Genomic DNA, 72,089 nt, shown 5'->3' with positions numbered 1-72,089 from the left:
CTTTATTCTTTTTTTCATCATGCCATATTCCTCATAGAGTGAAACAACAGACACTGATGATGGATGTCCTATTGTCCTGGAACTTATAATCTTCCTGAAGGAAATATACAAAACATATAAACTCAGAACATTACGAGTAAGAAGTTTCTCTTCATTTAAAGTTGTTACTCAACTGCTACCCTATCCCTGCTGCTTCAATTCTTCTGCTTGTCACCTGTTTTCTCCATAGCGCTTATCGTTGTTTATCTCAGTATATAATATACATCTTCACTATGCTAACATCATGTCTATCCACACAGGAATGTAACTCCCAGAGAATCGTAATTCTGTTTTTTTTAAATTGCTAAGTCCACAGCACACAGAAAACTACCTTGCATAAACCAGTCATTAGTAAAAGATTTGTTGAACACATGATAAAATTTCATCAACTGCTTGATTTTATAGATGAGGAAGGTGAAGTCCTGAGAGATTAAGTTGCTTGTGGTCAGAGTAATTTAATTTTTAATTTTAAATTTATTTTCTTTTTTTTTTTTTTTTTTAGAGATTGACTCTCACTTTGTCACCCAGGCTGGAGTGCAGTAGTGTGATCATAGCTCACTGACACCTCAAATTCCTGAGTTCCTCCTTTCTTGGCCTCTCAAAGTGTTAGGATTACAGGTGTGAGCTCCCATGCCTGGCCTAGAGTAATTAAATGACATGAAATGTCATTAAGTTGAAAGTAAATAGGAGTCACAATGAGTGACACAATCATTGGGTCCTGTAGAGCATAGGGGAGGAAGAGGTAAGAACTGGGTTCTGGTGGGAAAGCATTGCAGGAGAGAGGCCATAAACAACAGGTGGAAGGCCTGTAGTGAACAAAGACCCTGGGAGGAAAATTAACAAGCCAAATTAACTGGACATATTACGTGACTAGCTATAGAAGAAAGATCATTATTGGAAATGAGGAAAGATCATTATGGGAAATGATGAAAGGTCAGACTTGGCAGAAATAATGCTGCCAGATTATAAGAGTTTTCTTTGATATAGAGAAGTTTCCATTCTTATAGGCAAAGTAAATTGGATATTTTCTGGCAGTACAACAGTTAAATAATCCATGACATAAAGGCTAATCACCTTTCCACTTTAAGCAAAAGAATTACAGCTAGCAAGAATTAAACAGTGATTTTCCAGGGTTAATTTGTATGTACATCTCTCATTTTCTAAGTTGGTCTCTGGTTTTAATGAATTTGATACATCATTGCTCAGGGAATGATTGAATGGATCATACCTTCAACTGATGTTCAGTAATTCTAATAAACAGTTAAGGAAAATACTTTAGCTGAGTAAAATAGTAAAAAATAGAAAGAGGCAGACATCAGAAAAAATAGGTCAAGGAAGAGATGTTTATGGTTAACTTTTGGCACAAGAAACTAGTGAACTGAGAATCTGACTATTCAGATGTCTCCTTTTTGAGTTCAGTATACACAAATCTACTTCAGATTTAGAGTAGTGCAAATTCTAGAGCTGGCATCATTTTTCAGTCATTCTGACTTAGATGCCATGCTGATTAACACCATGTGTTTTGACATAGGTAAAGAGGGCTCTCAAAGTAAAGTATATTTCCTCCAAAACAAAACAAATAAAAGTTCTACTTATTTTGCATCATAGTGTTTATATATAGTCTCTTTTTATAACTATTTGATTTGTTAAAGATTATTATCCTCATTTTATAGATAGGAAAACTGAAGCTCAGAGAGGTTAAGTGACTGTTCAAGGTCACACAGTGACGATAAAAACGAAGATTTTGGCTTAGATTCCTTGGCTTTAATATTTATGTTGTTTCCATTATATTATGCTCCAAAATCCCAAATCAGTTTTCTTTCTCTGCTTGTCTTTGTGATAAAATAGGGAATATACTTCCTCATTTGCTACATAGTCAGTCATCCAGTGGTTGAGACTAGGTATTTAGGGTATTATGGACGAATAGTAACTGAAACTACTGCTTTTTCTGCTAGTATTTGTGAGACATTTCCTGATGCCATTGTGAAGTGGAAGAAGGATGAGATGTCATTCTTGCTGCTGGCTCATGTCTCTCTCCTTTATTCACTAAAATGTTAATATTATTACAGCTACTACTAAATTAACACATGTTGCTCAAACAAGATGCCAGAAGTTATAAAAGAAGGAAGATAAAGATCTTCCTCCTTCATACTCTGACTCCCCTTTCCATTTCCAAAATGAAATCCCTGTTGTCAGGTTGCGTGTATATGTGTGTGTGTGTGTGTATTTTCTTATAGTATATTTTATACAAATAAAATCATGGTTATGTAATTTACATCTTAATGTATTTTGAAAAGTTTTTAATACTTGCATATATAGAAATTCTTCACTTAATTGCAAAAATGTAACAAATTTAACCAGTTCCTATTTATACACGTATAGGTTGTTTCAGTATCCTTTCTATTAAAAAGTTTTGCAGTGAAACCCCATCTCTACTACAAATACTAAAAAATTTGTCAGACGTGGTGGTGCACACCTGTAGTCTCATCTACTCAGGAGGCTGAGGTGGGAGTATTGCTTGAGCCTGGGAGGCAGAGGTTGCAGTGAGCCGAGATCCAGCCACTGCACACCAGTCTTGGTGACAAGAGTGAGACCCTGTCTCAAAAAAAAAAAAAAAAGGCAACTTGCTATATATATTTGTGCATATGTACAAGGAATCTATGGGAGAAAAATCTTAGAAGGGAACTGATGGCTCACAAAGTATGTAGACAATAATCTGCTAGATATTGCCATTTTTGTCTTCAAAATTATGCACCAATTTATATTCCCATTACAGAAATCTGTTAGTATGCACTTCCTTATGCCCTCATCAGTTCTACAGGCCATGAAACATTTTATTCTTGCCAATCGTAGTACTATCTGATTGTTGTTTTAATTTGCATTTCTTTGATTATGTTAGGGTGACCAAGTATTCATTTACACTTCTTTTCCTGTCTGCCTTTTAGCTATTTGTTGTCCTTATAAATTTTTTTAAGTTGTAAGAGCCCCTTGTATGGTATAGAAATTAGCCTTATTTTCTCTAAATACCATTTCCTAGTTTATCATTTTTTATCTTTTGACATTTTTGGCTATACAGATATTTAATATTTTATGTCCCAAACATATTATTTTTTCATTTATCATGACTTTCATATTCTTTCTCTCCTTAGATAGTACTTCATCAGCTCAAAATTTGAAAAAAAAATTATGTTTTAAAATTCTTCTTGCTGTTTAAGGGTTCATTTAACATTAAAACATTTGACTCATCTGGAATTTATTATGACATAGGGAGTGAGGTATGAGTCCAATATATTTTTTCCAATTGCTTGCCACAACATTTACTGCATCCAGTTTGCTCCTCCCCTTTGAGATATAAATTCTCATATAATGGTTAGTCTATTTATAACCTCTCTATTCTCTCCCATTATTCTGCCTGCCTATTGGTATGTCAATATCAAACTATATATTTAATACTTGGATTTAAAAATACTTCTTACTATCTGAAAGATTCCCCACCCTCCCAAATTATTTTGGAAATTTTCAGGGTATTTTAATGTCACTATTTCTAGAAAGACTTTAGTTCATATTATTTTTTAAAGTTTTCCCAAAGTCTTATTGATCTTTTGAGATTGCAATTATACATTTTTGGGACATACTGTTATTTTTATAAAGTTGAATCTTCCTATTCTCAAATAGGGTATGCATTTTCATTCATCCATGACATTTTTATTCCTCAGTAGAGTTGTAACATTTTGTTTTTATTGGATCTACACATTGCTTATGAAGCTTGCTCTAAGATATCGTATCTTTCTGTTTTAGTGAATTGAATTTTTCTTCCACTCACTTTCCATTTGTTTCTAATTACTGTGTATCTTAATACCAAAATCAACTACCTTTTAAGACTTATTATTTCTACTAGTTTTTAGCTGACTTGTATGTGACTAGACATGTATAATGTACAAATGTATTTCTTTTTCAATTATTTTTATTAATTCATTTTCTTATAGGAATAAGCTTGAATCAATTGTTATATGTTTTATTTTTTATAAAACTTCATTATCTACAACATCCAAAATAATGTTTAATAAGGGTAATAATGGTACTGCTTCCTTTTCAGAACAGTAATGGAATGACTTTAGTGTTTCACCATAGCCCTGGTTTTGAGTTTAAAAAATGTACTCACGTCAGGTAAGTTTGCACCCTTTCAACTTAGGCAAAGGTGTTTTAAATTGCATTTAAGTTTGAAGTGAAGGTTAAATTTATTTTCCGAGTGCTTTGAACGTCAATCAAGATGAATATATTTTCCCTTGTTAACTTATTCATGAGCTGAAATATTTTAATAGTTTTTTATTATTGAGCCATCCTTGCATTTCTGAAATAGGCCTCACTTGGTCATAGTGTAACATTATACTCATTTCTACCTGAATTCATTTTGGTGATATTTTCTTTATGCTAGTTGTATCAATATTCACATGACAAAATGTCTGTTATTTCTTTCTTGCATAATTGTTTTCAATTTTTTTAAAAGAGAATTTATTGTTCTTCTTTATTGTATTAGAGGTATTTTCAATGAATATTTCAAAGAAAGCACCTAAAAGCATTTCTGGTCCTGCCTCTATCTTGATAGTTGGCTATTTGATAATTTTCTCAGTGTCTCTCCTGATTATATATTACATATGTAATTATTTCAATTTAGATAATTTAGATAATTTTTAATTTCCTTAAAAATATTCATTTCACTCATGTTTTCAAAGTATTTTGAGAAAAGTTTAAGAGTATTCATTTATTGTATTTAAAATTTCTTTTATTCTCAGGGGTGATTTGATCTGTTATTGTTTCTAATTTAGGTCATTTTGCCTTCTCTTTTCTTTACTATGCTGATTCTTTTTCTTCCTCTTTTTTTTAGAATCAGCACTTGAATTTATCATTCTTTTTTTAATTAAAATTTCAAAATTTCAGTTTTTGGGATACATTTGTTTTTGTTTTTCTGTCTTTTCAGTTGAATACTTCTCAAGTATATTGTTTAGTCATGTAACCATTTCAGGCTATGTATTTTCCTCCAAACACATTTTTTCTTTTTTTTTTTGAGACAGAGATTCGCTCTTGTTGCCCAGGCTAGAGTGCAATGGCGCAATCTCAGCTCACTGCAACCTCCGCCTCCCAAGTTCAAACGATTCTCCTGCCTCAGCCTCCCTAGTAGCTGGGATTACAGGCACGTGCCACCGTGCCCGGCTAATTTTTGTATTTTTAGTAGAGACGGGGTTTCTCCATGTTGGTCAGGCTGGTCTCAACCTCCCGATATCAGGTGATCTGCCCACCTCGGCCTCCCAAAGTGATGGGATTACAGGCATAAGCCACCACGCCTGGCCCCTCCAAACACATTTTTAATGTATATCACAAAAAGTGTTAATATAGTCACTATTTTCTAGGTATTTCGTACTTTTGTTTTAGACATAAGTATTGTTAAAAATATAGATTCAACTTATTTTGTTGAAGTTTTATGTTATTAGGTACATTACTCTTTCTTTTTTTTTGAGACAGGATCTCACTATCACCTAAGCTGTAGCACAGCAGCACAATCAGGACTCACTGCAATCTCTGCTTCCTGGGTTCAAGCAATTATGCTGCCTCAGCCTCCCAAGTAGCTGGAACTAGTAGCAGGTGTCACTACTCCTGGCTAACAGTTTTGTTCTGAATTTTAAATGGAGACAGGGTTTCACCATGTTGGCCAGGCTGGTTTCCAACTCCTGACCTCAAGAGATATCCACCCCTGGCCCCCTCTGGCTTCCCAAAGTGCTGGGATTACAGGTATGAGCCACCGCGCCTGGCCACATTACTTTTTCTTTTTGTCAATGGTTTATAGCGTAATTATAGTTTGTAAAAAAAAAAAATCCTGTATTTTTTCTTTTTTTAAACAGAAGTTAAAGTGGCTTTATTCACATAAACATGATTCATAGGAAACATTACAAAGAAGTTACCAGACGTCAAAAGTGAATTTACCAAGGTCTCGGTATACAAGTCAATATGTATTTCTTTTCTTAATTATACTTTAAGTTCTGGGATACGTGTGCAGAACGTGCAGGTTTGTTGCATAGGTATACACGTGCCATGGTGGTTTGCTGCACCCATCAACCCATCATCTACATTAGGTATTTCTCCTAATGCTATCCCTCCCCTTGCCCCCCCACCCCCCAACAGGCCCTGGTGTGTGATGTTCCCCTCCCTGGGTCCATGTGTTCTCATTGTTCAACTCCCACTTATGAGTATTTTTCTTTTGTTCAAATTTATTGAGGTTTATCTTGGAAGGTAATATATGCTCAATTTTTGTAAATATTCTGTAATTGTTTAAACATAACTTCTTTTCTGTTTTCAGGGACTAAAGTTTGATATATACTTAAGAGATCAAATGTATTAACTATATTATTCAAATTATCTAGGGCCTTATCAGCATACTTAATGATTTATTGAAAGTGAATTCTACAAAACTGAATTAAAATCACAACTGGGGAGAGGAAATTTAAAAGTAAAAAGGCCATAGCAGTTAGTGCTAAATTTAAAAAAATTAGATAACTTAAATATGCTTTCAAATTCTGTGTCTTCTGAATTATGAGCTGTCTAAAGACCTGTAGTGTATAAGCATGTCTCAAAGATCTTAGTGGTACCTCTTGAATTAGCATGTTGCTCAGGTTCTTGGATGTTTTGTCAAGGACAAACCCAGAAAGAGTCATGTCAGGAAAAATCTACAGGTTGGTAATCAATGCCTCTCAGTGCAAAGAGGAAAGAATCAGGACAGCCACGTCTCCTGAAGACCTTGATGCTTTCTGCTAGATGCAGGGCTTACTAAGCATGGCCCATTCTGTCCTAGTTTCCTAGTTTTCCTGGGGACAATCTGATCATTATGATTCAATCAAATAATCTATTACTCGAAACTTCTAAAGCATGACCTTGCTCTGAAATCCCCATGAAGTAAAAAGTCATTAAACATAAACTTAAAACTTTCCCTCTAATATTTTATTTTTTAATTTTTATGTGCTAAAATACAGTTAACATGGATAAAAATAGGTCATATAAGTGAGTTTTCACACAGAGCTTCATTAAAGTATCATAACAGAAAAACACTCTCTAGATGTATGGATGGAAACCTGGTGATTACACAGGTAGCTCATTTCCACCAACGAGAGAGTTCAACTTTCTCTCTGGGCCTTTTTGTGTGTATGTGTATCTCAAATATTTTCAGAAACTGACAGCATGCTCTCTCTTTGATACAAGATTGCAAAGTGGAGCTGAGATATATGACATGGATTCAGAAATGACAGATGTCTAGGAGTGAACCAAACATCAAGAAGGATAGAGCACCATTTTTTTTACTGTTTAAAAAAAAAAAAAGACATTTTCTCCTGTAATGAAGGCTCAATTCTAGGTACTTGGTTGTAATACCATTATTAATACTATTTATTAATACTGTTATTATGACCAGAAGGAGTGCCTACAACTTTGATTACTCGTGCCTTCAAAAACATCATGGAAATAAATTAGAAACACTGTTTTCAGCATAGCTGTCTTTCTGCATCTCACCTCTGCTACCTATTGAGAAAGACTTGTGTGTTGGCTCTGCTAGAACGTGGAATATTATAAACTGGAAGTTCTGGAATGCTGCTGAGGGCAGTGTTTCTCAACATGCAGTTCTCAACCACCTATATCTGAAGCATCTGGGTACCACATTTCTGTTGAATCAGAATTTATGGAGCAATTGGCTCAGTGTATATATACAGCACATGGTTGGTGCCAATGTAATTGTAGTTTCTGCCATGTCCTTCAATGGCAAAACCCGCAATTACTTTGGCATCAAACTAATACATATATACATATATGTATGTATACCACATCTCACACACACACACACACACACAATGAGAGAGAGAGTCTCACTCTGCCTCCCAGGCTAGAGTGCAGTGGTGCGATCATAGCTGACTGCAACCTTGAACTCCTGGGTGCAAGCAATCCTCCAACTTCAGCCTCTGAAGCAGCTAGGATTACAGGCGCATGCCACCATGCTGAGCTAACTTTTTTTTTTTTTTTTTTTTTTTAAGAGACAGAGGCTCGCTATGTTGCCCAGGCTGGTCTCAAACTCCTGGCCTCAAGCAATACTATCACCCGAGCTTCCCAAAGTGCTGGAATTACAGATATGAGCCACTACACCCAGCAGGAAGTAGTTATTTTTGACAAACCAACCAAATGATTCTTAGGCATATGGAAATTCTATAGCCTTTGGAGATTGTGTTGTCAAGCAACCTCTGAGTTATATGCAGTGACACTGTTACGTAGAGTTAACTAATTTGTTTTAAGGAAAGTACTAGAATAAGCATAGTAACTATGCTTACATGATGGTAACTGGTAGCCAAAAACCTAAATTCATTAACTGCATGTCAGGGAATTGTACTCCATGGAAAAACTATCACTAAATCTCGTGTGCTTGGTGGGGCCTCTTAAAGCAAGGTTTTAACAAGGCTCTAGTTATTCCTGGTACTATTCTGGGCAGTTGAAATGCAAAAATTCCAAAATGCCTGTCTTTCTGAATCGTATATTCTATCTCGTGTTGCACTTGAAATTATTACCCCTTCTAAAATTACATGTAAAATATTATGTCTATGCACTTCTTACAAGGGCTACTACTTGTCCAAAGATAGATTAAAAATGGAATCAATTGCTCCTCAAAATGCATGGAGTCATTTCTGCCCCTCTGTAATGTATTTGGGGTATAGAAGCTCAGAGTTCTCTGGCCTGGCTTTCAGCTAGGAAGGCATCAGTGAGCATTTCTGTGTTCTCTGCCATAATTCAACTAAAGGTTGAGCTCTTCTCACTACTAAGCTTAGCTGCCTCTCCTAACTAGGATTCAGGAGAATTAATGCAGGTGTTTTAACACAAGAGGATTTATTCGCAGAAAAATACTAGAGACATATCCTCTTATCTTATACTCACTACAACTGAGAAGAGCCTCTGAATCCGGAATAATAGTGGACTGCACACACTTCTCCAGAACACAGTTGAGTGGAGTGCCATGCACTGGGGCTGGTAATGAGGGAGAACAAGGCAGGCCGGCACAGCTGGATATCCACATGATCCTCGCATTTTCGTGTCTTATTTGTCCTCTGCAACAGCTCAGCGCTGGAGGCTGAAGAAAGCCTGATATTGAAGGTTGCTGTAGTAAGTTGCATAACGGACATCCAAAGATATCAAGTTCTAATCCTGGAATTTGTAAACTATTTTATTTGAAAGAAAGGGTCCTTGAAGATGTGATTAAGATTTCTAAGATGAGACTACCCCGGATTATCTTGATGGGTCCTAATGCCATCACAAGCATCTTTATAAGAGAGAGGCGAAGGGAAATGACACAGAAAACAGAGGAAAAGGTAAAGTGAAGATGGAGGCAGAGGTTGGAGGGATGTGAACACAAGCCTAGGAATGCTGGGTTCACCACCAGAAGCTGGAGCAGGTAAGGAGAAATTCTGCCCTAGACCCCATGGAGGCAGTACAGCTCTGCAGGACTGTGGACTTCTGGCCTCCAGAACTGTGAGAGAATAAATTTCTGTGTTTTAAGCTGCCAAATTTGTGGTAATTTGTTACAACAGCCTCGGGGAACTAACATAGTTGCCCTGCCATGCAACAGATGCCTACTACTATGTGCGAGTTGTCTATGCAGTTTGGCTGCCTCTCAATTTTCCTTTACTTGTTCATGTATCTTTCCAATATGGCTTTATCACTCCAGTACCTATACTTCTCTGTTCCTTGGGACATGAAAGAAACTAACATACTCTATTTATAAGCTTCTGTTTTCTACTCTTCAGCACCTTCTTAGATTACCTCCTTCATCATCTGGCCAGTGTGTGCTTAATGCAAACAAAGTTTACAAAAAAAGTATGTAATATTTCATCAAAATTAATAAGATTTAATAAAGCAGGAATAAAACATTTAAAAAAAAACAAATAGTGGGAGCTAAAAAAATTGTTTGGGTTTATGTGTGCCACTATTTCCTATCCTCCCCCGCAAAAGTTATTGTACCTAAACATTGTGGCATAAAATGGAAGACTAATGTTTTGACAGACTTACCAGAATTTGCTTATATATCTGTGACAGATTAGATATGGCCACAATTTATTTGTAGTTCCTCCCATCAAGAGGTGGAATCTCTTCTTCTTCTTTTGACTTTGGGTTGGCCTGTGCTTTACTTTGAACAAAAGAATATGCCAAAGGGAAAGCACATGAGTTCCATAGTTTAAGCCTCAAGAGACCTTACAGATTCTTCCTCGCTCTCTTACAACACTGCCCTGAGAACAGCATGCAAGGAAGCTAGTCTAAGCTATTGGAGAATGAGAGTTCCTACTGAAAAGAACAGAGCATCCTTCCTTAAGGACCAACTGCTAGATGTGTGAATGAGTCTAATCGTCTATCTTCTAGTCCAGAGGACTTTCCCCTTAATAAAACCATGTAAGTGAGCCTGGGTAAATCCAGCAAAAGAAAAAAATCCCCCAAAAAACCATCTGATCATCTCAGAACTATGAGAATAAGCAACTTAATCCTAGGATGGTTTGTTATGCAGCAAAAGATAACTGATACAACCTCTGAGGAGAAGTGTTTGCCTTCACAGAAGCTTTCCCGTGGGAATGACCTTCACATTCTATTGGGAAGTCACACCCACTGTATAGCTTGAATTCCCTCCCTTGCCTTTGTAATTCACATGTTGAAGTTCCAGCCCCAGTACTTCAGCATGTGACTGTATTGGGAGGGTCCTCAATGCAGTAATTAAGTTAAAATGAAGTCCTTGGGGTAAGCCCTAATGCGATGTGACTGGTGTTCTTATAAGTTAGAAGAATTTGAACACTGACATGTGCGGAGGGAGGGAAGACAATGTGAACACATAGGGAAAAGATGGCCGTATGGCCATCTATGAGCCAAGGAGAGATGCCTGGAACACATTCTTCCTTCAGAAGGAAGTAGAGCCCTCGGAAGGCTCTACTGACACCTTAATTTCAGACTTAATTTCCCTCCCAAAGTCCTGGGATTACAGGTGTGAGCCACTGTGCCCGGCCAGTCTGTGGTTTTTATAGCAGCTCTAGCACGTGAATATAGCCAGCTGTCCCCCTACCATGATGCACACATATACAACCTTAGTGGCTCCTTTTAAAAGTTTAAAAATATTAAAGTAAAAATGGTTTTGCTGAACTTGAATATCCATCTTTTTAATAGACGTGGCTTACTCTTAAAGAATACAGATTTGCTTCACTTAGGACAATCAAAATAACATGCAAGAGATTCTAGAAGCAATTTTCAAGAAAAAAGCTCCCTAAATATTTTGAACAATGACAACATAATTAGAAAATATATCACTTCCTTTGTTTAGTACACTGAAGAGAAAAATCCAATTTTTTTCTAACAAAAATCGTTGCTCTTTTATAGTCACATTTTTAATGCATTTCATCTTGTTTCTCATCTGTATGGCACATATTTTGGGACAGCTCTAGTCTATGTAAACATCTACATTAACCAGAGAAATGCTTGTGGAGTTAAACAGATGCTCTGCGATAACAAGGACTCAGATACATTTCATGAGTTCTGCTTAATCTAAAACAGTTCTGCCTTCCTAAACATATGCCTCCACCCTTCTTCCACCCTGAGCATTATTAAGTAAGTAGGAAAAACTTTAATAGCAAGGAAGATAATGAAAAAACCCAAAAAGAATTTTATTATCTGAATTGATGAGAAAAGAAAGGATGCCAGTTAGACAAAAACCTTAATAAAGGAAGGATTAATTCCTGCATTCTCAGGTGGTTTCCAACTCATTGCTTCCCTTGCTGCCTCTCACAAGATATATAAGTAAATGAAAGAGTTACGGCTACAGATTTAATAACAGCTGTTTGTGAAAACATGGATATACAATTCCCTATGACTTTTTCCCCCAGTTAAATCTCAGGGAAATTGCTCTTCCATTTTAATATGAACCTACAGTGATGACAGTTATTATATTAAAGATTTATGTCAGAGAAACCAAAATATAATTCTTATCCTCTAGTTTTGCAGCTGGTAGAGTACTAGTTAATACAACTCAGTTTATACTCCCTTTTTGTTGAATGTGTTTGGGTTATCTGTAAGAATCAGTGCTACTCCTTTCTAAGACAATGGCCTACAAGGCTTAAAGAATATTAGCACTGGGAAGAATTCTAATAGCAATTTTTTGGCCTACTCAGCCACACACAAATCAACAAGACTTTGTCTAAGTTAGGAGTGTCTTTCTCTAAATGTCCAGGTTAATATCTAATTGTCTCTACATGGTAGAAAATGGCAAGGTTGTCATGACAACTGGGTGGAAAGTTTAGTTAGAATAATGTTTTCTTTTAAAAGAATGAAGCAATTTCAAGCTCTTTAGTGCTATCTGGAATTATAAAAATTGCTTTATACCCCCATTTTTAGATTGCAGGAGGTGATTGATCTTTTTTTAAAACTGGCTTACAGATTTCCTTAACACCGTTTGTGAATCAGTGTTTTTGTTTTTTTCTTTTCTTTTCACCTTTTTTTTTTGGTATAGGAATTCTACACTCTTGAATGAAGCAAATGGTCCTCTTGTTCATTAGTTCACTGGACCTTTAGCACCTGAATAAAATGAATACTTAGCTACAATTCATTTGATTGGTATATTGTAAAACTATCTCAGAAATAAATCTCTGATTACTAAATGAAGAGAAACAGTACTTTTGCTTTTCTACTTTGCAAGATAGAAAATGAGATATGTATCCTGAAATTTCCAAATGGATACTCACTAACAAGACAGAATAGCTTTGATCTTTGGAAAGGAACACATGATTCTCTTTCATTTGAATTTTTTCCTCTCTATTTTCAGTAAAATTTTCTGTCCTTTTTTTTTTGGCATGAACTCCCCTAGTTCCTCATGATTGTATAATTATTTCTACAAGGTTGCCTTTTGTCATTGTTTTTGTACATTCTGGAGAAATAATGGGCTGAGTGCTTTGGACAAATAATTAAAATTTGTATAACCTTTGTGGTGCATGAGGACACCCAAAGGGAAGGGGTAATTTTCAGAGTAGGCATTTCTGGGGATACTGGACTCAAAGGGAGAGGAAATTTTTGTAAAAATTTTCCATGGATTTTGTTATCACTGTATTTATCTTTTCTATTTCAAGACTTAGCAGGGAAAGGCCTAGCAAATGAGAAATTGCTGAAAAGGGCAACAAGATTTCAGGAGAATAAAGTAGAAAGTACCAGAAAAGTTGGCTTATAGGATCTGGCCACCAAACTGAGATTTGGGGGAGTGTCCGCCACTCTTTGGATAGGAACTAATAAGATCATATCAAGGCTCAAGTTCCAAAATGACTGAGTTCTCTGGTGCTTATGTTCTGTCCACTCAGTAGGTCAAAACCAAGAACCTATAAAACATACTAATTTCCCCATTTTTCCTCATTTTTTCATACTCAACCCTTTGCCAAACATGTTTGTTCTGTCTTCAGTAAAAATCTTCAGTCAACCTTTTCAAATCACCATCTTCATTGACTAAGACTCTTACAACAGAAACCTTAATTTTACTGTTTCTCCTCACCCATCCATCCTCTGCATAATAGCTAGAATATTATTTTTAAAACATAGTTCAAGTCATTTAATTCCCCCATTTAAATACATTCAGTAGCTTCCCTGTTGCACACGGAACACAAGCCAAACTCCATCATATGGTCAACAAAGCCATGCATGATCTTTTTGCTTTATAAATCTCTAACGTTGTCCTTAACCTCTTCCCTCTTGTTCACTATGCTGATGACTATTCTCTATTCCTTTGTGTTCAGCAAACTGGGATGTTGCTGTGCCAGCAGATGGGGCGAAGGAATCCAGCCTCTCAGAGAAACACAGAACTATAGATTGGGAACAAGGCAGAACCTAAGCCAGAACTCCACCATGAATGCACTTTTATTTCCTCTCTCACCATCACTCCTGTTTTGTCTTTGTAATTATTCTGCTAATACTATGGAAGTATATAAGCCTGTGAAGTGATTTGAATACAGGGAAAGGATCCTTGTAGTTGGAAATCTGTACACAGAAAATAAATGGCCCAATCTAGAACTCTATAGTCTCTACTGAATCTCGTGCTAGAATCTTGGCAGTGTGTGTCACTAACTGAAGACACTTGATTTATAAAGACACATGCACACGTATGTTTAGTGCAGCACTGTTTACAATAGCAAAGACTTGGAACCAACCCAAATGCCCATCAATGATAGACTGGATAAAGAAAACATAGCACATATACACTGTGAAATACTATGCAGCCATAAAAAAGAATGAGTTCATGTCCTTTGCAGGGACATGGATGAAGCTGGAAACAATCATCCTCAGCAAGCTAACACAGGAACAGAAAACCAAACACTGCATATTCTCACTCATAAGTGGGAGCTGAACAATGAGAACATATGGACACAAGGAGGGGAACATCACACACTGGGGCCTGTTGCGGGGTGGGGGATAATGGGAGGGAGAGCATTAGGACAAATACCTGATGCATGCTGGGCTTAAAACCTAGATGATGGGTTGATAGGTGCAGCAAACCACCATGACACATGTACACCTATGTAACAAACCTGCACATTCAGCATATGTATCCCAGAACTTAAAGTAAAATAAAATAAATAAATAATTTATAAACAAACAAACAAAAAAAGAAATTTGACTCTCACTCAGTTTGAGTGGATCCAATGAAAGCACGGGAGATTAAGGCAAGAAAAACAGCGCCTGCAGCAATCAGGAAACAAAAGCAAACATCTCTCCACTCCATCTTGGGGCTGACGACAAAAGCCAGGAGGGCCCCTTTCCCTGCAGGCACCATTCCTTTGAAGAAACAAGTGTAGAGCAGAGCAATTAGAAGAAGCACATGGAGAGCATTGCCAAGTGCCCCCCTCACTACCTTAATCAAAATATTTCCCTTTCACCAGAAGCTCATTTAGAGAAGACGTAATGAGCTGGTGTCACCTCGATTCTCCAGGGTTAGTTGTGCCATGTGAGCCCGCCAGCGTTTCATGCTCCAGTTTCAGCCTCCTCTTTCCTCATTGCCTAGAGTAGACAAGGTTGTCACTTGGAAGATGAAATATATTTGCAAATTAATTAACTTTGTCCAGCAACTGGAGAATTAGATTTCTGCTAAAGGTCTGAGTGATGGATTCTCAAGACATTGAAGGAATTAAATACCACTTTTTTTTCTTTTTTCTTTTAGATCATATACGTATCATTGTTTCACTCCTTTCATCTGTCTTCCATTTATTACCACATTTCACCTACAAAGCCGGTAGAATTTGCTTCGGCAGATGATGACTCTTGTGAGAATTTTTAATCTCTATAAACTCCTTATCAATTAATTACAAAACCAAGAAGCTAATAAATACTAGGTTGAAGAAGAGTAAGAGGCAGCTGTATTAGAAGAGTACTTTGTAAAGATTTTCTTTCCTTGACTGGCTCTTTGTCCTGATTTTGAAATGCACAAGGAGGAGAGCAGTAGAATGTAAAATGAATACAGGAATTTACAGAATCATGGATAAACAATATAAGCCCTTTAAGGGATTTTTGCAATCAAAAACCTAAGGCAGAGAGAAAGCATTTATGATTCTCTCCTGACCAGTATGCCAGTATGGACACACAGTGTGTACTTTGTTGGATATGTTTATTTGTTTTCACTTTGGGTTTGGAACAATATATACAAAAGCACTGTTTCAATGATACTGACATATACAGTCTTCGGGGAGTATTGCCCAAATGAAAACAGAGAAAGTTTGAAGGGAAAGTATTTTAAGGACATATTTACTCAGATTATGGTTAAAAATGAGCTCCTGAAACATCATCCTTTTTTCTCTCTTTTTGTTAAATATCACTTAGTGAATACACCAAAGAATCATAGCTATGCCTATTACCATAAATTCTTAATAATATATACTACAAATGAACAAGTAAGCGAAAACACAATAATTGAGGGACCATATCTAAATAGTGAATATGTACAGGTGACTCATTTATGAAAATACAACACACAATGGTTAGACATTGAGGGTAAAGAAGAAGAACTGTTCATTTAAATCATTTGTGTGTGTTAATTTTAGTTTAATTTTTAAAGGGCAGAATGCAAAGAAGGAATCATGGAATCAAACAACCTGCTAAAATAAAATTGAAATAGAAATTGAAGATCAATAGTCCGTCTTTGATATGAGCCTCAGCAGAAAAGAAGTCTTTTTTTTTTTTTTTTCTATTCTTATAAAGTCTTTATCAAATTTAAGGGATATCCAGCAGTTGAATCATTAAGATCAACTTCTTGGTATTATGTTAGTCAGTTATTTCAGGAAAATGTTTAAACAGTCAAAGGAGCTATCTACTTCTTCTTAATGATTCCCCAAAACAGAACTTAGGTAAATCTTGCAGCCTCTCCTGAGCTGAATAAAATGAGGCCACCCTAAGAAAAGTAAAGCTTTAAAGTCGCAGAGGGTGGTTATTTAGAGCAATGTTTCTCTGCGTTTGTGTGGAGAAATGCCTGAAAGGCAGCAGGAATGATGTGCGCTGAAAATGTCCCCTCTGGGATGACATATGACAATCCTATTCATACACTAAATATTTACTGCCATCACTTTTTAAAAAAAAAAACCCTCTTTTTGGTATTTGATTCTTATGATAACTTCTATTTAGCAAAATAATATTTTGCCTCACAAAAAATGATCTGAATTTTACCAGCTTGATATTTCGAAAGTTTTCGTTACAAAATGAATATATATTTTGCTAAATAGGCCATTCTACCTAAGCATTTCAATAGTGTCAAGGAAGCCCTGAATTTTATATCATTACAGTCTGTGACAGAGTGTAAATGTAATGATTTGTATGAATGCAGTCATTTGTAAATATCTCTCACCACGTGCTCTCTTGTTGGTAAGCAGATTTCTCTTCTTGCTCCCCATCTACCTACCATTACAGCTAAGCCATGAGGTTTAGTGGCCCTGGGAAATTAGAAGATAAAATTAGGGGAAGTTTCTTCCAGAGAAAAAAAGAAAATGGAGAGATGGCCCCTTTGAGCCATTAGACTAAGGAAGATGGGCAAGTTGGCAGACTATGGAAGTGGCTTCTGACTTTCGTGTGTTGGAAAGGTTGCAGAGAAGACTAGACTCAGTAAAGCTTTGGTCCCTTTCTCTCACTTATTTGCTCGGAAAGACAGAGCTGTCCTGGGACACCCTGATCCAGGTCAGGGTGGGGGCAGTTTATCTCTGGTGAAGGAGAGGAGCTAAAGAGATAATTCTGAGGCTGAGTTCTTGGTGCCCCACTCTTGCATGTGGTATGCAAGGGATCCAGATGTTTCTATGGGTTCTGTTAAATTGGCATGGGGGTGCAGAGAGGGTGGATAAAATATCAGAGGTCCAAGGTGGAAATAAAGAGGAACCTGGCTAGAATGAGAGTCCAGCAGTCACTGTCAGCATATCACTCTCAAAGGCTTCATAGGACCGTAATACTTCTGTGGTCATCAGCCTGAAGCCCAGAACAGATGGAGGTACCCACTGATGAAATGAACCCCATTACTGACTTTCAGGCGTCCTTCGAAGATTTTCATCTACTTCAGTTGTATGAGCTCATCTAGCCTCTTATCTTGGAGCCAGACACCATGTTAAGCAGCATCAGGAGAAGGTGGGATAAATGTGAAAATTAGCATTTATTTAAAGGATATCTAAATATGGAAAATACGCTATATAGACTGAAGGAGACAAAGACATTGTTAATGGTTAAACAATGTCCTCTCCATTCCAACCTAACTTCAGTCTACTGAGCAAGTAGAAGACTGTGAGAAATAAAACAATTACAGAAAATTAAGACATTTCTTTTTGTCACCTGAGTGACAGTGTGTAAATTTCCAAACCAATTCCACACAATTGCACTAAAATATAAATACTAACTTATCCTTTCAATGGATACTTTCTTCTTTGAGTTCCTCCAACAGAGTCCCTTTCCTTCTAAGTTTTGAAAACGTTGTCAATGTTCCTTCATCACAATTCAGCAAAACACTAGCTGCTATGTCATGCTCGGGTATCCATAGCGGAAATTCTTCGCACTCTCCCTCCTTCTCTCTTCTGAATAACAGGAAGGGTAAAAGTCAGCAGCACACATTGGATTTAGAACTGAAAGTATCTTTGGCTCCCTGCTAAGAATTAACTATCTCCTAGGAACCACATCATCTTTTCATACGAGCTGTTATCATTTGTTCCTCCTCCTCTTTTTTATTTAGTCATGATTTTTGTTTCTCCTCCCCTCCCCCCAACTAAAGGCATAAACTTTAATGATGAAATTTCATGCTCAGTCAACTTCTTTATGGCCACTTAAGAAGCATCAATGAGGTTATAGGCCTGCTCTTGGGAGCACTGCTGTCTGTTTCTTATTATAGTGTGGGTGGCAGAGGGTAAAGAGTGGTCAAGCACTAAGCAGCAGGCGCTTCCCCACCTTGGTACTCTGTCGAGTACATCATATCCCCAGATACAAAAATGGGAGATAGTGACTTCCATGCTTCTGTTTTGGAGCCTGCAGCTAAACTCCCCTGTGTTTTTATTCACTATTCGTTCAATCTAATACATAAACTTACTTTGTTCTTTAACTGGTCCTTTTTGCCCTCTACTCAATTTTTTAAGTGACTCAGTTTCAACATGCTGACATTTTTGGCACAAGTGCTTCCTTCCCTGCATCTTTCTTTACAATCTCTTCTGCCCAAAACATAACATATCTCTATCTCTGATTTTTGAAACACTAGCACATCTTTTTTCATTTTCAGCTTAGTTCTTGAAGATAATATATGCAATAACCCTTTCATTCAGATGCAGAAACAAGTACAGCCCACATTCAAGTAGCATTTAACTAACTACAGAAGCTGATTTTTATATCACAAACTCAAATATTTGCATTTTAAATTTATTTTGCCTAGATTACACTCACTTATCAACTCTTGAAAGTTGCAGTGTATAAATATGCTAATTGCATTATGCTGCAAGTGCCATTAAGGTTTTAAGAGTAAAGAGATTGGGATTATGTTTTACTAATGGCTGCATGATCTTGAACAAGTCACTCAACCTCTGAGCCTAAGTTTCCTCTGGAAAACTAACAAACTATTACTTTTACCAATAGCTACTTTACAGGACAGTTGTAAGGGTTAAATAATAAAGGGTGCAAGTTCTTTGGCACAACAACAAAAACAACAAAATATATAGCAAGGCAGAGTCTTATTATTTTGCTCACTTAATTCATAAAAAAGTAAGAAACAGCAAAGGCAGAATTACCAACTTCAAAATAAAAAACAATTATTTCTTCTGAGTAGTTATCAACCCAGGAATGTATTTTTCAGACTTTTATTTTTGCCCATGACCAGACCTGGCATCATTTTAATCAGAAGGCCTAAAACATATTTCTCTATTGATATAAAGTGATTAAAGATATCACATGAAGTATTATAAATTTAGTATAATTGACATGCTCTGTAAGTTTCATGTGACATCTAGTAAATTCAATCAATTTGGAATGAAGTAACCACTCCCCAAAACATGCTTTGCTTTTTAAGATACAGAAACAGTATAAGGTAAGGTTTCCATTCTTAATGAGTCTATACTCTGTAGTATAGAGCGTGGTATAATCTCAAAGAACTTAGTGTTCTTTAAATGATCTATGTAATACTTGAGTCCTCTCTAGAATGGGACTCCTGATCCACTGTTCAGACAACGGTCAAGTACCTCCAGTGAAAGGAACATTACTACTTCATAAGCAAATCTGATTCTCCCTTTTGCCTGGTCTGAATGAAAATGTTCCTTACATTAACTTTCCAAGCAGTATAAATACTACCATCATTAATTCTACCATCTTGAATTCTAACCTTTGTTTACACTATGGACTAAATGTTAACCTTAAGTTGAAGGCTAAATCTCCAATGTGATGGTATTTGGAGGTGAGGCTTTTGGGAGCAAATTAGGTCATGAGCCCTTCTTATGAAGATATGAAGAGATCAGCACTCTCTGTCTCCACCCTGTAAAAATACAATGAGAAGTCAATCATCTGTAAACCAGGATGAGGGCCCTCACCAGGACCCATCCATGCTGGCAACCTGATCGCAGTCTTCCAGTCTATAGAACTGCGAGAAATACATGTTTGTTGTTGTTTAAGCCACCCAGTCTACACTATTCTGTTATAGCAGCCTGAACTGACTAAGAAAGTAGCTATTCAGTTAAATATATATATATATTTTTTTGCGAAATGAATGGGTGAATGCATTAATTGTTCAAAGAAGAAAAGGGAAGCTAGGAATTTATCAGGGAGGGAAGGCTCAATAATCAACATAAGGCTTGACCTAGGCTTAAAAGAATGCCCAGGATTTAAATAATTAAAGAGGGGGAACAAAGCACACTCCAATAAGGGAATAACCCAGCCAAGGCTCAGAGGCAAAAATGAGGGTGAGAGCCTCAGGGATTTTCTCTCAGGACTATTTGCAGTTTGAAAGGAGCTAACTGCAAAGATCAACACTTTTCTTAGGAGTGAGGACCAGATCTAACAATGGTAAAGAAGCAATACTTCTGCAAAATTTCACTTGGCTCACGCATCCTCTACCTGAAAAAGAGGTGGAGGGGATTCCACACTTTTGGAAATCCAGAAATGCTTAAGAGAGAAATTTTCTGCTGTAGGGAGTAATTTCATATAATGCCACCTACTGAGATTTGTAGCAGCCCTGTATTTTTGCACACCAGGGAACAATTAGGTTGTATATCTGGGCTTATGATATTGATAAACTTAGCTAATGAGTCACAGGTGTGGTTGTGGTAGGCCAGGAAATCCAGATTTGCAAAGTTCCTGAGAACAGAGGTGGAGAAGTTACATCTCTGAAAACAGTTCTCATCCAATGAACAGTGCTGGAACTCAGAATGCTAGTGAATTTTCAGTAGCAGCGACCAACAGCTTTGTGTCTTATAAATTCAGGAAGAATTTACAGTGTCCAAAGAAATGTATGCATTTTAAAATTCAGAGCAAAACAAAATGCTTACTGATTCAAGGGGCAAAGAAGAGAATGCCTCAAATAAAATCAAATATGAGAATTACATTCTTATTTTAACCCATGCTCTGTCATCCAAATCATTCTTCTATTGTTTTGGCAATTTTTTCAGTCATCTCATAGAAGGCTTTCAAGTGAAATATTCCCTCCCCCGACCTCAGACCATGAAATGTGAGCCTTCTAAAGATATATAAAAATATTATTAGGTTCAGAAGACTATGAAAAACCAATCTTTTTGTCCAATGTACCCCCCCTACTTCTAAAACAGGTGGTGAAGAGTCCACAGGTTGAGAGCTTGGAAAACTCAACGCAAAAATTGGATAGAATGGTTTATTGCACAAAGAAGATTTGAGAAAATAAATCTTTCTCCATGTGATAAGTGCACTGCCATTCTTTATAACTTTACTAGCCCTAATATTTTGGCTGTGGAATTAACCAATATCCTACTCTGATAAGTAGCTTCAAATTCTCTGGTGAGTTTTAATATATTGAAGAATGAAGAGATTCACGTATTACAGCATATCAACATGAAATCTTTTTATTTGCTCATATGTGTTTGTTTTCCTTAGTATTTTTCCATTGGCACTAAAATACGTAAATATTATCACACAACACTTAGTACCAAAAGACTATACCAGCAACAGTTGGTATTTCAAATTACTCAGGTTCTGTTTTGATTCCATAAAGCGGGGTTGAGTTTTTGACTGTGTTATTAGATGTGAAAATGATGGTAATAATAAGTTGTAATAACAGAGAGGACATTCAATTAGGGGTCAGAAAATTGATTTTCTAGTAAAAGCAGTCATTATTTAATGAGTGCTTACTATGTGCGAAGCACCATGTCATTTAAAACATTACCTCATTTAATTCTCAAGACAAGCCTAAGAATTAGATACTGATATTGTCCTTATTTTACAAAAGAGGAAACCAATACTACCATGATTAAAATATAATTCGTTTGAGGTCATCCAGCCAATGAAGAGTCAAAGCCATATCTCAACTCCAGGTAGTCAGACACCGATGCTCATATTTTACATCTTCAATAGTCACTGAGTTTTGTAATTTGCTTACTGTTTGTCTCTGTTAGTTATCCTTCCTGTGCCTCTGTTTCCTCAACTGTAAAATGGAAATAATAATAGCAGCCTTGCTGAGTTCATAATACTGTAGTGAAAAGCAAATGGCATTGTATATATGGAAATATTTTGTCAAATCTAGAGCATAAGAGTTTTAACCCTGTTGCGGTTATTTCTCTAAAGTAAAACAAAGAGATTCTGCAAACTGCAAGTCTTCTCCCTGGATCAATTCTTAACATAGAACAATCTTCTAAGTTATCTCCCAAGGTCTATGGGTATGTGATATTACCCACTCATAAAGCAGGTAGCTGTGCTCACAGAGTGATTACTGGGCACCTCTTTCTGTGGCCTGAAGTTGTCTGAGATATTACAGGAGAGCTTAAGGCAAATCTCAGGAAGGCTTAAGGCAAATATACAAGTGGCCTCTAAAAGCAAATAACAACTGGTATTCAACAGGTACTACAGGGATCTATTCATTGTGGAAATACTGAAATATTTCTGCATCAACTGACCAATAACTGCTGCCTTGAGCCCCCTAGGGCCTATGCCCCATCCTCATTTGTCTTCTTTGGCTACCACAGCTCCTCCCCTGGGGCCTCCTGGACCTCACTGTGCTCCAGCAGCTAAACTAACCTTAGACACAGCAGGGGGCCTCCAGGACTCTGGGCTGTAACTATCTCTGTTTTGATTGGTTGGTACTCAATTCACTTTGGTTGCTAAATGTTCTCAATATAAACTCTGGAAGTACTCCTAATGAAAGTTACCATTTCAGACCTTATCATTCATACATTTGCATCTATTTATAAATTAAGGTTAGCAGATTCTTTTCATTGGTGGGGAGAAGAGTAGTTCTACAAGTCTCTGGGCGCTCTCCCTCAGCACTTTCCAGAGCTCACCTCCCTGGAAGCGCATGAGCACATTATATTGTATTCATCTGTTTGCTTGTTGCTCCTCCTCCTTGTGGGCAAGAACAGTTTTTTCCCAATGCCTAATAAAGGGACTCCATCAGCAGTCATAGTGGGATAAAGCATATTGCTACTGGGACAAGAGAATGAGGAAGAAGAAGGGAAGACCAAGAACTGGTGGATGCAGCAGATCTGTTAGTGTTTCCCATAGCTTAAGCTGGCCAACCTGTGTCAGAGGTGGGCCCCTTGATTTTCTGAACATTTTTAGGCATTCTACCCTCAATAATGCTCTGTGTTAGTAGAGATTCAGTTGCTTCAGATGCATTGGAAACAAGACAGGGCTCAAAGTCACACAGAACTGAGTTTAGATTCTGTTCCTGCTTAGAAGGTGTGTGATCTCTGGTAAGAAACTGAAACTCACTGAGCTGCAACACCCTCCCCCAGCAATAAAAAATGAGATTGATGATATACACCTGACAATGTGAGAAAGCAATAGAAACAAAATGTGCAAAGAACTCTGAGTGTTGTCGAGTCTGCAATAAATGCTGGTCACCTTCCTTTTGTATGGCACTTTAGAATTTATACAGTATAAATCTGTGGGATTTTTGTTATAATAGTATAGGAAATTATCATCAAGCAATTAAAATTTACAATTTTAAAGAGAGGAACCTGAGACTCATATGTAAAATAACTAATCCAAGATCACACAGCAGTAAGCAGAAGTGCCAAGGCTGGAGTAATGGTCTCCTGATGCCTGTTTCGTGTTGAGTCCATGGGACTCTCAATTTACAATGTATAGGGCCCTTTAAAAGAAAGTGGTAGGGTTATACTTCATTTGGACAACAAACACAACACACACCCTCCACAACCCCTTGTCTTGCTACATCTGGTGGTGTGGTGGAAAGGGCATAGGATGCAAAAGCAACTAACATGGTTGCAGGGTACACTCTCATTGCTGCTATTTTGTGTTTCTGGGCCTATTGTTTTTCTTCTTTAGATCTTTATTTTCTAACCAGTTAAATGGATATGTTTTTAGGTTTAAGTGGCATTATCCAAGAGCTTTGTAAACTCTGAATAGCTACCTACGTGTCTGGGATACCACCATTATCACCACATACAACACAGAGTACATTCTTCCAAAGACACAGGCTTTTGCTTCATTGGGCATTAAGTTTCATAATAAAGATGTAAGGCCTTTTGTGGCCTGTCACTTTCACCTCTGGTTCTAACGGGCAAGATTGAAGGACATTATGAATTGCTTTTATTTTCCTAAAAAATAATTACTTTAAGAATATTATCATGCTTTCTCTATACTAGAAGTTCCAAAGTAGTCTAGAAGAGACTCTGAGATTGCAAATATGCAACCTGTTATATGGGAGATACATGCCAGTTGGGTTATTCATCATAAATTTTTATGTTGTGTTACTGTAGCTGCTGAACAGCTGTTGTGCTGTATCCTGGTGGCTGCATTCCAATGGTGGGCAAAGAGGCTTCTAAGTCTGCTAAATGTGCTCTACAGTAATTGCTAATTCAGTGTATTTAGCTCCACTAGGATTGGAGGCATTAAGAAAATACACATAAGGAAGCAGGTTGCCATGAGCCAATGCTCTGATTTTTGAGGAAAAAGGGGATCTTATGAAGCAGCTGCTTTCTAATTTCACTAGAATTTAATTCAGATCATTTCATTTCAGCAAAGCACTATGCTCGGTGGTAGATGAGGCAAAACAAAAACACCCCACTCTTTCCTGTCCTGGCAGCATGTTTATTTCAGTGGAGAAGACAGAAACAGACTAACATAATTCCTCCACAGGACCTGGATCTGACTGACCAAAGTAGGACAAAACCATATTTTGATGTGGCCTTGAACACAACCCCTTGGTGTATTTACCTGGTTATACGAAAATCATTATACTTTCCTTTTGTAGCAGACACTGTAGTCACCCCACTCATACATAGCTCCTTAGCCTACCTTGCAAGACATTAGTGGCTTCCATTAGAGGCAGTGTGTTCTCTGCCTCTCTTTCCTGGCCATAGGAATGCTCTTCTTGTACATGGAGCAGAATGACAGTGCAGGGAAGCTAATGCTTCCAGGAGTAACCTTCAACCAAGGAAAGATATGAGTTTGTGGATAAATACTTCACTTTCTTGTCTCGTGGCAGGAAAATTCTGAGGTGTATTCTACATAGTCTTTCAGAGAGTACCCAGCAAGATTGGGCCACCATTGCTCACAGTGCTCAGGATTTTATTAATGCACCCTTTATTGGCTTGCATCTGAATGCTTTTCTCACTGATTTGGGAGGAACTCAAACTAAGACTTATTTATTATCTTGAGATAATTTTGTTTGAGAATTTTAGCCAATGTACATAGAATCCACAGATGTTCAATAAGGTACCATTCTGTATTTTTTCTGGTTTCCAACCTCCTCAAGTATACCATATACATTCTAGGTCTAGATGTTGAATGCTGTGACTCAGTTTATGGCTCCTTTGACAGCAATGACTTCCTTTGTACCATAAAATTGGATGCGACCACTAAAAGTGATCCCCCTAATACCCTAGATTTAACCCTATCACTTTATCTCACCTTGTGTTCCAACTGGTACCTGGCATCCCTATCTCTGCACTGCTCGCTAGACACTATTCTAAATACGGTTTGTTTTTTTGGCACAGATCTTTGGTTTATAACTCCTCTCCTCTGCTAAAACATCAATTTTCTCTTCAAATTATTTCCAACTCTGGGCATTACAGGGAACACTCCAGCCCAAATCAGAACTTTCTTAAATCTCTATATAGGAAACATTTCAAAGGTCTTTGCTGTGTTGCATTCCCCAGGCTTCTTCAACTGGGCAGGGCTGTTCTGCTCAATATTTGCTATTCATAATGTAAGGGGAAATTATGCTCCAGTAATTGATATGTAAGCTGTGGAAAAAATGGGCAAGCATGTGATTTATCGAGAATCAGAGAATTTCTAAAACTGGTTTGTGAGGGTGCTTTCTTTAAAAAAGTGACTGAATAAAGGAATTGTTTAGTCAGAGATTAGTTACACTAGACAGGAATGATCTGGCAGGCAATAGAATCAGGAAAGCAGAGACTAAGAGATCAGACAGGCAGAATAAAGAAGAGCAGACCTCTATTAAGGCAGAAGGGGGAAAATAATGACGTCCTGGTGAAAGGATGGGCAGCTATCAAAAAAAGAAATAAAATATCCTGAGGACCAGGATACAAAATAATATACAATGTAATCCATGATTTTCTTTTTCATTGTCTCTTCTTACAACCTTATGTCATAGATACTAGAATCTCCACTTTGCAGATGGCGAAAGAAACTCAAATTACTCACTTGTGTGCAGATATTGACAGTCAGGATCTACATAACTATTTGATGCTGTAGTCAGGTCTCTTTTCTTGATATCACACTTTAAGCAGAGTTCAAAATCCAATCAAAAAGACGAACCAGTTACAGGTCTCTGCAATCAGAGGCACGTATCTGTCCTCTGACAGAAGTGGGCTAATGGGAGTGTAAGCCGCCTAGAGCCCACAGACTTAAAAAGGCAGGCAGAAGCACCTGAAGAAGTGAATGCCTGTTGGTTCTGAGAGATGGGGAGGACAAAGACAAAAAAATTACATTCTCTGAATCTAGAAGGCTCAAAATTGTGCCACACATCCTTTCTATCACCCCTGCCCCTACCATTCAAGTTATCCATGCTGAAACCAGTATTATTTACAGCATTAAAAAAAAAATTAAAGGGCTTATTTGCAGTGAAATCTCCACCTTCTCACATGATGATAAGCCCTATTGGGTGAGAAAATGCTGAAGCAACAGGGTTAGCATTCAGGAAGACTCCTATGAGTCCCGATAAGTGGGCATGAAAGTGGCATATCAGCATATGAACTCCATTCAGTGAGAGCAAATGTAAAGTAATATGTTTTGGGGGAAATAATCCACACTACAACATTATGGGCTCCAAGCTATCATTAACAATCCGGAAACTATGAGTGCATTATTCACTGAAGGTAATGGCTGAAAATGCTGCCAGAGCCAAGAGACCTATGAAATGCTGTGCTTCCTCATGGAGTTTTGTATAAACAGAACAAAAAGCATTGACCGTACTTGCACTGGAAACAAAACAAAACGTGGAACAACAGCACCTGAGTGCATCATGCATTTGCTCATCCCTCTCCAGCATACAGAATGAAGCTGGACAAGATCCAGACTAATTATCATGGTCAGGAAAGAAGGTTTCCCCTAAAAATCAGGAGATTAAGAATTGTCCGTTTCACGGGAAGGCAGCTACACAAAGAGATGGTGAAAATGTACTCTTTTTCTTAAATTATATTTAAATAATAACTTGAGGTGGATATTTTTAGCATCTGAAAATTCCACATCATCTACAAGGGTTTTAAATTTAGAGTACTGCCCAGAGCACCACATCTCATAAAGTCCAGACTTTCACCCTTTATCCACACATTGATGTATTTGTTACTGAATCCAAAAACCACGTGCTAACTGCTGGTTTGTGCCAAGAACTGATTAGGGGTTAAGATGAGGTGTTGGGATACAGAGATAGATAGGCTCTTCTCTCAGAGAGTTCAACATATTTAAGGAATAAAGCAAGAACATCTGTAATATGTATATATATATATAATATCTGTTATATAGTGTGATGATTCCCATTAATTGAAGACTGTCCCCAAATCATGATGGCTGGTGAGAAATATGTCCTGAATTAATTTTGGGGAGGGTATAATAAAATGTGTTTTCTATTATGTGACCTTGTAATGCTTTCCTTTTTATATTTCCTTCGCAATTGCACACTGACTTAATCTAAGAGGAATAATAAAAATAGTGAATAGTGGATTCAAGCAGCATTAAAACCGAGCATTTAGCATGCCAAAACACTTTTTTCAAAGCTATTAATATGGTGATTCCCTATTCTGTAGACTCTTACATGTATAAACTCATATTTTACATACTCGTTTCCTTTCCTTTCCTTTCCTGGTAAAGGCTTTCATGATATATAGCATTTATTTTTAAAATGCATAGTGCATTTTTTCTCAGAGCTTATAATACTAGAGTTTTTTGGGCTTCTGAGTGCTTAATTTCTCAACGTTAACCTTGTATCAACATGAGATGTAGAATTTAATAGTATATTGCATTATTTATATGCTCTTCATCACTACGGATCCAATCATGCTTTATTAACTACAGTGACTGCACTAGATAGAACATAATTTCTTTAAACAGCAGTGGTAGGCATCCTAGAAACTGTATCTCAACAACAAAGTTAAAACCTTTCATAGGCAAGACAAATTAGTGAGATCTGATGGGAAAAATTCCAGGACTGATCTAGCAGGCTTTCTTTGTAATGCACATGCTACACCAAATGTCTATTTTAGTGTAGGCAAAGGCAAAGTTCAACAAAGAGTCCATAAAGTTGTTGTTCAAATTAAATTGTACAGGTCAGCACTTTAATAAATCATAAACAAATATAGTTAAAATGATACGGGAGATACACAGGCATTAACATCTAATCGTTCTTAAAATTTCTGCGTTATTTTTATGTCAACAAATTAAGAAATAAAGAAACCATCTCCATTAAATTAATAACACTGAGGAAAACATTTCTGAAGATATTGCGACAATTATTTTTGAGGAGAATTTGGACCACTTGTGTCATTTAGATAAAATAATTCAGATTCATATTTTGTTATTGTCCTCTTTTTTCACTATAAATTTCCCTGCAGTAGGTTTAAATATCAGAGGTCAAGTGGTTGTTATCCTCCTGGATTTGGAAACAGAATGTCTCTTTTTTATTTCTGGAGTAGCCATCTTACCACACTAGCAGCTTCACCTTGCATCCTAATATATTCAAGTCAAACTTGCCTTTAAAATGCATAAGCCAACCTTCACTTGCACTGAATTTTTTATCCTTTGATTTCTCATAAGATTGTTACTTCACAGTGTCAAAAAACCTGAAAGGTTTAGGTTGAATGTCCAAACTCAAAGGCACCAGTGCTAAGTTTGATCTTGAAACCCCAAAATCAAAGGCCTTCCCCATTTCAGCCACACATTTTGCCTGTTGCTTTACAGCAATAGAAATAGCAATTAGTAGAACCTGGCTTTATCCTTTTCCAGCCAAGTTGTAAAAGTTTGACTGTGAGATGACTAAAAAAATAATGACACAGATGCATTTTATACTCATGTACATTAAACTGTATGTTTATGAAGTCACTTTCTCCCAAATGATTGCTGTTTCTCAGTCTCTTTGGGTGGCCCCACAATGTTTCCACAGAGCACAAAGCATTTCGGGGCTTCCTTTTGGGAAATGTCTTCCAAGTTGCTTTATGAACGGGCAAGGACATCAACATTATTCATGTGTCAGAGGACATACTTCTTTGATTTTCTCCCTTTTCTCTGTTCTTCTCCCTAGCTCTTTTCTTTGCTTCCTGCTCAAACTGAAGGAAATCAGAGGATCCTTAAAGAAGTGCTGAACTGGGGACTGTCTTGAAGCAGAAAGTAAACAAGAATAGAAATTGTACCTAGTACAAGTCACCAAGATCAAATATTGCTACTAAATTCCTCTAAAAGAGAAAATAAAGAGTTTGGACCTTATAGAAAAAAAAATAATTGCCTAATTTTAGTGAGATAAATTAGATCAGCTAAATCTAATATCTGACTATTATAAAACTGACAAGCCATTGGACTATTGAAAAAGCTAATTTAAATGTTGTGCTTATTCAACATGCCTCATAGAATATACTCTGGGTGTATAATTTTTAGACTTGTCTCCAAAGTCAACATTAAGAAAACCTAACAAAAATGTGTATTTCATATAAATATATTGTTTTGTTTTTCTAGTTTTATAATTAACCCACATGACATAATTAGTTGAAGGAAATATATGAAAGCAAAACAAACAGAGTACCACAGATATGAGAATATAATAGATGTTTTTCTAACAGAGATTATAGGACAAAGGCAAAATAGAACAATGATAAAAAATTGCAATTACCTGTATGTACTTCTGTGGAAAATCTCATTGTACCAAAAGTGGAATATCAAATAAATTCTTTACAAGAGCTGATGAAGATAGAGGAAGGACAAGTGTAGAAAGTGCTCTAATGCATTTGATCTTAATGGCCATTAGGCATCTTTATGGGTTACTAAGGTAGTTCTTAGGCCAGGTGCAGTGGCTTAGGCTGGGTGCAGTGGCTCACATCTGTAATTCCAGCACTTTGGGAGGCTGATGGGGACAGATCACCTGAGGTCAGGAGTTTGAGATGAGACCCCATCTTTACTAAAAATGCAAAAATTAGACAGACATGGTGGTGCATGCCTGTAATCCCAGCTACTTGGGAGGCCGAGGCAGGAGAATCGTTTGAACCCAGGAGGTGGAGGTTGCAGTGAGCCGAGATCGCACCACTGCACTCCAGCCTGGGCGACAGAGTGAGACTCAATTTAAAAATAAATAAATACATACATACATAAGTAAGTAAATAAATAAATAAGGTAGTTCTTAGAACAGACATGAGAATATTCCATCTGCTCACTGAATTCACAAAAGCTGTATATGATGGTTTTATTGTGACCAACAAGAAACTGAATTCAGCTGGAAAAAAATGGAAATTTTAGGAGAAAGTGCCATTGCGATTTTGTAATTGAAGAAGAAAAGAATGCAAAGCAGTTTTATTTCACTTTGTTTCATTTTTTAAAATTTATCTTATAACTTTCCTCATTACAAAAAGAATTTGTGGTGATTTGCAAAGATACAGACATAGCAAATAAGGGTGACTATAAGCCCAAAGTGAAGTTAATACCAAAATGCATGGCATGAATTCCTATATAACATACTTTTTAAATGAAGTCACAAATTTTTATTTTCATTTTCTTTAAGAGGAAAGCAGGATTAGTTACAAGATTTTCAGGAAAATCATAGCTCATCCAGATACATAATATAAAAGTCATTTATAGTAGGGACATAGAACTATGACAACAATCTCAACAATATATGTACAAAGAATAAGTGAAATGATCAATTTTATAAGAATGTTTCTTGTCTTGTGATGTCCCTTATAGGACCTGATATTATATCAAAATAAAAATCAGTTACAGAAATATTCTGTAGTTTGATCCATTGTGAAATGATTACCTCTCTCTGTTGAACCTTTAAAGCTATTCAGGGACAATGAATTTGAACTTACATTCCATCAAAGGAGCGGAAGATTTTTTCTGTTCTTACGTATGTATGAGGTTGTACAGGGTGTAACAAGTAGAACAGTGGAGAGACACATTAACATTCATTAAAAATTGAGGAACCTAAAAAGGGAGCATCCTGAATAACTGCCGCCATGTTTCTATCAGAGGTAAAGCTGTACTCACACACAAACTAAGTTCCCAAGAAAGTTAATCTTGTATAGGATATTTAGCATAGAGTATTCCATTCACCCAAAAATCATAATTGTTTTAAATAATTGGAGCCAACGAAGATGAGAAGTTGTGGAAATTAGCTTTGAATTATTATTTCCAGAAAAGAGTATGATTAATGCAATTCACATGAAAGTCTCTTGATCATATTTTTAAAGTCATGCAATGAAAGATGAAAAGAAAGACATGAAGACAGATATCATATGTGCTTTGAACATGTAAACATAGTGTTAAGAAGGCTTAAGGCAAGAAGCTTCAGGTTGGTAAAATGTCCTGAAATCAATAAGAAATAAGGCTTATATTTTTAAGGTTTATTCAGAAAATCTTGTAGCTTAGCGCAGATAGTGACCCAGCAACAAAAGAAAAAGGGAAGCCAAGATTTTTAACTCCTGGGTTTCATCCATTTTCACTAGCAAGAAACTAAATCTTCCCAGTAGAAAGGTAGAATAAACATTGTAAAAACAAATTAAAGTTCTGGCAGATGAGTCAGTAGTAAATTATTATCTGGGCAATTTAAATGTCTTCAAATTTCCAGGTCCAGAAAGACTTTATTGCAAGAATGGAGAAGAATGGGCACTAAATCATAGAGATTAAAGTGGGACAAAAATCCTAATTTTAAGAAATGGGAAAAATTATGGATCAGTGAACTTAATGATGATTTCTAGCCAAATTCTAAAATGAACTGGAAGATAGATTGGTTATGTGAGTTTATTAAGAATTTATTTCTAGTGATAGAACTAAACTTATTTTTGTTTTCCATAAGGCAGCAAATCTAAAGTCTTTAGATATGTTTTATCTTTTTTTTCACTCAATCATGTGATAAAGTGTACAGGAAATACAAAGAGATTATAGTCTGGATACTAGTTCACTGTCACTCATGACTCATAGATGTCAAATTAATGAAACATTTAACACCTTTCTCCCCCTAAAAAATTACATTGCTTAACGGTGAAATACACACTGAAGGTATGTTTCCCAAGATGTGCCATAGAACATCTATATCGATACATACATATGTATATGTATATATACATCAATGTCCACGTCTACGTCTCTACATATCAATGGGCTGAATGTAAACAAAGAAAGAATGCTTTTGAAATCTGTAGGTAACACCAAACTGAATGGATGACAGAATTAGAATTCAAAGTGGTCCTAACATATGAAATCATTAACTTTTTTCATTTATTCGTCAAACACATATTGGAACTCTCAATTTGAGAGCCTGTTATGTACCACTATAAGCATGTGGATACGAAGACAAAAAAGCCATTCCTCAATATGCACAGAGTCTGGAGAGACAGATGAACATTAAATCAGACAACAACACAAATGGTGAAGTGATATAGCAGGGGAGAGAAAAGGTGCCCTGGGAGCCCAGGAGAGGAAGTGTCTGTCTCTGCCGAGGGTAGAGGGAAAGATGATTGGGACTGTATCACTAAAGAAGTTAGTCTCATGCCAAATAGTGTTAATAAATAACCAGAAAAAGAGAGCTGAGATGAGGGAAGCTTACACAGAAAAGGCCTAGTGGTCAAAGTTGAACATAGCCTCAAAAAACGCCAATAATGTATTTTGCCTGAGATTTTTTAAAAATTGTAACAATTTCAAAATTTTTAATAGAAATACTGTCCCTAAAGGATGGAAGAAAGGGAAGCCCTTGCTGCACTTCTCCACAGAAAGTAGCTAGATGCAGCAACATGATTATAATGTGTTTTACAGATTCCAACAAAGGGAAAATCTCTCACAGCTGAAATGTACCTTGTCACCTTTTTATTTCTACAAAAGAGGAGTGCAATGTTTTGTAATAAAAACTCATCCACAAAAATGTTTTCTATTAAACAGATATTTTTTAAATGTCTAAACAAAACAAAACAAATAAAAAAGATTTTCTTTTGCTTTCAAATCTTTTTCTTTTTCCTAAAATCTTCCTGTGTAATGAACACAACCCTCATTAGAGAAAGCATTCCTTCCAAAACTAAATTAACTTTTTCTTGAAAAGTTTGCAGTATATAAGTCTCAGAATTGAAGAAAAATATATTTTACATAACTAAATTTAGTTTTCACTGAGTTAAAAAAAATTGAGTTTTAAACAACCAGGGAAGAAGATTAAAATTATACACAAAGAGATAAATCATAGTGTCTGAATGATTACTTTTAGAAATCCAAATATAGACACACACACACCCCTCTAGAAATATAGATTTAGTGCTCAATAACGTGGTCACATCAGCTAACAACAGGCTGCTTTTCAGGAAGATCTCTCAAAGATATGGCTATTCAGATAAAAAGAGTCTCCAAACTAATTTTTAAAAAACGGTCTCATTTTCCTTTTAAAGTGTTCTGGTTTTCTTTGAAAGCAAAGCATCCCAAGTTGCCTAGGTAACATGATGGTTGACTGTGGTAGCAACAAGTACATTCGGAATGGATCTATACTCCAGGTGACATGGTAAGGATGTTGTAAGTGTTGTGCCAACTCAGCATATAGCAATTCCTTATTTGGAGAGAATAGTCTATTGTCTTGTAAATTAAACTGTTGAATTAGGATGAATCTCTGGATATAAACAATTCAGACTGTTTAAATAAACTTCATTTGTTTAACTGCAACTCATGTGGGTGGCTGGGAAATGGAATCTAAAGCATTAACATCTGCTAAATTTGTGTAAAACATAGCAAACAAGAATCACATTAAACCCAAGTAAATTGGTAAGTGACTTATTTATAGAAATATCTAATATTTACTATTAGGCTTTTTCATTCCTTTGGTTGAAATTCAGCTCTCAAATAGACAAAACCTATGCAGATAATAAAGGTAGTAAAGGAATGGAACAATTATTCTCAGCTAATTTATGATGTATATTAAAATTAGTCTTATTGAATGATACCATGCATAAAGACATATCTACAGTATAGGCTGTTAGCAACATTGTCAAATATATGCTAGGCTTAAACTGGTGAAAAGACAGTTTCTAGGAAGTGACTTGCAACTATAATTGAAATATACCTTGCTAAGCATTACTATTGTTTTGAAGCCACCAGCTTAAAGGAGATAGGAGCTAGGATGAGCCTCTTTGTTGACTGGACATTAGAGCTGGATCCACAGATCTAGGAGTTGAAGCAGAATGAGTCTAACTCATTAGTACGTAGGCCTAATGGAATGTCTGAGAAGTCTAAGCTATAATTCATTTGCTTGAAGTGCAAAGGTTAATGCAATGATGCCTTGTGTGTTTTGTGGCTGTTACAGCTGGGAGAGTAGTTACCAACAGCTGTCTGTTAGCTTTAGCAATTATTTAGTCTAGGAAGACCAATCCTGCTTATTTAGCCCTGTTCTGTATGTATAACCACACACTTGATGCTTAACTAACAGGGTACACGTAATATTTGTATAATGTCTTTTCGTATTTATGTATAAACTATATTTATGTGCTCTGTATAAAATACATATTATATTTATGTGTGTGTGTATGTATACACACACATACATTTGCCCGCCTTGCTCTTGTTTTCTTGGTTCCAGGTGTTCTAAAATTCTTGGAATTGCCATTACCTAGTAGGATGTTATCATTAGCAGGACTTTCAAGGTAGGAAACACCCTCATGACATTTGGTATTAGAAGAAGATGCAAGGGGAAAGGGGGTAGCCCAGACACCTCCTGATGGTCTGCCTGTAGTTTTCCTGTAATTACTATTAGCACTTGGGGAGAACTAGGTAAAGAGATCCACTCAAGGAGGCAGATTCTCTGACTTTAGCTTTTTCCTTGATCAAATAGAGGGAGAAGTAACTGGATGATTTCTAAGGCATTTTTCAGTACTAAAATACAATACCTGTCAGGGTCAGATCACAGCGCACAGTGGCATCATGGTTTTCAGGCAGCTGCTAGAAACTAATGACCAAGAAAACATCAGTGCCTGGGAGTCAGGGCATAAGTATTCTAACATCTGGATAAGAGGCCAAGAGCAGAAGAACCCAGGCAGAGAGAGCTGCATATTCATCAGAAAAATCCAGTAACATGACAGGGGTGCATGCAAAAGGATCTCAGATGGGTGCATATGTTCAGTTTTCTTAACTCCCAAGTCCTAATTCCTTAACTGCAAGCTAAAGGGAAGAACTATTTCTTGAACTAGAGCAATCAGGTATTAGTCACGATCCATCTATTTCATTCTCCTTTCACTTCAAACTGACAACAGTCTCCATAAGATGGGAGGCTAACTGCTCGGTGCCTTAGTTTTCCTCATACATAAAGAGGGGACAATGCAATGGTTTAATTAATATTTGTGATTATGGAGGAAATGAACTTGAACGAATAAAATACAATTAAGCACATGGTAATCTTTCTTAAGGTGACTAGAGGGTCTCAATTAATTGTATTTTTCTCACAGAATATAAAAGTATAAATCTTTTACCTCTTATGCTTGGCATGGTAGATAGAAAGATTTTTACAAAAAAACCCCAAAACTAAACAACAACAACAACAAAGCATAGATATCAAGTAGAAATTTAATGTTCTTAAAAATTCTTTAGTCATGATTTATGCTACCCTCAAGATAAGGCAACAAACAGAAACTACAGAGGAAGCCAGATGTTACAGCGTGCCTTTTCTTTCATTTCCTTCTCCTGCTAGCTGTATCCCATTCTATTAATACATATTTAATAGGAACATCACTTCAGAATTTTCTAAGAAAAAAATGTGAGAGGGAACATTTTTTTAACATAGCCCAGTGCGGTTGTCAAGTTATGGACTCCAGAGTCTGGCAGCTTGGGTTCAATTTGTGGCTCTGCATTTCCCAGTTTTGTGACCTTGGGCAGGTTAATTAACCTGTGTGTGAGCCTCAGCTTTCTAATCAATAGGAGGAAATAACAATAGATTTACCTTATGAGTTGTCTTTAGGACTTAAGGAATGAAAACATGTAAAGGACTTAGAGCAGTATCTAGCACATAGGAAAAACTCAATAAATATTAGCTGCCATTGTACTAATATTCTTTCTTTCATTCCTTCTGATATGGAAAGGAGGCAGGGAAATACCAGGTAGAAGAGGGCGGTTCGCCGATAAAGACCCCACCCACCAGCCTGGGCCTACAGCCCTAAATGAGAACTTCACATCCTTGTTTTCCTGCCTGGATGTTGCTTTTTCCAAAACCACCCTGGCCCGCCATGCCCCCATCCTGTACCCATAATCTCCCCAAATCCACTGGCAGGGGAGCAGAGCAGTGCAGCAGAGAAGGAGAGAAAAGAAGTGTCTGAATGTCGAAGAGGAAGCTGGACGGTGGGAAAGAAGTTTGGCCAGGGACAGCCGAACTCCAGGGGAAGATTATTTTCACACTCCATCCCCTTCCAGCTCCGCATCCCACTGACAGCCGCCTCCATCACACAATAAAACCTCTGCATTCACCATCCTTGCAGTCCATGTGACCTGGTTCTTCCTGGACACCAGACAAGGACCCGGGTACCAAGAAGGCAGGGTGTAAAAGGCTGTCACCCTGACTCTCCACTGAGCTGTTTCACATTTAGCTGTCCACGGGCAGCAACTGCTGAAAGAGCATTAATTATAACACACCCTTAGATGCTACTGTGGGGCTGAAGCTCAAAAGCGCTCGCCCCGGCCCTGGCACCCACTTGCCTGTGTGCTCCTGCTCCCACAAGGGTTTTGAGCACATGGCCGAGTAAACAGCCACTCGGCCACACCCCTGTGGCAAGTTCCATGAACAGGGCCAGGGAACTCTCCTATCTCACTTCTACATCTCTATTCCCTGCTCTACTTTTTATTTCCATTTATATGTTCTAATTGCTCAAAAGAGGGCTAGGGTTTGTGGGGGGCGGGGAAGGGGGGGAAGAAAACTTTGCTGTCTTACAATTTGCTTCTTTTAATGATAGTTCCTATATTAACCATAAAAATTGTTGACACTTTTACGGGAATTAGAGGCAAAATGACAGAACAAAGTCTACCTGTGCATGTGCTTGCATGTGCACACCCACCCCCGTGGAGTAAAAATTAAACCTAATGGGGCTAGAAGAGAAAAGAGCAAGACATTATCGTCAAATATCATTTAGGGAATCGAAGAATAATACAGTTTTATAATAATATTTTACATGAACAAATTTCCCCTCTTTTGAGAAGAGCTTAATGTACTTAATTTGCTTTTCATTTATATTAATCATTTCTTATCTCTATTAAAGCACTTATCACATTGTATTGCAATTTATCTATTTATACGTCTATCTTCCCTACTAGACCATGAAATCCTTGAAGACAGAGGCTCAATATGATTCATCTTTCTAACCTCAGGTCTAATATAGTGCCCCAGAAAATCACAGATACTCAATTAATATTTCTTGAATAAACAAATAAATGAATAATTTCCTCTATCATATTGTTGGTTTCATTAGTTTCCATTATAGATAGTTCAAATTACATATGCTTTAAGCAGGCCTATAAAGTTACAAAAATCTACATTTGTAATTTAAGCAGTAAATTTTGCAGTGTTCCACAAGAGAATGCTTTTTGAAAGAATCTGGTCACAGGTTGTTGAAATACGAAACTTCTAGGTAGTCCAAATTTTAGACTTGGTAGTTCAAAGTTTTTGAGGAAACTTGGCCATGTCATTAAGAGATAATATCTTGCCCTCTTTGGGCCAGGTCAGATGGTAACAACAGGTATTTTATTCCTGCTGTTCTTTCACCCTACAGGCATACCCCATTTGCAGTTCTGTCTCTATTGGGTTGGTCTCGTTCTCTCCCTAACAGGGACTCTGGTCCTGAGAAAGTATTACTAAAAAGTGCCATTCTCAGAAGGGGTAATTCAGTAACAGTGTCAGTTTGAACCTAGTTTTCTTGCTCTTGGTCCAGAATTTCTGCCTGTATTTTGACCGCCTTCTACTTTGGACCCTTATCGGTCCCCCCACCTCCCTTGGCCTAGAGTATTTAGGTCTCCAAGCCTATCCTGTGTTTCTGATCTTTGATTTTCCTGAGAATGGCCCAGTCTCCTTTTGCTCTATACTTGAACTTACATCTCAGATTGTAAGATCACACAATGGTTATACTGGATAAGAGCTTAAGAGTCAAACAGATGAGGAATGTAAGGACTAGAGAAGTGCAGTGACCTACCCTAGGGTAACTCAGCAACTTAGTGTCAGTGCCAGAGCTGGAGCTAAGCTCCCTTGTTTTCGTCTCCAGACCTTTCCCATTATATCATGAAGATCTGGTTAACCTGTCCATACGAATGTTAAAACTGAAGGCTCTATTTCTTCACCTGGCTGACATTGTATGTCCTGATTGACTTCTTGTCATAATTTCAAGGATTCGGGCTAATTAGAACTTTCATATCAGTTCCACTCTCTTGGTTTTTATCAACAGCTGGGCCTGCTCTTTTTTTTTTGTCTTTTCTAGCTACACTTTGGAAGATTTGGCACTGAGAAAATTCATGTGGTTACTACACACTGCCTTAAGACATTACAGAGTGCCCCCAGGCTTCAGGGGAAAGGCCAGAACATGCACAACCAGCAGATGCAATCTTTCAACAAATGCTCGCATGTAGACTATGGACCAAACACTGACTTGATGCATGCAAAGAGATTTCTCATGGAAACTTATATCCTCTTTTCTCTTATTTCTGATCAGAAAATCTCCTTGATTCTCTATATTTACTTGAATGACTTGCCTAGTTTGAAGCTTTAATATTCCAAATCTCATCCTCTGTCAGTAATTTCTGTAATTATTCCTTGCTTTTTCTTGATCTACTCTCTATTGTTGTGTTTTTCAAACCATGTACTGTGACATATCAGTAGTTGTGAAATCAATTTAATGAGTTTCAATAATTTAAAAAAATCAATAGAAAAGGAGGAGAAAATAGAATAGATCATGCATAGAAAGGTAAACATTGCCTTGGGAAACTTCAAATATAGATATAACCTATATCTGAGTATGAATAGATGTATGTGTGTATCTCAATACTAAGTAGAATGTATTTTTTTTTTGTAGATCATGATCAAAATCACTTGAAAGCCACTGACCTAGACTATATTTACTTCTAATGAGAAGATATGAAGTTGGGATGTTATTTTTCTCAGGAATTGTTCACTGATTTTCATTCTCAACTTGTAAAATCAAGTGTATTTTCAGAAACAGGAGGAGGAAAACAGGGCTCACAATAACTGCTTTAGCTCTAGGTTGCACAGAAAGTGTGCAATCAGATTTCTAATGCTATTCCGGTGAACTGAAAGTCTAAATCAATTTTTAAAGATATGATTTATATGCAGCTTTTCAGAACACCAGGTACTGTATAAAAGAAGGTGCATGTATTCTCTCACCAGCTTTAGTTAACACCTGCAGATCAGTCAATTCCTAGTGCTCTATGGTGCTTTTCTTCTTTACATATTGTTCTGCTACTCTTTTACTACATTAAAATCTTAAAATATTTGACTAGTGTCTCCGGAGAATATAATTACTGTGGATGTGGGCTCGAGATACTCTTACCTACTTTGAGGAAGGTAGGGGCAAAAGAGATGAAAGGAAGAATTGCTGTGTAAATCCTTTATGTGTCTGAAAAGTAAATTAGCAAAGAAGGAATGGAAAAAGAGTAAAGAATGTCTTTAGACTGATAATTTTAAAATCAGAAAACAAAGTAGCTTCCAGCCATCCAGAGTATAAAGTTTTTAATGCTTTGTTTTCTTATATTTAAAGGAAACACAGGCATGCAAAATATACAATTAAAAACAATGAATAGAAATGACCTTTTTTGAAGATTAGAGATGAAAAGGAATGCAGACATAATTAAAGGTCTGAGGAGAGGAGATGGTTGTAAATCAGTCACTTCCATCACACTCAAATGTGATTTATAGAAAATTACAGCTGTTTCTGGCACCAGACCAAGAATGGCTAGAAGAATGTTCCCCCCATCCCAACACCCAACCCCATTTTTAAATGTTTGTTTGAGTGACAAATTTCTTTTTCAGTGGTTAAAACAAAACTCCATGAACCAGAAAATAGGTAAACTCCAGATAGCTATGGCAGGATGCCTACTACCAGATGGGCAGATCCTCCAACAACCCCTCAACTCAGTTCTCTCCAGCTATCAAAGGATGAGCTGATTATTATTCTTAAACTGACAAGGGAGACCCCTATGTTATTCCGCCACCAAGAATAGTACAGGAAGAGTCACAGAATTTAGAAAGGTAAAACGCCTGAGACATTGTCTAACTTTTTTATTTGGTCAATATAGACACTGTGGCTTAGGAAAATAAGACTTGTTCAAATTTATCCAAGTGTTAATGGTAAAATGAACTCGACTCACTACTGGGCCAGTTCTATAAACCATTAAGCACCCCAGATTTGTTTAGATAAACAATTCAACTCTGATAATTTTAAAAAGAAAGTACATGTTTTGAATGAACCAAAACCCAAGATCATGTTCCCCATAGTTATTAAAACTGAAAGGACATTTTACAAAAGGGACATTCACTTTATGTCCAGCCAAGTCCAATGTTAAGACCATTAGGTTAGTCACACTGGTCAGTGATGTTAATTCATTTGCCCAAGGTCACACAAAACATAAGAGGTGGAGTTTGAGACTCTGGTGTATTTGATTCCAAAGGGCATTCTTTAACCTCTGTGTTCTGCCAATGTGAAATTAGTAGCAGCAGATCTGAGGACTAAAGTACAGATATGAACACAGTCTAGCTGCTAACACTTACTTCTCATAATGTTCTAGAGTAAGATGTGGCTGGACAATGAGAGATATTACTTTCATTTATTAAGGTTTATCAAAAGTGATTCTAGTTATGACACCACCAGCCAGAGTTGTGCACATCAGGCAATCCTCAAGTTGTATAGCCTTTGGAAATATGTTGGCTTTTTCTGAATAAAGATTTCATGGTATTTACTGCAGCCACAAACTCAAAGCCAATTTCAGTGGGTTGGCTATAGTTACAAACCAAGGTACAGTGCAGGCAGTACCTCAGTATAAATGCTGCCTTTCCTGTGCTTCACTTGTCTTATGAGAGAAAGGGAGCTTTCTCATAAAGTTCTGACCCTCTTCATCTTCAAAGGTCCCCTTAATTCCAATAGCAAATTTTGCTACAAATGACTTCAGCTTATAACATTGCCTATTTACTCTTAGCACGATTTCTTACTCTTAAAAAAAATATATAATGAAGTAAGACACAATTGGAAGAGAAAATAAAATAAGTCTCACAGTGAGATAGTGTTCCTCTTCATTCTTATTAGGACAATTTCTCTTATCAAAGCTACTTTCCTTTGGCCACAGAACAGGGGCTTTTATTCCAGCTAGCAGGCAATGTTGTCAATTATTATTTCTGGCCCTTCTAGTATCTGTCTTCAAGTCAGTCAGATGAAAGTGTTCCACTTAAACAAATATCAGAGTGGCACCATTACTATGGCAACCAGAAACAAGAGCTTTCTAAGATGGAAAAAAAAAGTCCATGAGGAAGGAGAGGTATTATTTATTTTGCATTAAATAAAATGCATGCAAGTGTAATCGTTGAAAAAAGCCTAGAATATTAAGAAGAGATAATGGAATAGCCTCCCTCAACCCCACCCTCACACTTTACCTGCTTTTCATTATTGTGAGCAAAATCATAATCCTTCAGTGGAAGAATTTAGCTTTCTTTCATGAGGACTACCAAACAATATCAATTATTTCAAGCCATTTACTATTAAAAGTCTTGTAGAGTTCATTTGGAAAATAAATGCACATATGCCCTACATATTTAACAAGGAGCTATTGATAATAAGAGCTTAAGACTCTCAGCTGAGTTCCTAAAAATCCAATTTTCAATCATATATAGATCAAACATCAGTCCACATGTGAATCTCAGTAGCCTTGTTTGAGACTGGAGAAAGGGATTTAAATTTGCCAGTGGAGCTGTCTTTGAGAGCACATTTCAGATGTTAGTAGGCATCAAGCTTGAACATCTTAGTGGCTGAATTTAAATTCCTTTAAACTTGTTTTTAAACCAATTCTAGTTACATATTTAAACATTTCATATGTTTTTATCTCCCATCATGCTTTCATTCAAAATTAGTATAAAATAATACACCATAAAGACCAGTTGTATTTCTAACATATCTACACACTTAAATATATTTAGTGTTCTTGCCAGCACATATTTTGAAATCTTGAGGCTGAAGGGATGTTATTGTTTAGTTGTGTAATATAGATATTTAGAAAAAAGCTCATACTTTATTATTCAGAATGTCATTATTTTTATTGTCCTGGATAAATTAAAGATAAAACTAGAAGCACTAGTGAGAAAATTACTGAGTTATGCTTTTCTTCTAAAATAGAGTTGTGCAACTACCTCTGTGTGAGACAAGGACCCTGCTGTCTTAGTGACAGAAAGCGGGTAAGAAATGAGGAGATTGTTTCCTCTCATTTGTTCTTCAGGATTCTCTAGATACTGTTTTCTGGTGCCATGGAAATTTCTAAATGAGAGAGTCTGAGACAGACTTTACAGAAATTGTCTCCACCTGCTGATTTAGGGACCAGGATAGTCTTGGCCTGAAACAAAGACCAAAAAAGAAATTGGCTAGTGATTCAGTATTCTCCCATGTTTTATTTTGCCTGAGTGAAAAAAATCTTGCTATTTCAAAATAAAGCTTTCAGTTTAAACACACCTTACCAGAAAGTGTAAAGTACACTCCTCTGATGATGTTAACTAGATAATTTGGCACTTTCCACAGAATCTTCAGTCCTGTAAGCATTGCTTAGGGAGGAAATGTAAGTAGAAGAGCCGATAAATGCTAGTAAATTCTTTCTTAGTAAGAATTAGGTCCAGGGACCTGGCTGTCATGAAACTCTTGCCCCTTAGCCTAGGCTAGCAGCTTTAGACTTGCCATCTTAAAAGGCACAGGGAAAGAGCTGATGAGTGTTGTAATAGTATGAAAAAAGAAATAAACAGAAGTTAGAAAACTCAGCTTCTCATTTTCATTCTTCCTGCTTTTCTATGTGAGTGTGGAGGAGTAATATCTTTCAAAGCAAAGCAATATCTTTGGAGCTAATAGGAAAGATCATTTATTTCTTTTTTTTTTTTGAATAAGAATTACATGAAGTGTCAGTTCCAGAATATTAATCTGAAAAGGGTTCTGGGGCAAATAATTTTGGGAAATGCTAGGTGACCCAAAGTTAAACAGGCCTCTTTCCTATGGGAATTCTGAGGGCCCTTCATAAGGTAATTATGTTGTGACTCTCCAGAAGGGAGTTAAATATGCCATTTTCCCCCAATCATGTTTGACTACGTACTTTTTTTTTTCTTTTCTCTTTCCTTTTTTTTTTTTTTTGAGACAAAGTCTCGCTCTGTCACCCAGGCTGGAGGGCAGTGGCACAATCTTGGCTCACTGCAGCCTCTACCTCCGGGGTTCAAGTGATTCTCATGCCTCAGCCACCCCAGTAACCGGGATTATAGGCAGGCACCGCCACCTTGTTTGGCTAATTTGTATATTTTTAATAGAGATGGGGTTTTGCCATCTTGGCCAGGCTGGTCTTGAACTCCTGACCTCAAGTGATCTGCCCACCTCAGCCTCCCAAAGTGCTGGGATTACAGGTGTGAGCCACTGTGCTCGGCCGTACATAATTGCTTTAATTAAAAATCTTGAAAGATGATGTTTCTAAGAATAAACTTTGAGAAGGCTGATCTCATCCAAAATTTTTGCCTTATCGAAAAGGACACTGAGGCCTAGAAAGCTTAAATGATTTGCCTAAGAACCCAAAGCTGAGAAAAAATGCTGTGAGTATCCCAACGCTGAATCCAGTCATCCCTCATGAAGCTTGCTGAGAGCTTCTATTTCAACTGAACCAGCATCACCACCCTTCTTCTCTCCATAGTAAAGAAGTCTAAAGTTTAACATAAACCTCCCCTATGATCCAATTACTCTTCTTCTAGCTATTACCCAAGAGAAAAAAATGAGACTATGTCCACACAAATAATTGTACATGAATGTGCTTATCAATTTTATTTCTAGTAGCCTGAAACAGGAAAGAACCCACATGTCCATCATAAATGAATGGATCAATAATATGTGAAATATCCATACAGTAGAAGAGTACACAGAAGTAGAAAGGAATAGATGCTTGATACATGTAACAACATGGATGAATTGTCAAAGTCATTATACTAAGTGAATGAAGCCAGAAAAAACTACTACAAACTGTGTAATTCCATATATATAAAATTCTAGAAAGTTCAGATTAATCTATAGTGACAGAAAACAGATCAATGGTTATCTATAGGCAGGAGGGGGCCAAGAAGGGCAGGAGCGAGACTATATTAGTCCATTTTTATGCTGCTGATAAAGACATACCCAAGACCGGGAAATTTACAAAGGAAAGAGGTTTAATGAACTTACAGTTCCACATGGCTGGGGGAGCCTCACAATCATGGCAGAAGGCAAGGAGGAACAAGTCACATCTTACATGGATGGCAGCAGGCAAAGGGAGAGCTCATGCAGGGAAACTCCCCTTTATAGAACCATCAGATCTCATGAAACTTATTCACTGTCATGAGAACAGCATGGGACAGACCTGCCCCCATGATTCCATTACCTTTCACTGGGTACCTCCCATAACATGTGATAATTCAAGATAAGATTTGGGTGGGGACACAGCCAATCCATATCACAGACATTACAAAGAGGCATAAGAAAACATTTGGGGATGATAGAAATATTTATTAACTTGCTTGTGCTATGGTTTCACAGGTGTGTATACATGTTGTAACTAATCAATGTGTACACTTTAAATATGGGCAGTTTTTTATATGCCAATTATAATTCAACAAAACTGTCTTAAAAAAAGAAAAGTTTAAAAAGACTAAGCTTCTTTTGCCAAACCTGGGAAACCCACTGGGGAAAAGAATAATACTTTTTTTTTTTTAATTATAAACTTGAATTGTCCTCCTCTTCCCCACGACAGACTTCCCACACAATTTCCAGTGATAGATATACAATTGTGCCTTTCAGAAAATCCTCAGAGCCATAAGAACCTCTCTTTTTCGCCCCTATTCTAGAGGACACAGTGTCTACAGAACAGAATTGCTGATTTTCTCTTTCTATATGGTATCTCTATGAATTACTGCAGTGTGTATATAAAGGCAGCTCTCAGCAATTAGTTTTCTGGTGTGCACCCAGCTCTAACCTTTCCTCATGTGAAATTTCATTGGTGTTCAAATGCATTAGAGCTGCTTTTTCCAAGAACAGTTTTTCCAGTAGCATCCAAACATAAAAGAGCTTCTGGTATTCAAAGGACTGACTCAGAGATATGTTTTCTTGTTAATTGACATAGTTACTGAGCATCATCAGATTTTAGAAATTCTGTCGAAAGTGCCTGTTTTTCACATTTATATGGTGTTCTCCATGAGGGAGAAGTAACAAGATTAATGTGCTGCACTAGTAAACTCAGAACATATCTGTATTCCTATCATTTGTGATGTGTTTTTAAAGAAAATGAATCATTTTAATAAAGTAATTTAAATTAATGTGAAAAGACACATTTTGTTATTGTTCATAGTCTGCTAGACAGAATAGGCCAAAGTACATTTGAAGAGAAATGTTAACTCCCACAAAATCTATTAAAGGAAAACAGTTTAGGAAGAAATACCAAAGTCCAGAAAGCCAATGGAAGTAGAAAAAGCAATGGGTTTGGGGGGATGAACCACTGAATTTGAATCTTAGCTTTGCTGTTAATTAACTGTGAGGCCTTGGGTAAATTAGTTTCCTCTTTGGGACACAGATTCCTCATCTGTTGAATAGAAGGTTATTATAAGTGTTCCAAAAATTCTGTTCAGCTCTCTACTAAGGATTAGTACCTTCCTTGTGGTATAAAATGTGAGAGGAAGAAAAAACTATATTGTCCTTACTTTTAGTTTTCTTTTAGTTATACGACTTTACAAAGCTGTAGATTATGTATTTACAAATATAAATGTGTTGTTACAAATATTCTGGCAATATCAAATATAGTGCCTAATTCTGCCCATTAGCTATAGTTAAGATATTTAGGACAAGTGTTTGTTCTGCCTTGACAAAATGGAGTTTACTATAGGAATAGTAAAATAAACATGAGAAACTCTATTAAAGAACAGCAGCTCATAAGATAATTTAATTAGACAATTCAGGTTTGAAATAACACCATCATCTTGGCAATTTGGGAACACTGATGACATGACAATTCAGTGCCTGGAGCTTAGCATGAAAATGTTTTGTTTAGACTGGGTGCTTGTATGTGTATGTACTACACAGAATCTAAACAATGTACATAGCCTTGTCCCTTTATATTCCTATGACCCATTAAAAATAAAACACAAAGACCAGCTTGGCCAACGTGGTAAAACCTTGTCTCTACTAAAAATACAAAAATTAGCTGGGCATGGTGGTGCACGCCTTTAATCCCAGCTACTCAGGAAGCTGAGGCAGGAGAATCACTTGAACCCGGGAGATGGAGTTTGCAGTGAGTAGAGAATAGTGCCACTGCACTCCAGCCTAGGCGACAGAGTGAGACTCCGTCTCAAAAATAAAATAAAACAAAATAAAATAAAACTTCTTTATTTTCCATGCCATATTATTTAGTCATTGGCTGTTAGTGTTATGGATATAATTTCTTTTTTCAATGAAACTGTAAAAACATTTTTCTGAATATAATGACATGTGGAATTATGGAAAATGCTAGAAAAGTGATCATAGATTGTCCTTAAGTGACACTCAGAAAATATTCATCTTAGTAATTTCATAACAGCCATCCAGAATACAGAAGGTAATAAAATAATTTTAGTGAACCCTCACGAATAATCATTTCTTCCTAAAAACTTCTAAAGTATGAGTTGCTGGGCTTTTCAGAATCAGTCAGTCAATTCTTCCTCCTTACCTTCCCTCTTACTTTCCCCCTTTCCTTCCTTTCTTCCTTTCTTTCCCTCCTTCCTTCCTTCCTCCCTCACTTCCTCCCTCCCTCCTCTTCCCTCCCCTTCCCTCCTTTTCCCTCCCCCTCCCTTCCCTTCCTTCCCTTCCTACCTTGCTTCTTTCAGAAATGTTTAGAACTTTACATTTTGCATAATTATTTTCCAGAACTTTACATACAAGAATCTGCTGTACAAAGGAATTTGAAACAATGCCCAAATTTTCCCCACAGGTGATCTGTATCCTCCTGTTGCAGCCTGGCTTCTTCTTGGCATGGTTACTGATTGAGACTATATGCAGGGGCCTGGGAAAGCCCTGCTTTTTGTTTACTGTTCAAACAAACCCTCTTTAATAGCAGCACATGTAAAAGAACACTTTGAAATTTAATTTATCCCATGTAATGAGGCTGCCAAGAAAAAGATCAAGGTAAAAGCCAGATTTTTTTTTTTTTTTTTAAACAGAGTCTATAAGACGCAGACTTGCTCAGTCCCCCTGCAGTCCCCTCTCTGACAGGCATCTTACACTCCATCTTACACTCCATCCATACAACACCACTTACAGCCCTCATCAAATGCCTCCTGCCTTTGTGCCGTGTGTGTGCACATTTACTATGTGAAATTTAATTCTCTTCTCCCAGCAATTTCTAAGATTTAACTGTCTACAAGTCTTCATTAGGGCTTCCCCTCTAGAAAGTCTAAGTCTTACCCTACAACCCACCACCAGGACATGTGTGTCTTGCTCTGTGTTCCCATCTTGTATATATAAGGATCATAGTGTCTATCTCTCTGAATTATAATTATCTCTGAGAATACTTGCATCTCCTCAATAGATAGTGATGTCCTTTTTTTAGATCTGGAATTTTGTTTTCATTCTCTCATCTCCAGAACTAGCCACATGCCTTGCCCTTAATAGCCACAAAGTCAATTTTGGATGAATGAGTCAATAAATGAATAACCCACCTAACTAATTTAGAGTTTTAATCTGGAAAAGAAAACTCTAATAGGAACATTAGAGAGAGTTCACGATATTCTGAAATACTGTCATTAACATAATAATAGCTCATCTTTATTAGCTATTACTGTTTAATATGTTCCATGCCATGTTTCAAGTTCTTCATATGAATCACGTCATGTAATCCTGGCGAAAATCCAATGAGTGGTGCTATTCCTTACTATTCCGAACCTCATTTTGTATGTGAAAATCTGAGGCTCAAGTAAGTTAGGGAACCTGCAGAACCTTGGGCAGATAGAGGTGGCGGCTTTCAAGCCAGGCAGTCTGACTCCAGAGCCCATACTTCTAACTATTAGCACACAGAGCCTACCTAGACAACTACCACAGCTGTCAGCAGTTTGGTTATGCTCTGGCCAGGCATATACTGAGATATAGCAACTGTAGTATAGAACTCGTCCAAATGAGGTCACTGAACTCTTTCCGAGAACCAAAACATCATTCAGGCCCAAATCAAGAATTTTCAAGTCTAGTGTTATAGAAATCTACACAAGCAATACTTTTACTAGCATTTTGTCTTTTCTTTCAGACAGGGTCTCACTCCGTCACCCAGGCTAGAGTGCAGTAGCGCCATCTCAGCTCACTGCAACCTCCTGTCCCAAATCAAGAATTTTCTAATAGAAGACTTGAACATAAGATACTGTGAAAAGCACATAGAATAAAAAGATTGGAGACATATCTGCCCCTCACTAGTCAAGTGACCTTGGCTATATCATTTAATCTTTCTCAACCTCAGTTGCTTCAGCTATAGGATGGGATAATAATAGGTTCTCTACTTTTAATATCAAAGAAGATTCTGAAAATGGCAAAATGTATCATTATGAAGATATGAAAGATATGTAAAGTTGTGAGAAAAATCATCAAATCATGTCAGCTACCTATACACATATACTACCTATAACTATTACCAACTATGGGACACCCTTAAAAGTTTTCTAGGAGAATTCAGACATGTTTGTGAAAAATGTCCCACTCTCATGGCCTGAATGTATTACCATATCTCATATAAACTGCTATCTTCTTCTAGATGATTTGTGTGTGTGTGTGTTTCAGCCCTTAAACCAAAAGCACAGTACATATGCAACTCTGATTATTTAAAATTAAGGTGCTGAGGTCAGAGACACATGAGGAATTTTAAGACAGTGTGAGAATCATTCTTTTTCTCCTTCCCACTCCTTCATATCTGCTCAGTACAACATCAGACAAGCATGTGCAGCAATAGCATTTGTTTTGATAATGACAACAGCAAGAACATTTATATGTGCAGTTTTAGACTGTGGGCTCATCTCAGCAGCAGGCAGCCTTAGTCAAAGGAAGAAAAATTCCAATCCTGAGTTACAGAGCCAATTTTGGTAAAAAGCACATTTTACACACCAATTAGGCAAATTGTTGAATGATTTTAGATTAAAGAGCAAAGTAGCACTCAGGATAAATTTGAAAGGATAGAGGGAAAGCCAGAATAAAAAAGAAGCATGGGAAAAAGAAAATGAGGAGACAGGGAAATTCAGGGAAAGAAAAGACACAAGAATGAGAGAAGAAGAAAAAACCCACAAAGATGTGAAAAAAACAAGTCATCGTACCTGTTTGGATGGACAGTTGAAGGGGTTTCCTGAACACCACTGCTCTCCCAATTTCCAAAGACGGATTAGCAAATTAATACAAGCCGAGCATAAATTTGCTGACTGTGGTGGCGCAGAGTCACCTTGGACTTCATCAGCATTGCTAAACGTCGCCCGAAACCTTTCCATTATCACTGAGGGTCTGCTCAGCACCAGGCCCAACTGCTCCAATAATTTCAATTGCTTTCCCTGACAAATTTTATGTTTCATGTATTTTAGTGGCCTGATAATTATGATTTCTCTCATTTCTCGCTATCGAGCTTAATGGGTTCCAGCATGAGTTTGCAGTTTCAGAAATGAAGTTCCACTTGAATTCACAAGTTATTATCTACTTTCATTAATGGAATTGGAAAAGAGAGATTGGAAAAGAGAGAGTGGAAAAGAGATAAAGAATGAGGAAGTAGGAAGAGATGAGTGAGCAGGAGGAGGAAAGAATAAAAGAAAACAGAAGGCCAGGATTGGAAAATAAAAATCAGCCAAAGAGTAGGAAGGAAGCTGGGCTAAGTATAAAAAGTAAAAAGTATGTGGACAACCCTTTTTAATGCAAAAAGCACTAGATTATTTCCATGACTAAACACATGATTGGGAAGAAGTATAGTGTGTTCGATAATTCCCAAGCTCGGCATCTAGACCACACTGGGTTTGAAGAACCTGGTTCCTTTACTTAGCAGCTGTGTGATGATAGGCATATTATATAAACTCACAGAGATTCATCTGTTTTCTTTCTTTTTCATGCATGGGTGTGTGTGTGTGTGTGTGTGCATATGTGTGAACAAATATTTATGGAATGACAATAATTTGCAAGAAATTGTGCTAATGTAGGGAGATTAGCTCTTTTAAAGGTTGTACAGCTGGAGAGAGAGATGTATATGCACCTCAGCTTGCCTAGGCATTGATTCAAGTTTCCTCCCACATGAGAATATAACTTCCCTCCCACTGTCTGGCACAAGAGATGAGTGTGTGCAATTTTGAAAGCACTCTGAGCAACAGAAGCGCAGTAAAAAAGATTGTTTGCATCAGTTCCACGTGACTATCAAGGAAGCCTCAAAAAGGAAAAAAAAAATTTGATGCAGCAAGACATCAAGGAGCTCAGATCCATCAAAACCTTGTGAAGCCAGTATCACCAGCAGCTTTGTGTCATCTGTTAGTGTGCAGATATGCTGCAACAGGTCCTGACTTGCCAGGCTCTGTGATTTTTGGCCTAATAATTGAAAACTTAATCTAACCTTACAGTAGAGTTATGTACATTGTCTCTTGTAATCAAACTTTAACCCATCTGAAAAGATGTAGCTAACAAAAGTGGGATGTAGAGAGATGAAGAAGGATCCCCTTTCCTTCAAGAAGCTAACTATCTAATAGGGAGATAAGACAACAAACAAGTTTAATAGAAAATCAATATGAAAAATGCTGTAAGAGTGGCACATAGCAATCAGACAGGTTTAAGGAAGGAAAATGTGATATTTATTTTGAAATACTCTCTTTTAATAAGGGCCCAAGTCTTAAGCCAAAAGAATAAATCTCTAGTTTTACAATTTCAGGCATCAATGAGCTACTTGGGAAAATAAAAGTAGGATTACAGAGTCCTTCCCCCTATCTCTAAAAATACATCACATGGATGGCAGGAGCTGAGCCTTGTACTGCAGGCATTTAAGATGATAAAATGATAACGATTTATGAAAAATAAATACTCAAAGAAACATTGGAATTAAACATTTAAAAGCTAACAAAAAGCAGCAATAGTGCAAAATAATAATAATCACCATATGTGGAAACAGCTGAATTGATGAATCATTTAAAATGTTTTACCCTGTATTCTGCAACTGAAAAGGGTATCTGTTTTCTCAAATGAACCTAATAGGAACCACTGAAAGATGGTTCATCTTCTTCAGTATAAAGTGAAGTAAAAGTGGCTGCCTTAGTTAACACTGACCAAAGGAGGACTGAAAGAAAATAACTTATGAATTGGACAATGTGCTCCTTACTTACCAAGTACCTTTCTGCAAAGCCAACTAAAGACAACTGGAAATTTCTTAAGGTTGTCTGCATTTTTCAGTGAATATATTTAAAAAGACAATTCTCTGGGAGGAATTTGGTCAGTTTATCAGTTGATTGATCCAACCAACTTTTAAAAGAGCCCCTTTAGCCCCTGTATTTTAACAATGCACCCCCTTCTCCACCCTCACAGCGAGATGAAAATCAGTACTGTTCTAACTTTGAGGCATTATTGCCAGCTTCCCTTCCCTTCCTTCTCCTTCCCTCCCCTTTTCTTTTCTTTTCTTTTCAGCAACAAGCAAGGGCTTATAGGCTTGAGGGAGAAGGAAGAATGAAGAAGAGGAAGCCCACTCAGTTGGTGCTAAGGTCAACTCTGTGTTTGAAAGGGAAACTGCCTTCAAATGCAGTCCTACCAGGCTTGGCTTTCGGAAAAAGCACATCCGTTCGAAAACTGGGTGCATATCTCTTCTACCCCAGGCATTTTGAGTAGTACATAGGATGCAAGGACACATGAGAAAACCCTGATCTAGAAGCCCCCATGGTGTATCTGGAGAGACAAACACATATGCAATTACAACTCCTGTAAGATGTATGTGCAACGTGCTGTGGTAACTGGTGAGAGGAGTTGACAACTAAATGTGTGACAGTGTGGCGGAAGAGCAAGTGACAAGCTTCATGAATAGGTCAAATTTCACCTGGGCCTTGAGGAATTCTACGAACTTGTCCTGTAAAGTGAAGGAAACAATTTCAAATGTAAAGAAAGTTCTATACAGCTGCTGTTCTCAGAGTTCATTAAATATTCAGGCAGGCACTGTTTGTCTTACAACCTACTTATAGATGGTCCCCAAGTTACTACTTGACTGAGACAATGTTAATGGCCCAAGAAAGGGCTTTTGCAGTAGTTAAAAAAAATTCAAACCAGTTCCAGATTTAGGGACTCTCATGGTTGAGACCCAGTGGAATTTGGCTTCTCTGGGTAACAAATCGACTTTATCCCAGCAGGATCATATTTAGATCTGAATTAAGAAATTTGACATTTTTAACCTTCTACTCTCATTATTTTTCACAATGACATACTTTGCCTCAGTTAATTATGGCAGAGAAGTGTTTAAATGTTAAAACCTAGATAGTAAAGAGAAAGGACTAAAGGGAACCTAGACTTCTTGTGCTCAGAAGTCATCACTCCACTATAGTCTTCCATGGAGACCATGGCCCAAAAACCCAATTAGCACCCATGAATCCAGAATCTCAGAGGCAGGTCTAAGGTTTCTTTGAGTAATCTGAGCATTTAAGAGTCCTGCCAACCAGGCGCGATGGCTCACACCTGTAATCCCAGCACTTCGGGAGGTCGAAGCAGGCGGATCATGAGGTCAGGAGATCGAGACCATCCTAGCTAACTTGGTGAAACCCTGTCTCCACTAAAAATACAAAAAATTAGCCAGGCATGGTGGCATGCGCCTGTAGTCCCAGCTACTTAGGAGGCTGAGGCAGGAGAATGGCTTGAACCTGGGAGGCGGAGGTTGCAGTGAGCTGACATCGTGCTACTGCACTCCAGCCTGGATGACAGAGTGAGACTCCATTTAAAAAAAAAAAAAAATTTTTAAAGTCCCGCCTTAGTTTCTTTTTTTAAATTTATTATTACTATACTTTAGGTATATCTCCCAATGCTATCCCTCCCCCGCCGCCACCCCACAACAGTCCCCAGAGTGTGATGTTCCCCTTCCTGTGTCCATGTGTTCCCATTGTTCAATTCCCACCTATGAGTGAGAACATGCGGTGTTTGGTTTTTTGTTCTTGCAATAGTTTACTGAGAATGATGATTTCCAATTTCATCCATGTCCCTACAAAGGACATGAACTCATCCTTTTTTATGGCTGCATAGTATTCCATGGTGTATATGTGCCACATTTTCTTAATCCAGTCTATCATTGTTGGACATTTGGGTTGGTTCCAAGTCTTTGCTATTGTGAATAATGCCTCAATAAACATACATGTGCATGTGTCTTCATAGCAGCATGATTTACAGTCCTTTGGGTATATACCCAGTAATGGGATGGCTGGGTCAAATGGTATTTTTAGTTCGAGATCCCTGAGGAATCGCCACACTGACTTCCACAATGGTTGAACTAGTTTACAGTCCCACCAACAGTGTAAAAGTGTTCCTATTTCTCCACATCCTCTCCAGCACCTGTTGTTTCCTGATTTTTTAATGATCGCCATTCTAACTGGTGTGAGATGGTATCTCATTATGGTTTTGATTTGCATTTCTCTGATGGCCAGTGATGGTGAGCATTTTTTCATGTGTTTTTTGGCTGCATAAATGTCTTCTTTTGAGAAGTGTCTGTTCATGTCCTTTGCCCACTTTTTGATGGGGTTGTTTGTTTTAGCTATCTATGACAAACCCCCAGCCAATATCATACTGAATGGGCAAAAACTGGAAGCATTCCCTTTGAAAATGGGCACAAGACAGGGATGCCCTCTCTCACCACTCCCATTCAACATAGTGTTGGAAGTTCTGGCCAGGGCAATTAGGCAGGAGAAGGAAATAATGGGTATTCAATTAGGAAAAGAGGAAGTCAAATTGTCCCTGTTTGCAGACGACATGATGATATATCTAGAAAACCCCACTGTCTCAGCCCAAAATCTCCTTAAGCTGATAAGCAACTTCAGCAAAGTCTCAGGATACAAAATCAATGTACAAAAATCACAAGCATTCTTATACACCAACAACAGACAAACAGAGAGCCAAATCATGAGTGAACTCCCATTCACAATTCCTTCAAAGAGAATAAAATACCTAGGAATCCAACTTACAAGGGACGTGAAGGACCTCTTCAAGGAGAACTACAAACCACTGCTCAAGGAAATAAAAGAGGATACAAACAAATGGAAGAACATTCCATGCTCATGGGTAGGCAGAATCAATATCGTGAAAATGGCCATACTGCCCAAGGTAATTTACAGATTCAATGCCATCCCCATCAAGCTACCAATGACTTTCTTCACAGAATTGGAAAAAACTACTTTAAAGTTCATATGGAACCAAAAAAGAGCCCGCATCGCCAAGTCAATCCTAAGCCAAAAGAACAAAGCTGGAGGCATCACGCTACCTGACTTCAAACTATACTACAAGGCTACAGTAACCAAAACAGCATGGTACTGGTACCAAAACAGAGATATAGATCAATGGAACAGAACAGAGCCCTCAGAAATAACGCTGCATATCTACAACTATCTGATCTTTGACAAACCTGAGAAAAACAAGAAATGAGGAAAGGATTCCCTATTTAATAAATGGTGCTGGGAAAACTGGCTAGCCATATGTAGAAAGCTGAAACTGGATCCCTTCCTTACACCTTATACAAAAATCAATTCAAGATGGATTAAAGACTTAAATGTTAGACCTAAAACCATAAAAACCCTAGAAGAAAACCTAGGCATTACCATTCAGGACATAGGCATGGGCAAGGACTTCATGTCTAAAACGCCAAAAGCAATGGCAACAAAAGCCAAAATTGACAAATGGGATCTAATTAAACTCAAGAGCTTCTGCACAGCAAAAGAAACTACCATCAGAGTGAACAGGCAACCTACAAAATGGGAGAAAATTTTCGCAAGCTACTCATCCGACAAAGGGCTAATATCCAGAATCTATAATGAACTCCAACAAATTTACAAGAAACAAACAAACAACCCCGCCTTAGTTTCTATCATGTCTTTTTTCCTCATCCAAAGGTCAGCTATTCTGGAATAGTACATAAGGTAATCTTAAAAAGTAGAATATTCTATTTAAAACCAAACATTCCATAGCCTGCTAAGGCACTTTAAAGAATAAAACCTTTCTCATCTTTCCAGAAAATGTATGGAGAATTTCTTTTCCCCAACTTTGTAGACATTACTCTGTGTTTTTCAATCTACAGGCATATTAAGTTAGCTGAAGCTCAACCTCTTCCTATCTCTGCATATGAAGACTATGAAGAACCTCTATGTTAGTTAGAAGTTTTTGTCTTTTGTTGTTGTTGCTAAGACCATGGGACCAGTTGCCTTCTGTGATTAAGTATAATCTTTGAAATAAAATATGTGCTAAAAATGATCTATTAACCTTTAGAATTATATCATTAATGGTTTTATATCTTAGTATCAGGGTCAATTTTTTATGGATATTTCTAATAAGCATCTGTTGAAACTAACGGTAACAATAAAAGGCTAACAGATACAGGAATGATGGAGTTGAAGTGCAAAAGGTGTAGAGGATGTTTTATAAAGGGTTGATGGGATTTAGAGGTCCTCAGCATCTGCCTCCACCCCCTGGTCCTAATCCTAGAAGTCCCAGTATATTAATTAGCAGTATGATTTGCCATGTGAAATAATATTTGGAGCACTCATTAAAGACTCATTATATGTAAGGCGCTTTACATAATTTAAGTCTAATTTTCACAAACACATATTTATTACTGAGAAAACAGACTCAGAGGGCTCAAGAGACTTGCCTAGGGTTATAGATTCAACTTAGTGCAGAATAAGGATTTGAACCTGTGTATATCTAAATTCAAAACCGATTTTTTTCCTTTTGTGCCAAATTTCTATTTACAATATTTTTAAATTTCAGAAGGAACTCTTAAGTCCAGCTCTTTCTTCCAGCTAAGTGGTTACAATCAGGTTGCTTAACCACACTTTTGTTTTTTTTACACAAAACACAAATCTAAGTTATTCAGGAATATTGTAATAGCATTTCCTTTTGCTTTAAAAGAGATCTTGCTACTAATAAGGGCCAGAAAAAGAAACAGAGCTGCCTGACAGGTGGCCAAGTTGAAAGAAGGAGCATGAGTTGAGAGAGAAGATTCTGTTGCAGGAGAAGTTTGAAACATATAATTTGGAGTCAGAGATATCTCTATTACAGGGCTGTTCAATCGAAATACAATGCAGGCCAGAGATGTAAGCCACATGTGTAATTTAAAATTTCTTAGTATTCATGTTAAAAAGAATAAACAGGTGAAGTTATTTTAAATAATATGTAATCCAGTGCATCTAAAGGATTATATATTTTAACATATAATCAATACAAAAAAATTCAATGAGATATTTTACATTTTTGTATATGAAATCTTAAAAAAATCTGACGTATGTTTTATACTTAGCACACATCTTTATTCAAAATAGCTACATTTCAAGTGCTCATCAGCAACGTGTGGCTGGAGATTACAGTATTGGAAAGTACAGCCCTAGTAGTTTAAGAAGAAAACTTGAACAGAGAAGGTGGTCCAAAAAAGCCTGCATAAAAATGAACTAATTTCAGAATGAGGTGCTTTAGGTGTAAAGAACTTACATACTGATGATTGTAGAAGTGTAAAAACTCCATCAGCTGGTAGTGAGGTTAGAGGCCATAGAAGCATAGTATGCAGTGGAATGAATGGGGCAGTAAAACAAGCACTTGTAGAGCAGGGACTTTACATTCATTGCCTAACACTAATTCAGTGGTTATTCTCCGCATTGCACAAATGAGAAAGCTGAAGCTCAGAGAAATTCATTTACTTGCCCAAATTTCTACTTTCTACTTCCCTATGAATCTGTAACCAGAAAAAATGAATAGTTTGTATTTTATTCTCATTGTCCGTAGTTAAAAAAAAAAAATAATGTGTAATCTACCAGCTGCCCTGAGTCTATGTTGCAGGTGTTAGGCAGACATAGAGGGGACTTGGAAAGGGCAAGGTGGAAAGAGGATAGAAAGCTTGAGAAGAACTGTGTTTCAAAGACTGTGTAGCTACAACCCTTAAGCCTTTAAGGTGTTAATAAAGGCAGGAAGCCAGGCCGCAGGCAGCTGTTGTACTACACAGTTGTTATTCTAGGGACATTTACCTGCTGTTCTCTTGATACTGTGGAAGACAAAAAGCAAAGGACTGAGTCTGACATGTAGTCAGAGAGCACAGGTGAAAGAAACTGGAGAAACTCTTGAAAATGAGGTTGGTTAAGAATCCCAGAAGTTTGCCCAATGGCCTGCTCTGGATATTCAAATACTAGAATAGATTCTTACCTGACTTGTACAATCTCAGGATGTCTCCTGAATTGTATTTTTAAATGCAAAATAATGGTCATAGTTTAAACGGCACAAGTGAAATGCAGACAATCTGCATTTTGTGAGGATAACTTAAAAAATGATCTGCTTATATCATGGTGGTGGTAAGATTTTTTATCACATTATTTCTGTAAAGTCAACTCTATGACAACTTGGAGGAAAAGAAAAGGGGCATCAGGCAGCTCTAATAAGCTTTCTTTCATGAAAAGTGGCTAATAAAGAAAATCAAGTTATTTTCAGTTAAGGATCATTGCTGAGGAGAAAGAAGAACCAAATGAGATGAAGAGTAATCAGGCTCTCTAAAAATGGAATCATAATGAATTCTTATTTCTATTTGGATAAGTATTTTACCCTTAATTATTTAACTTATAGGATTATGAGAGAGTTAAAAAAGTACACTATATGCATTCATTCAAAAATTCCTTCAACAACTTTTTTTTTCAGCATTTACTATGTGCCAAACCCTAGGCTCTGGTTACATAGTATTGTAAATGAGAAAAAATATCTTTTCCTCTACCCATCTTACGTACATGGCTGAGGCTCCTATAGTAAAAGATACAAGAGAAAACCATACAAATTTGTTTAATATACGTTTTACATGACACGAGAGCCTTCATAAGAAAATAAAGACCCAAAGAAATTGTTAAACCTGTGTATTTTTATTTAAAACATTTTTTTTTTTTAAGAGACAAGGTTTTGCTGTGTCACCCCGGCCGGAGTGCAATGGTGCAATCATAATTCATTGCAGTCTCGAACTCCTGGGCTCAAGTGATCCTCCTGCCTCAGCTTCCTGTGTATTTTCATGCCAGGTTCAGTGAAGAGTAAACAGTCGTGGAGAAATATGATGGGGAAAAAGGTACGATTAAATGGCAATAAACTGGGAGAAACTTAGCAAGGACTGCTTGTTCAGATTCTTCTCTGTGACTTGTTTTCAGAGATAGGAATATTCCTTTCCTCTTGGTATGGGGAAGGAACCTCTCACATGAGGGTCTGTCTTATGATCCACTTCAGGGGAAGGTCGGTGTATTAGGCCATTCTTTGCATTACTGTAGAGAAATACCTGAGGCTGGGTAATTTACAAAGGAAAGAAGTTTAATTGGCTCATGGTTTTGCAGGCTCTACTGGGAGTGTGGTGCTGGCATTTGCTTCTGGTGAGGGCCTCAGGAAGCTTACAATCAAGGGGAGGGGAGAGGTCCCAGACTTTTAGGCAGATCTCATGTGAAATCAGTGAGGAAGAACTCACTCATCACTAGGGGGAAGGTGTTAAACCATTCATGAGGGATCTGCCCTCAGGATTCAACCCCCTCCCACCAGGCTGTACCTCCAGCATGGAGTATCACATTTCAACATGAGATTTGGAGGCAAAGAACATTCAAACCATATTAATCAGGAAATCCTTCTCAGGTTTTATGACTTACTTCAGGGAAGAAGGGTAGGGGAAGGTCAGAGAGATCTTCCTGCATCTGCTTTTTCTCAAATTCCTCTGGTTTAAAATATTTAATATGTTAAGGTGCCACACTTTGGGGTGGCATGTCCTGAACTCCATCAGTAGTGTGGCAAAGGCTGCTAGCTGATCTCTGGACCCATATCCTCTTCTTAGAAACACAACTAGACTATGTTTCCTAACTTTCTTTGTGGCAGGGTGTAGGTATATGACTGAGTACTAGCCAGTGGAATATAGGAGAAAGTGTTACCCCTGCTTCTGCTATTTGTGATTATTTAGGATATTTCCCCCACCGCAGTGACCTTGGGAGCTACATTGAAGATGGTGGAACCACTCCATAGAAAAAGGCAGAATCACCAATTAGAGGAGAGCAATAAGAACACTGGTGTTCGACTTGAGGTGAGCTAGAAATAAACTTCTATGTTACAGCTGCCAGTGCTACCTTAACTAATACATGCATGAGCAGTGAACTTGCTCTGTGCTCTCTTGGTCTTACAATCTAACAGGAGACAGACAATAAATAAGCAAACCACATAAATAGAGACATTTGGTTTATATATGAGAATATTACAGCCTAGACATGGAAGAGGACCACAAAATTGTTTTAGATTTATACAAAAGATTAAAACTGGTGATATGAAAATAATTGACAACTTCATTTTTTATCTTGTTTATTTTTTTGAGCTTGGGGTCTTGTGATGTTGCCAAGGCTGGACTCTAACTTCTGGGCTCAAGCAATATTCTTGCATCAGTCTCTCAGGTAGCTAAGATTACAGGCACATGCCACCTAATTTACTTTAGAATAAAGTATCTCTTTTTCTTTTTATCTTGCCTCCTTTCCCCTTTTCAGCACATACACCTACCTCTTTTACCAAGTAAAGTCTATTTTTTGAAACAGTGATAGACTCCAAAGCATGTGGAATAAAAGAAATCACATCATTTTAGAAATTTCAGTTCACTGTTCTCTTTACTATATGACAACCCTCTTATAAAAAACTGTAACTGCATCTTTTTCTGAGCAATAATGAAACATTGGTTGGCTTTTTAATTTTCTCCCATAGGCATGAATAGAAATGCTGAATACATAGCCTAGTGGTAGAGCAACAGAAAGATGCTGAAGCGGTAATTAAAGAGGTCTAATATCTGCTCCTAATTACTTGATGTTAGTTAAGGTAGCTACTTCTGGGGCCTTAGTTTCCTCATCTACTAAATTGGAAGTTTGGCTAATTGACCTGTAAGATTCCTCCCAGTTCTCACATTTCCAGCTTCCAACTTTTTTTTTTCAGGGGAGGGAGGCAAAAAACTTGTAGAAGTGTGGCTTAAATGCAGTGCTTGGGAGACATTCTGCATGGTTTATAGGTTCTAAAGATGGAACTCAGTATGTGAGCTGTCTGTTACAGGCCTGACATACCATCCAGAAAAAGGCTAAAGGAACAGTGGAAAATTCCAGATGATGCAGGGATTGTTTGAATTATCCAAAAAACTGCCCAGGAAGACGTGCACTTCAATTATGGCCCATTTGCTTCAATTGACCCCTCTACTTCTGAAATAGGTGAAGTAGGTTATACACACACACACACACACACACACACACACCCACACACACATTCTGATTCCCCAAAGCTCTGAGCCTTCTGTGTCTTTGAAGCTTCAACCTTTCAAAATAAAAACTATTGTTTTTAACAACTGGGTCTCTCTCTCCAGCTTCCTACCCGCTGCCCAGATTTTCTCTTCTCCGTGTTCTACCTCAGTTCCCTCTCAGCTGTCTGGCTCCTGCTGTTGTGCATTGTGATTTAAGGTACTCTATGCTTTCCTTTCCTTACCATGGGGGCTTTGATTCAGATACAGACAGATACATTATTGATCAGATTTCGGCTGCTGCTCTTCGCTTGCTGGTGCTTGTACTAGTAACTAATAAGCTAGTAAGAGAAGACGAGTGAAGAGAGCCGACCGACCTCCTTTTGAAAAGCAAGTGGATGACAACTCCATAGCCTGCATCTGGGAACTTTTAATAAATGCTACGTGCTTTCCTGCTAGAATCCCTTTGCTCATTTGGTCAGGCAGCTTCACTGTGCACAGGCTGGGTGGTCCATATGCCAGGCAGTGAAGGGCTGCTTGGATGAAGAAAATGATATTGTCATATAGGGAAGACCATTCTTTGTTTCATAGTGTATAAGTAGCTGTTTTTTTTTTCTAAATGTTCCACATAAAGATCAAAGTATCCATTTTGTACTAGATTTTCTATAATCCTATTTAATATTTGCCACCAACCTATGATGTAGCTATATCATTCCATCTGAGGATACTTAGGTTGAGAAAACTCATGCACTGGACACTATGTAAGTTCTCTACCTCTCTTTGTTGAAATGAATCAGGTTAACCTCCCATCTAAAGATCATAGCAGAGGCTGGGCATGGTGGCTCACGCCTGTAATCTCTGCACTTTGGGAGGCTGAGGTGGGCGGATCATGAGGTCAGGAGATCGAGACCATCCTGGCTAACACAATGAAACCCCATCTCTACTAAAAATACAAAAATTAGCCGGGCGTGGTGGTGGACTCCCGTAGTCCCAGCTACTCTGGAGGCTGAGGCAGGAGAATGGCATGAACCCAGGAGGCAGAGCTTGCAGTGAGCCAAGATAGCGCCACTGCACTCCAGCTTGGGCTACAGAGCAAGACTCCTTCTCAAAAAAAAAAAAAAAAAAATCATAGCAGAGCCATAACTGAAGCTCAGGTCCGCAGACTCTGAACCTATATCCTTCTCTGGATACTGGAGGCTGCTCTGTTGGCAGTTCTTTCCTGCTGCTCATTCTTTGACATCTTTTTCGAGCTCTCAGAGAGATGACTGAAAAGGATACAGGAAAATACTTCTTATCTTACCTAAGGTTCCTCCTTTTTTATTTAATTAATTTTTTTGAGATGGAGTCTCATTCTGTCACCCAGCCTGGGGTGCAGTGGTGCGATCTCAGCTCATTGCAACCTCTGCCTACTGAGTTCAAGTGATTCTCCTGCCTCAGCCTTCCAAGTAGCTGGGATTACAGGCACCCACTACCACGTCCAGCTAATTTCTGTATTTTTAGTAGAGATGGGGTTTCACCATGTTGGCCAGGCTAATCTCGAACTCCTGACCTCAGGTGATTCGCCCGCTTCAGACTCCCAAAGTGCTGGGATTACAGGCGTGAGCCACCGTGCCCAGCCAGGTTCCTCCTTCTTTAAACATTCGAAGCCCCTACGTCAAACTATTTATCAGATTTTCAGCGTTCATGCCCTTTAACCCAACAATTCTACCGTTATAGGTATCCTTGAAAAAGTGTGTGTGCGCATTTGTGTGTGTGTTTACATGTACACAGACATGTACATACAACATGATTATGCTAAACTGTAATAGCAAAACCTGAAAAAAACTCAGGGACTACTTCAATAAATTATTGTATATCCACAGACTTGAATACTATGCAGTTATTGGAAAAATGAAGAAGACATATAAATCATAATTTTGAAAAATGTCTAGATTATTAAATGAAAAGCTTTTGTATAGGCTAAACTCTTCTGCTAATTTTTTTTAAATCTGTCTACTATCTATCTATCCATCCACCAATCTATTTATTCACCTATCTATCCATCCGTTCATCCATCTAGCTACCTATGCTGGTTTATGTATAAACATTTTTATATTTGCTGAGAATGTAGACAAAAATCTATTAACAGCAACAGCCTCTGGGGAGAGTGACCATGGTAAGGAGAAACTTACATTTTATAATTTACCTTTGTATGTTTTTAAAAATGTCTAACTTTGTGCAGATATTGCTTTTATTTTTAAAAGGATATCATGTCAACTGAGGTTAACTGGGCTCTGATATTTTAAAGAACTTCATTTATTTCTGTTTCAATATCTTTATAAGGCTTGTTTTAAAATGCCCTAATATTCAGGGCTTAACAGATTTTATATATAGTGCCAGTCATTTTTTCCTAAAAATGAGTTTTGAAAGATGAAAAGAGAAAATCATGGGGCCCTAAGTCCCTTAACAGTGAGTGGAGACCTAGGGGATCAAAGGAAAACAATGTGGAGGGACAGAGGGGCAATGCTGAACTATGAGCTTCTCTGCACTCCACAGAGGTGATGGGAGGGAGGGTTGCACTGGCAATTAGGAAAATTGGATTCTAGCCCTGCTTCACCATTTACTTCTCTCCTGTGCATGCCACTTAACCTCTCCTAACCTCAGTTTCTTCATTTATAAAATAAGGAAATTGTGTTGGATGATTTCAGAGGTGCCTTCTAGCTCGGAAATCTATAAAATTCTATGAAACATCATTCTTTCTCCCACCACATAATTGGCAAGATGTGGTAATGAAATAAGGAATATAATTCATCTTTCAATGCACATTTTCTCTGTCTTGTAGATGCAAGTAGTTGATAGGTCTTGTTTTTCCCACTTCTCACTTACAATCTGGATAAGAGGAGAGGGAACGTTCTAGTATGTGGTACTTTATATTTATCTGACTCAGCCCACCTGCTTTTTAGAAAGTATTTCAGGCCCTCTAACGTTATGTATTCCAGACTCACAGAGATAAAGAAAGTCTGACCTGGTCCCAGTCACTCCAGCAGAATGGCACGTGCCCTCATCCTTTAACGCTCTTAGTTGTGGTTATGGAAGAGACAAAGCTGTAAGCCTAGATAATCACTATTTAACGATGTGACATATGAAAGCCAATGCAACTTGAGAAATACTTCCTGAGTATCTATCACGTATTTGGCAGTGCTAAGCATTATATATTCAAAGATGAAGGCCCTACTTTGAAGAAGACAGGACTCTAAACACAGAAGAATTAACACTTCTGTTACAACAGTACATCTAACACCAGGCAGATTGATCAGAGCTACGGATGTACAGAGGAAAGGCCATTTAGCCTGAGGAAAACTCTTTTGAGCCGGGCCTTAAAGGCAAGTAACTGACATCTAGGACATTCTTTTGCTAACAGGTTCTGACCTTACTGTAGCAAGGAAAATGTCCAACCCTCCCCACATGACAGCCCCAGAGATGTGCATATATATGGAGAGCAAGCAAGTCCTTGGGAAATGAAAGTTAAAGACAACCCAGGAATAGTAGAGCTGGTCTGGAAAAATGAAAGAGTAAGGGAGTGTTGAGCAAACCGAAAGAACAATGGGCCCTGAAAGTAAGCAACAAGGAGGCAGAACAAGGGAGGGATGGGTGAGACCCTGGGGATGGGCAGTGCCTCTTAGGTGTTGCAGGTTTCATTGCAAAATGGTCTTGTTTTCCCTATTTCTTGAGAGACTGGGTTTCATTGGCCACCCCTTAATAACTGCTGCTAAAATTCACCTCCTTTCATATATAGTCCCTTCTCACCTACAAGCTGTCATGAACATAGCACGTTTTGTCCTGAAGCCTTGGCTAAGTGGAACAAACTTTGCAGTAGCAGTAAAGCACAGGCACCCTGCAGGGGTGAAGATGAATGGAAATGCAACTAGGAAATATTTCACAAGCAGGTGTAAATAGACGGAGAAAGGAAAGAAAATATTTCTATCATGAAGTGATTTACACTAGATTTAGACTAAGACTCATAGCCAAGTGCAGCAAACAGTAGGAAGTCACAAGTGAAAGTACAAATACTGTTTTTTTTTTCTTCAAGTAACATGTCAGTTTAAATCAAATCAGCAAATACTTTTTAATTATATTATTGCTCCCAAAATATTTTCATTCCTTGATTTAGTTTTCTTCCAATAGAGTGAGACTCAGAATTGTTGGGGTCCCAGGGTCGGGAAGAAGAGGACATGATTTTAATGGTTGAGCAGTGACTATTTTTTTATTGGGTAATAAATTAAGGGGCTCCACATCTTTCTAAATCTAAAAGTATCTCCCACCAGCCTGTATTTCTGAGGCCAGAGTTGTCTTGTGTACAAGGATGGTGAATTCCCATAAAGGTTCTATTCAAATGTCAATTAATAATCCAATACCTGAAGCTATTAACAGATGTGTTCTGCCAGGCACTTTGCGAAGTCACTAAGTAGAAGGAAAAAATTTGTTTTGTGATTGCAAAGAAAACAATCAAGGTAAAAGAATACTCTATTTTGATGCCTAATAATATGTCATAAAAAGAAGAGGCATTAAGTGACAGACATTGTCTAATTATTTTAGGTGTTAACCGGGGGTCTAAGAAATATTACTAAGCCATGAGTAATTTTCAAGTTATTATTAGAATATCTGAAATCTTTGAAAAATGGAGCCTTGTGTTTTCAGTGCTAGAGGACTAACAATATTCTTTGAGATTCTCTACATATGTGATTTTATTGGTTGAGCTGCAGAGTGCTCTGGATCTACATAATTATAAGCCATATTATCACATGGTTCTAGCTTTATCATTTATGCAGAATTAAGGACTTTTATTCTTTTATTCATTTATTCTACAGATCACAAAAGTGGAATGTTCAAGGTCTTATTCAAGGCCTTTCATTGAGTTATAATGATAATGCTAAAGGAAAAGCAAAAATAAAACCCTGAGCTTTCAATTCTCAGTCCAATGTTTCCTGTAGATTCTACTGTTTTTGAAATACCCAAGAGAAGAATTCTAGAGCATTCCTCATCAGAGAAACCACAATTAGTAGAGAAAGCAAAGTTTTTAAAGGTATCCGACTGGCAAATCCATGCCTTCTCCTTGGCTTCTTCTCAGCCCCTGGAGCTGCCACATTAAGAAGCTGTGTGATTTCATGTGGACTGTGTGATTGACAGCTTGACAGGCAATCTAAGGCCACCTGAAAACACAAGGGAGCATGCTCATGCATATGTCCCAAAAGCAATTCTGGAAGTTAAGATAAATTAATAAATGAGAACTGTAGTAATAAAACTTTACGTTACTGCTTTCTGCTTTTAATAACCAATCTAATATTTAATCAATGAACAAGTATTTATTTCAAAAATATCATGCAAGAAGCTATGGAAGGTAGAGACAAATAATGAAATGGCTCCTGCTCTCAAGCTGCTTGTGATTCTATCTTAAGGGACATTCTTGTCTTTGGCCACTGAAATGTAAAAGATCTATTTTCACCTTATCTCAGAATCCTCAGATATTTTCACTTGAGCTGGGATGTGATTCATGCTGTTTTGGCTATGGTCAGTATAAAATGTGTACTCTTTTTTGATTTTTGTTTTTTTTTTTAAAATCCGAGTCTCCCTCTGTTGCCCAGGCTGGAGTGCAGTGGCGTGATCTCGGCTCACCGCAGCCTCCGCCACCGGAGTCAAGTGATTCTCCTGCTTCAGTTTCCCCAGTAGCTGGGATTACAGGCATGTGCCACCATGCCCAGCTACTTTTTTTTATTTTTTTATTTTTTTTATTTTTTGCCAAATCACCTTTTTTTTTTAAATTTTTTTTCTTTTATTATTATTATTATTATTATTATTATACTTTAGGTTTTATGGTACATGTGCCCAATGTGCAGGTAAGTTACATATGTATACATGTGCCATGCTGGTGCGCTGCACCCACCAACTCGTCATCTAGCATTAGGGATATCTCCCAATGCTATCCCTCCCCCCTCCTCCCAACCCACAACAGTCCCCGAAGTGTGACGTTCCCCTTCCTGTGTCCATGTGTTCTCATTGTTCAATTCCCACCTATGAGTGAGAATATGCGGTGTTTGGTTATTTGTTCTTGCGATAGTTTACTGAGAATGATGATTTCCAATTTCATCCATGTCCCTACAAAGGACATGAACTCATCATTTTTTATGGCTGCATAGTATTCCATGGTGTATATGTGCCACATTTTCTTAATCCAGTCTATCATTGTTGGACATTTGGGTTGGTTCCAAGTCTTTGCTATTGTGAATAATGCGGCAATAAACATACGTGTGCATGTGTCTTTATAGCAGCATGATTTATAGTCTTTGGGTATATACCCAGTAATGGGATGGCTGGGTCGAATGGAATTTCTAGTTCTAGATCCCTGAGGAATCGCCACACTGACTTCCACAAGGGTTGAACTAGTTTACAGTCCCACCAACAGTGTAAAAGTGTTCCTATTTCTCCACATCCTCTCCAGCACCTGTTGTTTCCTGACTTTGTAATGATTGCCATTCTAACTGGTGTGAGATGGTATCTCATTGTGGTTTTGATTTGCATTTCTCTGATGGCCAGTGATGGACAGCATTTTTTCATGTGTTTTTTGGCTGCATAAATGTCTTCTTTTGAGAAGTGTCTGTTCATGTCCTTCACCCACTTTTTGATGGGGTTGTTTGTTTTTTTCTTGTAAATTTGTTGGAGTTCATTGTAGATTCTGGATATTAGCCCTTTGTCAGATGAGTAGGTTGCGAAAATTTTCTCCCATTTTGTAGGTTGCCTGTTCACTCTGATGGTAGTTTCCTTTGCTGTGCAGAAGCTCTTGAGTTTAATTAGATCCCATTTGTCAATTTTGGCTTTTGTTGCCATTGCTTTTGGTGTTTTAGACATGAAGTCCTTGCCCATGCCTATGTCCTGAATGGTATTGCCTAGGTTTTCTTCTAGGGTTTTTATGGTTTTAGGTCTAACATTTAAGTCTTTAATCCATCTTGAATTGATTTTTGTATAAGGTGTAAGGAAGGGATCCAGTTTCAGCTTTCTACATACGGCTAGCCAGTTTTCCCAGCACCATTTATTAAATAGGGAATCCTTTCCCCATTTCTTGTTTTTCTCAGGTTTGTCAAAGATCAGATGGTTGTAGATATGTGGCATTATTTCTGATGGCTCTGTTCTGTTCCATTGATCTATATCTCTGTTTTGGTACCAGTACCATGCTGTTTTGGTTACTGTAGCCTTGTAGTATAGTTTGAAGTCAGGTAGCGTGATGCCTCCAGCTTTGTTCTTTTGGCTTAGGATTGACTTGGCGATGCGGGCTCTTTTTTGGTTCCATATGAACTTTAAAGTAGTTTTTTCCAATTCTGTGAAGAAAGTCATTGGTAGCTTGATGGGGATGGCATTGAATCTGTAAATTACCTTGGGAAGGATGGCCATTTTCATGATATTGATTCTTCCTATCCATGAGCATGGAATGTTCTTCCATTTGTTTGTATCCTCTTTTATTTCCTTGAGCAGTGGTTTGTAGTTCTCCTTGAAGAGGTCTTTCACATCCCTTGTAAGTTGGATTCCTAGGTATTTTATTCTCTTTGAAGCAATTGTGAATGGGAGTTCACTCATGATTTGGCTCTCTGTTTGCCTGTTATTGATGTATAAGAATGCTTGTGATTTTTGCACATTGATTTTGTATCCTGAGACTTTGCTGAAGTTGCTTATCAGCTTAAGGGGATTTTGGGCTGAGACAATGGGGTTTTCTAGATATACTATCATGTCATCTGCAAACAGGGACAATTTGACTTCCTCTTTTCCTAATTGAATACCCTTGATTTCCTTCTCCTGCCTAATTGCCCTGGCCAGAACTTCCAACACTATGTTGAATAGAAGTGGCGAGAGAGGGCATCCCTGTCTTGTGCCAGTTTTCAAAGGGAATGCTTCCAGTTTTTGCCCATTCAGTATGATATTGGCTGTGGGTTTGTCATAAATAGCTCTTATTATTTTGAGATACGTCCCATCAATTCCTAATTTATTGAGAGTTCTTAGCATGAAGGGTTGTTGAATTTTGTCAAAGGCCTTTTCTGCATCTATTGAGATAATCATGTGGTTTTTGTCTTTGGTTCTGTTTATATGCTGGATTACATTTATTGATTTGCGTATATTGAACCATCCTTGCATCCCAGGGATGAAGCCCACTTGATCATGGTGGATAAGCTTTTTGATGTGCTGCTGGATTCTGTTTGCCAGTATTTTATTGAGGATTTTTGCATCAATGTTCATCAAGGATATTGGTCTAAAATTCTCTTTTTTTGTTGTGTCTCTGCCAGGCTTTGGTATCAGGATGATGCTGGCCTCATAAAATGAGTTAGGGAGGATTCCCTCTTTTTCTATTGATTGGAATGGTTTCAGAAGGAATGGTACCAACTCCTCCTTGTACCTCTGGTAGAATTTGGCTGTGAACCCATCTGGTCCTGGACTTTTTTTGGTTGGTAAGCTATTGATTATTGCCACAATTTCAGCTCCTGTTATTGGTCTATTCAGAGATTCAACTTCTTCTTGGTTTAGTCTTGGGAGGGTGTATGTGTTGAGGAATTTATCCATTTCTTCTAGATTTTCTAGTTTATTTGCATAGAGGTGTTTGTAATATTCTCTGATGGTAGTTTGTATTTCTGTGGGATCGGTGGTGATATCCCCTTTATCATTTTTTATTGCATCTATTTGATTCTTCTCTCTTTTTTTCTTTATTAATCTTGCTAGCGGTCTATCAATTTTGTTGATCCTTTCAAAAAACCAGCTCCTGGATTCATTGATTTTTTGAAGGGTTTTTTGTGTCTCTATTTCCTTCAGTTCTGCTCTGATTTTAGTTATTTCTTGCCTTCTGCTAGCTTTTGAATGTGTTTGCTCTTGCTTTTCTAGTTCTTTTAATTGTGATGTTAGGGTGTCAATTTTGGATCTTTCCTGCTTTCTCTTGTGGGCATTTAGTGCTATAAATTTCCCTCTACACACTGCTTTGAATGCATCCCAGAGATTCTGGTATGTTGTGTCTTGGTTCTCGTTGGTTTCAAAGAACATCTTTATTTCTGCCTTCATTTCGTTATGTACCCAGTAGTCATTCAGGAGCAGGTTGTTCAGTTTCCACGTAGTTGAGCGGTTTTGAGTGAGATTCTTAATCCTGAGTTCTAGCTTGATTGCACTGTGATCTGAGAGACAGTTTGTTACAATTTCTGTTCTTTTACATTTATTGAGGAGAGCTTTACTTCCAACGATATGGTCAATTTTGGAATAGGTGTGGTGTGGTGCTGAAAAAAATGTATATTCTGTTGATTTGGGGTAGAGAGTTCTGTAGATGTCTATTAGGTCCGCTTGGTGCAGAGCTGAGTTCAATTCCTGGGTATCCTTGTTGACTTTCTGTCTCGTTGATCTATCTAATGTTGACAGTGGGGTGTTAAAGTCTCCCATTATTAATGTGTGGGAGTCTAAGTCTCTGTGTAGGTCACTCAGGACTTGCTTTATGAATCTGGGTGCTCCTGTATTGGGTGCATATATATTTAGGATAGTTAGCTCTTCTTGTTGAATTAATCCCTTTACCATTATGTAATGGCCTTCTTTGTCTCTTTTGATCTTTGTTGGTTTAAAGTCCGTTTTATCAGAGACTAGGATTGCAACCCCTGCCTTTTTTTTGTTTTCCATTTGCTTGGTAGATCTTCCTCTATCCTTTTATTTTGAGCCTATGTGTGTCTCTGCACGTGAGATGGGTTTCCTGAATACAGCACACTGATGGGTCTTGAGTCTTTATCCAATTTGCCAGTCTGTGTCTTTTAATTGGAGCATTTAGTCCATTTACATTTAAAGTTAATATTGTTATGTGTGAATTTGATCCTGTCATTATGATGTTAGCTGGATATTTTGCTCATTAGTTGATGCAGTCTCTTCCTAGTCTCGATGGTCTTTACATTTCGGTATGATTTTGCAGTGGCTGGTACCGGTTGTGCCTTTCCATGTTTAGCGCTTCCTTCAAGAGCTCTTTTAGGGCAGGCCTGGTGGTGACAAAATCTCTCAGCATTTGCTTGTCTGTAAAGTATTTTATTTCTCCTTCACTTATGAAGCTTAGTTTGGCAGGATATGAAATTCTGGGTTGAAAATTCTTTTCTTTAAGAATGTTGAATATTGGCCCCCACTCTCTTCTGGCTTGTAGGGTTTCTGCTGAGAGATCTGCTGTTAGTCTGATGGGCTTCCCTTTGATGGTAACCCGTCGTTTCTCTCTGGCTGCCCTTAACATTTTTTCCTTCATTTCAACTTTGGTGAATCTGACAATTATGTGTCTTGGAGTTGCTCTTCTCGAGGAGTATCTTTGTGGCGTTCTCTGTATTTCCTGAATCTGAATGTTGGCCTGCCTTGCTAGATTGGGGAAGTTCTCCTGGATAATATCCTGCAGAGTGTTTTCCAACTTGTTTCCATTCTCCCCGTCACTTTCAGGTACACCAATCAGACGTAGATTTGGTCTTTTCACATAGTCCCACATTTCTTGGAGGCTTTGCTCGTTTCTTTTTATTCTTTTTTCTCTAAACTTCCCTTCTCGCTTCATTTCATTCATTTCATCTTCCAGGGCTGATACCCTTTCTTCCATTTGATCGCATCGGCTCCTGAGGCTTCTGCATTCTTCACGTAGTTCTCGAGCCTTAGTTTTCAGCTCCATCAGCTCCTTTAAGCACTTCTCTGTATTGGTCATTCTAGTTGTACATTCTTCTAAATTTTTTTCAAAGTTTTCAACTTCTTTGCCTTTGGTTTGAATATCCTCCCGTAGCTCAGAGTAATTTGATCGTCTGAAGCCTTCTTCTCTCAGCTCGTCAAAGTCATTCTCCATCCAGCTTTGTTCCGTTGCTGGTGAGGAACCGCATTCCTTTGGAGGAGGAGAGGTACTCTGGTTTTTAGAGTTTCCAGTTTTTCTGCTCTGTTTTTTCCCCATCTTTGTGGTTTTATCTACTTTTGGT

The sequence above is a fragment of the Pongo abelii genome, chromosome 2, assembly GCF_028885655.2.
Source record: "Pongo abelii isolate AG06213 chromosome 2, NHGRI_mPonAbe1-v2.0_pri, whole genome shotgun sequence".
Classification (NCBI taxonomy): domain Eukaryota; kingdom Metazoa; phylum Chordata; class Mammalia; order Primates; family Hominidae; genus Pongo; species Pongo abelii.
This window is presented reverse-complemented; position numbering follows the sequence as displayed.